This window comes from Pseudophryne corroboree, chromosome 6, assembly GCF_028390025.1.
Source record: "Pseudophryne corroboree isolate aPseCor3 chromosome 6, aPseCor3.hap2, whole genome shotgun sequence".
NCBI classification, from domain to species: Eukaryota; Metazoa; Chordata; class Amphibia; order Anura; family Myobatrachidae; genus Pseudophryne; species Pseudophryne corroboree.
This window is the reverse complement of record NC_086449.1, coordinates 276532361-276604449: the sequence shown is the minus strand read 5'-3', so window position 1 is coordinate 276604449 and position 72089 is coordinate 276532361.

Sequence of the window (72089 nt, the reverse complement as noted above, 5' to 3'; positions counted from 1 at the left end):
AGTAAGTTCAGAGCTACTCAGAAACTGCACAAAATGTTTTTGTACAGCTCCCCTGCACAAGCGTTCGCACACTTGCACAGCTAAAGTACACTACCTCATAGGCGGCGATTATCTGATCGCACGGGCTGCAAAAAGTTGCAGCGTGCGATCAACTCGGAATGACCCCCAAAGTATTTTGTGGACATTTTGCACCTCAGCAAAATGTCCTGTTACTTTAGTAAATAGTATAATCTCTTCTTAGTATTGTATTCTAAACTATTGAATGTGTGAGTTAGCATTACTGCTCAGGCAGGGTATTTAACTGAGATGCATAGAAGAGTCCATCTGTGGTCACAATTCACTTGCGTAGTGTTGGGTTTTCCTAAAAAGCAATTGAAGATACATTACTGCATCTCCATCATTATTAATTATTTCTTCAATGCTGCTACTTACAATTAAGCTCGTAAGACTCCTGTCAGCTTTAATATGTTCCCTAGTAACAATACTTTAATTTTTATCAGCTTGGCTTATCTGTAAAACTGCATAGTTTCATTATTATTTAAAAAGTGGTTTTGATTTTTCCATTTATCGGTAGACAAGTCCAAATTTCCAGGTTTAGTTACTAACATAAAATCCATATATATTTACTAGTTTCTACTTTGAAGTTAGTGGCCTAAATAGAGCCACATAATTGTATGATCCATAGTTTCTAACTGCCTTCAATAACATTTGCAGTTCCTGGCAGTGTTATCATGAGATATAACTTTGCTGGGCTGCAGCCTGGGAAGACTGATGGTTTGCCAATCTGAAAACTTTCCTTGGAAACAGAGCCACCATCCTGAATGCTTCTGTATCTCACAGTGATGCACAGACTTGAGGATTGAAGGGGCTCTGATGAGGGCCAGTTGTAGACCATATGGAGCTTAGGACGAAAGTTATCTTTGGTACTAGAATGATGACATGCGCAATGTCAGCTGGCTACTGGAGTCACAAAAACATCTTGGGCTTGCACAAATTTGTTCTCAGTATTTTAATATTAAACAAATGCACACTATTTTCATACGGTACTATATATATTGAAGATAAGCAATACTGTTGCAATATACAGGTTGAGTATCCCATATCCAAATATCCAAAATACGGAATATTCCGAAATACGGACTTTTTTGAGTGAGAGTGAGATGGTGAAACCTTTGTTTTCTGATGGCTCAGTGTACACAACCTTTGTTTAATACACAGTTATTAAAAAATATTGTATTAAATGACCTTCAGGTTGTGTGTATAAGGTGTATATGAAATAAAAATGAATTGTGTGAATGTAGACACACTTTGTTTAATGCACAAAGTTACAAAAGATATTGGCTAAAATTACCTTCAGGCTGTGTGTATAAGGTGTATATGAAACATAAGTGCATTCTGTGCTTAGACTTAGGTCCCATCGCCATCATATCTCATTATGGTATGCAATTATTCCAAAATACGGAAAAATCCGATATCCAAAATACCTCTGGTCCCAAGCATTTTGGATAAGGGATACTCAACCTGTATTGTGCAAATGAAAAAATATGATTTTAATTACCTACCAGTAAATCCTTTTCTCGTAGTCTGTAGGGGATACTGGGAATCCATTTAGTACCGTGGGGTATAGATGGGTCCACTTGGAGCCATGGGCACTATAGAAGTGCTGGCTCCTCCCTCTATGCCCCTCCTACCAGACTGTCTAGGAAACTGTGCACAAGGAGACGGACATACTTTGAGAGTAGAAAATAGATAAGGAAAGTGGTGAGATTTCGAATCAGCACAACCAGAACAAGAGGAAAGCCATGCTACCCAAACTTGAAAATAGGGACAGCAATAGCTGAACCAAACAACATTTAAACTAGTGATGTGCACCGGAAATTTTTCGGGTTTTATGTTTTGGTTTTGGATTCGGTTCCACGGCCGTGTTTTGGATTCGGACGCGTTTTGGCAAAACCGCCCTGAATTTTTTTTGTCGGATTCGGGTGTGTTTTGGATTCGGGTGTTTTTTTACAAAAAACCCTCAAAAACAGCTTATATCATAGAATTTGGGGGTCATTTTGATCCCATAGTATTATTAACCTCAATAACCATAATTTCCACTCATTTCCAGTCTATTCTGAACACCTCACACCTCACAATATTATTTTTAGTCCTAAAATTTGCACCGAGGTCGCTGGATGACTAAGCTAAGTGACCCAAGTGGCCGACACAAACACCTGGCCCATCTAGGAGTGGCACTGCAGTGTCAGACAGGATGGCAGATTTAAAAAATAGTCCCCAAACAGCACATGATGCAAAGAAAAAAAGAGGTGCACCAAGGTCGCTGGATGGCTAAGCTAAGCGACACAAGTGGCCGACACAAACACCTGGCCCATCTAGGAGTGGCACTGCAGTGTCAGACAGGATGGCAGATTTAGAAAATAGTCCCCAAACAGCACATGATGCTAAGAAAAAAAGAGGTGCACCAAGGTCACTGGATGGCTAAGCTAAGTGACACAAGTGGCCGACACAAACACCTGGCCCATCTAGGAGTGGCACTGCAGTGTCAGACAGGATGGCAGATTTTAAAAATAGTCCCCAAACAGCACATAATGCAAAGAAAAAAAGAGGTGCACCAAGGTCTCTGGATGGCTAAGCTAAGCGGCACAAGTGGCCAACACAAACACCTGGCCCATCTAGGAGTGGCACTGCAGTGTCAGACAGGATGGCAGATTTAAAAAATAGTCCCCAAACAGCACATGATGCAAAGAAAAAAATAGGTGCACCAAGGTCGCTGGATGGCTAAGCTAAGCGACACAAGTGGCCGACACAAACACCTGGCCTATCTAGGAGTGGCACTGCAGTGTCAGACAGGATGGCAGATTTAAAAAAATAGTCCCAAACAGCACATGATGCTAAGAAAAAAAGAGGTGCACCAAGGTCACTGGATGGCTAAGCTAAGTGACACAAGTGGCCGACACAAACACCTGGCCCATCTAGGAGTGGCACTGCAGTGTCAGACAGGATGGCAGATTTTAAAAATAGTCCCCAAACAGCACATAATGCAAAGAAAAAAAGAGGTGCACCAAGGTCTCTGGATGGCTAAGCTAAGCGGCACAAGTGGCCAACAAAAACACCTGGCCCATCTAGGAGTGGCACTGCAGTGTCAGACAGGATGGCAGATTTAAAAAATAGTCCCCAAACAGCACATGATGCAAAGAAAAAAATAGGTGCACCAAGGTCGCTGGATGGCTAAGCTAAGCGACACAAGTGGCCGACACAAACACCTGGCCCATCTAGGAGTGGCACTGCAGTGTCAGGCAGGATGGCACTTCAAAAAAATAGTCCCCAAACAGCACATGATGCAAAGAAAAATGAAAGAAAAAAGAGGTGCAAGATGGAATTGTCCTTGGGCCCTCCCACCCACCTTTATGTTGTATAAACAGGACATGCACACTTTAACGAACCCATCATTTCAGCGACAGGGTCTGCCACACAACTGTGACTGAAATGACTGAATGACTGTGACTGAAATGACTTTGGCTTGGGCCCCCACCAAAAAAGAAGCAATCAATCTCTCCTTGCACAAACTGGCTCTACAGAGGCAAGATGTCCACCTCCTCCTCATCGTCTGATTCCTCACCCCTTTCACTGTGTACATCCCCCTCCTCACAGATTATTAATTCGTCCCCACTGGAATCCACCATCTCAGGTCCCTGTGTACTTTCTGGAGGCAATTGCTGGTGAATGTCTCCACGGAGTAATTGATTATAATTAATTTTGATGAACATCATCTTCTCCACATTTTCTGGAAGTAACCTCGTACGCCGATTGCTGACAAGGTGAGCGGCTGCACTAAACACTCTTTCGGAGTACACACTGTAGGGGGGGGGCAACTTAGGTAAAATAAAGCCAGTTTCTGCAAGGGCCTCCAAATTTCCTCTTTTTCCTGCCAGTATACGTACGGACTGTCTGACGTGCCTACTTGGATGCGGTCACTCATATAATCCTCCACCATTCTTTCCATGGTGACAGAATCATATGCAGTGACAGTAGATGACATGTCAGTAATCGTTGGCAGGTCCTTCAGTCCGGACCAGATGTCAGAACTCGCTCCAGACTGCCCTGCATCACCACCAGCGGGTGGGCTTGGAATTCTTAGCCTTTTCCTCGCACCCCCAGTTGCGGGAGAATGTGAAGTAGCAGCTGTTGACGGGTCACGTTCCGCTTGACTTAACAATTTTCTCACCAGCAGGTCTTTGAACCTCTGCAGACTTGTGTCTGCCGGAAAGAGAGATACAACGTAGGTTTTAAATCTAGGATCGAGCACGGTGGCCAAAATGCAGTGCTCTGATTTCAACAGATTGACCACCCGTGAATCCTGGTTAAGCAAATTAAGGGCTCCATCCACAAGTCCCACATGCCTAACGGAATCGCTCTGTTTTAGCTCCTCCTTCAATGTTTCCAGCTTCTTCTGCAAAAGCCTGATGAGGGGAATGACCTGACTCAGGCTGGCAGTGTCTGAACTGACTTCACGTGTGGCAAGTTCAAAGGGTTGCAGAACCTTGCACAACGTTGAAATCATTCTCCACTGCGCTAGAGTCAGGTGCATTCCCCCTCCTTTGCCTATATATCGTAGGCAGATGTATAGGCTTGAATGGCCTTTTGCTGCTCCTCCATCCTCTGAAGCATATAGAGAGTTGAATTCCACCTCGTTACCACCTCTTGTTTCAGATGATGGCAGGGCATGTTCAGGACTGTTTGCTGGTGCTCCAGTCTTTGGCACGCGGTGGCTGAATGCCGAAAGTGGCCCGCAATTCTTCGGGCCACCACCAGCATCTCTTGCACACCCCTGTCGTTTTTTAAATAATTCTGCTCCACCAAATTCAATGTATGTGCAAAACATGGGACGTGCTGGAATTTGCCCAGATGTAATGCACGCACAATATTGGTGGCGTTGTCTGATGTCACAAATCCCCAGGAGAGTCCAATTGGGGTAAGCCATTCTGCGATGATGTTCCTCAGTTTCCGTAAGAGGTTGTCAGCTGTGTGCCTCTTCTGGAAAGCGGTGATACAAAGCGTAGCCTGCCTAGGAACGAGTTGGCGTTTGCGAAATGCTGCTACTGGTGCCGCCGCTGTTGTTCTTGCTGCGGGAGGCAATACATCTACCCAGTGGGCTGTCACAGTCATATAGTCCTGAGTCTGCCCTGCTCCACTTGTCCACATGTCCGTGGTTAAGTGGACATTGGGTACAACTGCATTTTTTAGGACACTGGTGACTCTTTTTCTGAGGTCTGTGTACATTTTCGGTATCGCCTGCCTAGAGAAATGGAACCTAGATGGTATTTGGTACCGGGGACACAGTACCTCAATCAAGTCTCTAGTTGCCTGTGAATTAACGGTGGATACTGGAAACACGTTTCTCACCACCCAGGCTGCCAAGGCCTGAGTTATCCGCTTTGCAGCAGGATGACTGCTGTGATATTTCATCTTCCTCGCAAAGGACTGTTGGACAGTCAATTGCTTACTGGAAGTAGTACAAGTGGTCTTCCGACTTCCCCTCTGGGACGACTATCGACTCCCAGCAGCAACAACAGCAGGGCCAGCAGCGGTAGGCATTACAATCAAGGATGCATCGGAGGAATCAAAGGCAGGAGAGGACTCGTCTGACTTGACAGTGACATGGCCTGCAGGACTATTGGCTTTCCTGTCTAAGGAGGAAATTGACACTGAGGGAGTTGGTGGTGTGGTTTGCAGGAGCTTGGTTACAAGAGGAAGGGATTTAGTTGTCAGTGGACTGCTTCCGCTGTCATCCAAAGTTTTTGAACTTGTCACTGACTTCTGATGAATGCGCTCCAGGTGACGTATAAGGAGGATGTTCCTAGGTGGTTAACGTTCTTACCCCTACTTATTACCGCTTGACAAAGGCAACACACGGCTTGACACCAGTTGTCCGCATTTCTGTTGAAATAATTCCACACCGAAGAGGTGATTTTTTTGTATTTTGACCACACATGTCAATGGCCATATTCGTCCCATGGACAACAGGTGTCTCCCCGGGTGCCTGACTTAAACAAACCACCTTACTATCAGAATCCTCCTTGTCAATTTCCTCCCCAGCGCCAGCAACACCCATATCCTCATCCTGGTGTACTTCAACAGTGACATCTTCAATTTGACTATCAGGAACTGGACTGCGGGTACTCCTTCCAGCACTTGCAGGGGGCGTGCAAATGGTGGAAGGCGCAACCTCTTCCCGTCCAGTGTTGGGAAGGTCAGGCATCGCAACCGACACAATTGGACTGTCATTGGGGATTTGTGATTTAGAAGAACGCACAGTTCTTTGCTGTGCTTTTGCCATCTTAACTGTTTTAAGTTTTCTAGCAGGAGGATGAGTGCTTCCATCCTCAGGTGAAGCTGAACCACTAGCCTTGAACATAGGCCAGGGCCTCAGCCGTTCCTTGCCACTCCGTGTCGTAAATGGCACATTGGCAAGTTTACTCTTCTCCTCAGACGATTTTGATTTAGATTTTTGGGTCATTTTACTGAGCTTTATTTTTTTGGATTTTACATGCTCTCTACTATGACATTGGGCTTCGGCCTTGGCAGACGACGTTGATGGCATTTCATCGTCTCGGCCATGACTAGTGGCAGCAGCTTCAGCACGAGGTGGAAGTGGATCTTGATCTTTCCCTATTTTACCCTCCACATTTTTGTTCTCCAATTTTTAATGTGTGGAATTATATGCCAGTAATATATCAATAGCAATGGCCTACTGCTATATATACTGCGCACAACTGAAATGCACCACAGGTATGGATGGATAGTATACTTGACGACACAGAGGTAGGTAGAGCAGTGGCCTACTGTACCGTACTGCTATATATTATATACTGGTGGTCAGCAAACTGTGCAAAACTGAAATGCACCACAGGTATGGATTGATAGTATACTTGACGACACAGAGGTAGGTAGGGCAGTGGACTACTGTACCGTACTGCTATATATATAGTTATACTGGTGGTCAGCAAAATTCTGCACTGTCCTCCTACTATATACTACAATGCAGCACAGATATGGAGCGTTTTTCAGGCAGAGAACGTATAATACTGGTGGTCACTGGTCAGCAAAACTCTGCACTGTCCTCCTACAATATAATACTGCTGGTCCCCAGTCCCCACAATAAAGCAATTAGCACACTGAGCACAGATATTTGCAGCACACTGAGCACAGATATGGAGCATTTTTCAGGCAGAGAACGTATAATACTGGTGTTCACTGGTCAGCAAAACTCTGCACTGTCCTCCTACTATATAATACTGCTGGTCCCCAGTCCCCACAATAAAGCAATTAGCACACTGAGCACAGATATTTGCAGCACACTGAGCACAGATATGGAGCGTTTTTCAGGCAGAGAACGTATATATTTGCACTTGCAGCACACTGAGCACAGATATTTGCAGCACACTGAGCACAGATATTTGCAGCACACTGAGCACAGATATTTGCAGCCCACTGAACATAGAAACTGAGAGGACGCCAGCCACGTCCTCTCACGATAATCTCCAATGCAGGAGTGAAAAACGTCGGCGACGCGCGGCTCCTTATATAGAATACGAATCTCGCGCGAATCCGACCGCGGGATGATGACGTTCGGGCACGCTCGGGTTAACCGAGCAAGGCGGGAGGATCCGAGTCTGCCTCGGACCCGTGTAAAATGGGTGAAGTTCGGGGGGGTTCGGATCCCGAGGATCCAAACCCGCTCATCACTAATTTAAACCAGCAGCCGTGCCGGAAGAACGAAGCACCGGGCGGTCGCCCAGTATCCCCTACAGACTATGAGAAAAGGATTTACAGGTAGGTAATTAAAATCCTATTTTCTCATACATCCTAGGGTATACTGGGAATCCATTTAGTACAATGGGGAAGTACCAAAGCTCCCAAACTGGGTGGGAAAGTGCTGAGGGTCCTGCATAACTGATTAACCAAATTGAAGGTCCTCAGAGGCCAAGATATCGAACTTGTAAAACTTGGCACACATGTTTTAACCAAACCAAGTAGCTGCTTGGCAGAGCTGTTATGTCGAGACCCCCCCGGGCAGCTGCCCAAGAGGAACCCACCAACCTAGTAGAGTGGGCCTGTACAGATTTTGGAATCGGTAAACCTGCCATGGAATAAGCATGCTGGATAGTGAGCCTGATCCAGTGTGCAATTGATTGCTTTGAAGCTGGACACCAAATCTTGTTGACATCATATAGAACGAACAGCGAGTCCGATTTCCTGTGACAAGCAGTTCGCTTTGCATATACCTTCAGAGCCCTTACAACGTCCAAGGACTTTGAAGTAGCAGAGGTGTCAGTAACAACCGGAGCCACAATTGGCTGGTTGATGTGAAACGCCCACACCACCTTAAGAAGGAATTGCTGATGAGTTCTGAGTTCAGCTCTGTCCTCATGGAAAATCAAGTAGGGGCTCTTGTGAGACAATGCCCCCAGCTCCGATACACGCCTTGCTGAAGCCAAGGCCAACAGCGTGACGGCCTTCCACGTATGATACTTTATGTCTACCTCCTGTAACAGTTCAAACCAGTCCAATTGGAGGAATTGTAGAAACAAATTGAGATCCCAAGGTGCTGTGGGAGGCACAAAGGTAGGCTGGATATGGAGAACACCCTTCAAGAACTTCTGGACCTCAGGGAGAGAAGCCAATTGTTTCTGAAAGAAAATAGACAAGGCCAAAATCTGAACTTTTATGGAGCCTAGCACAGGCCCCCATTAACTCCTGACTGCAGAAAATGCAGGAAACGTCCCAGATGAAATTCCACCATAGAATATTGTCTGTTCTCACACCAAGAGACATATTTCTTCCATATACGATGGTAATGTTTTGACGTTACCCCCTTCCTGGCTTGGATCATAGTCAGGATGACCTTGTCAGGAATCCCTCTCCTGGCAAGAATCAGCTGTTCAACTTCCATGCCGTTAAACGTAGCTGTAGTAAGTCTTGATAAACAAATAGGACCTGATGCAGAAGATCCTCTCGAAGAGGCAAAGGCCACTATTCATTGTTTAGCATCTCGAGAAGATCCGCATTCCAGGCCCTTCGCGGCCAGTCCGGAGCAATGAGGATTGCTTGAACCCTTTCCCTTTTTATTCTTTTGAGAATTCTTGGAATCAGAGGAATGGGAGGAAACAAGTACACCAGCTGGTAGACCCACGGAGTTGTCAGGGCATCGACCACTGCAGACTGTGGGTCCCTCGACCTGGAACAATAGCTTCTTGTTGAGTCGAGAGGCCATCATGTCGATTTGTGGATAACTCCACCGATGTGTCAGCCACTGGAACACCTCTGGGTGGAGGCCCCATCCCCCTGGGTGCAGGTTGTGTCTGCTGAGGAAATCTGCTTCCCAGTTGTCTACTCCTGGAATGAAGATCGGCGACAATGCCACAAAGTGTTTCTCCACCCAGAGGAGAATTCTTGACACCTCTGACCTTGCAGATCTGCTTTTCGTTCCGCCCTGTCGGTTTATGTACGTCACCGCCGTCACATTGTCCGACTGATTGAACTTGAATGGCCTGATTCTGAAGAAGAGAGGCGGCCTGCAGAAGGGCATTGTAGATAGCCCTGAGCTCCAGGATGTTTATTGGAAGAACGACTTCCTGACTTGACCACCTTCCTTGTAACTGCATCCTCTGGGTGACTGCACCCCAACCTCTGAGGCTTGCATCTGTGGTTAATAGAATCCAATTCTGAATCCCGAACTTTTCGACCCTTCACTAGGTGAGAAGTTTGTAGCCACCACAGGAGGAAGATCCTGGCTTTTGGTGACAGATGAATCCTCTGATGCATGTGAAGATCCGATCCGGACCAATTGCCCAACAGATCCAGCTGGAAGGGCCTCGCATAAAACCTTCCATATTGAATTGCCTCATAAGAAGCCATCATTTTCCCCAGATGCATAGATGTACTGAGATTCGGGTCGGCTTCAAGACAGCCCAAACCATTGACTGGATTACCTTTGCCTTTTCCAAGGGAAGGAACACTTTCTGAGACTCTATGTCCAGTATCTGTTAGGGTCTCCTGCCCTGTGCTGCCACGTCGTCATGGCAACCGGGAGACAAGTGCTAGTGGAGTAACCTGAGCGCAGCTGATACTCCGGTTCGGGTCTTTTGCTGTGCAGTGGTTACAGGTTCTGTGCACGGCAGGGGATCCGGTGCTGGTTTTTGTGCTCACAGTCTGTGAGGTCTGAGTGGGGCGTGGACAGCACCTGCTTTATAAGGCCTCTTCTCAGGTTAAGCAGATGCTGCTGAATCTTTGTTGGTTAGTCAGTTCCTGAAAGTTAGCCAGTACTGTGTAGCTTTGTATTTGTTGTTGCTTACTGCAAATAGGCCTGGGGATTTGGTACTACACTCTGCCAATCCAGACCTAGCAGTAAGACTGGAGTCAGTCGTTTAACTTGCTGGGGTTCTTTTACTACTCTGTGAACTTAGCAAGTTTGCGGCTGTATTCTAAGACTTGCCTGCCTAAATCCTGTCTCACTGTGCAAGGTGTCAGGTGTCAGTTTAGTGGCAGTAAGCTGAACCTGTGCACTGCAAGTGAGAATTAGGATTGTGGAGACTCTCCTTGTGTCTATCATTCAATCTCTGACCAAGGAGTTTACTGCCACACCCGTTGGTAACCCTTTAGGGTTTTGCTGTTGCCCTTAGCAACAGCATTTCGGGTTCTCTACGTATTAAAACACAACATCTTGCTTTTCCCATCTGAGCATTACTAATACTAGGGAGACACCCAGTTCCTTAGCCTCTGGGCTTCTCTGTTCACTTTGTGTGTATTTTGTTACCCTATCACCTTCTGTGTATGTAATGTCATATTCCCCAGTCTGTCTGTGAGTTCATTTGTTTTGCATACCTATCCGTTCAGACACCAGTACATTCCTGCAGGCACTGGTGTGCATAACAGTTCAAATACCAGTACATTCCTGCAGGCACTGAAGTGCATAACAGTTCTGACACCAGTACATTCCTGCAGGCACTGGTGTGCATAACATATTCAGCAGCCTAATACTCCTGTTGAAATTTTGTGGGAATATGGAGCATACCCCTCAAAATATGTTGCAACAGGTGGTCGATCAGGTGCAGGTCCTGACTCGACAATTTAATGATTTGTCCATTAAAATGCACACCTCCCAGGCCGCTGGCGGAGCTCCCGCAGCAGCGGCACCTTCAGGGGTTAAGGAGCCAAAAGTAAATCTCCCGGATCGTTTTTCTGGAGATAGCTCGCAGTTCTTTTGTTTCAAGGAGAGCTGCAAGCTATACTTCCGGCTTAGGCCTCAGTCTTCTGGGTCAGAGATTCAGCGGGTGGGCATAGTGATTTCCTTGCTACAAGGAGACCCACAGGTCTGGGCATATGGGTTGCAGCCTGACTGTCCGTCGCTTAAAAGTGTTGATGCATTTTTTACGGCACTGGGCATGTTGTATGATGACCCTGACAAGACGGCCTCAGCCGAGGCTCAGATTTCGATCCTTAAGCAAGGGCGAAGGCCAGTTGAGGTTTACTGTACGGAGTTTCGGAGGTTGGCCCATGATACCCAGTGGAATGACCCAGCCCTGAGACACCAGTACCGAAGAGGTCTTTCTAATAATTCCTTTTCTTTCTTCTGGTTCCTCTTTCTCAGGCTTGTCACTTTTTATCAGTTTCGGTATCCATTCTTAATTGTTTTTATGGTGGTTTTATTGTATCTATTATATACGTGTTGTTTTGGTAAATATGTATTTTCCTTTCTTTTTTATGGCTTCGTTATTAACGGGGTTTATTGGACTTTTTGGACCAATTGAACTGAATGTAAAAGGACTATACTATATAAACTTTGCCGAGTCCGGAAGCCCGTGGAACGCATAAGGATATCAAGTGGAACACGGCTGTGATGAAGATTGCCGCGTGGAACGCATGTGAACCGCAAAGGGAGTTTCCGTTTCCGGTCAGATGACCAAAACAGAAATGAAGATACTGGAAGTTGCCGGTTAGCGGTAATCGACTCCAGCTGTGTATAGGGTATAAGTATGGTCTTCTAACAAGCGAATGTATGCTCCTGATGAAGGACTGAATGTCCGATACGCGTTGAGCTTCGCTTGTTATTTCATTTCCGTGGACTTTTTCTCCATTCGCTCTGAAGGATCTTCCTGGTCTTGTGGTAGCTGAGGATCCGGAACCCGGCATTTTCACTCACCGTGTCCAGCTGGTGTTGCAGGAATTTCCCGAGGAGGAAAGATGCCATGTTGGTGATATGTCCATTGGAGTTGATTTTAAATGCTTCTTTTACATTATTGTTTTGTAAGTGCGGTCTGTGGAATAAATCTTTATTCATGTTTAAGGACTGCTACACTATGTCTCTCTCTTTCTAAAGCATTTTAGGATGTTCAGCAAGAAGTAAACAACATCCAAGTCCATTGTGGACTTTTTCTCTGGGGCTCTGGAGAATTTTTCCTTGTTTTGTGACTTAAAGAGAGAAGTGTGTGCTGCTGCTTATACAGATATAAGCAAAGGGAGGGCGAAGAATCCCTCCATTCCCTCAGGGTGAATCAATTCTATTATTTTTGTTTCACTTCTGTTGGGGGATTTCATACATGGTGGTTGGAGAGCGCTACTGTTAATGCACATTTTGTCTTTTTGTATATGCCTTCTGTGTGTTTGGTGGATTCACACACTTGTGTATTGTGTAGCTGCACCCCAGTCTAGTGCGCACGGAATTTGGAATTATTTTCTTCTGTTATGTCTCCAAGTGTCAGACTGACTGGGTTGCTCATCTGTCCATGGCGGAGTTTGCCTATAACAACGCGGCTCACTCTGCTACAGGGATCTCTCCCTTCCTTTGTGTGTATGGGCATCATCCTAAGGCCAATTCTTTTGACCCCCTGGACTCCACGCCTGGTGGTTCCTCTGTGGTTTCGGTCCTTAGAGGTATTTGGCGGAAAGTGAAGAAGGCCCTTGTGTCTGTGTCATTAGTGACCAAAAGGGTTTTTGATAAGCGGAAAAGACCCTGCAGCTTCAAATTAGGAGACTTCGTCTGGTTGTCTACCAAGAATTTGAAGTTGAGACAGCCATCTCATAAGTTAGGCCCCCGGTTCATCGGCCCTTATAAGATCACCAGGGTTATCAATCCGGTGGCATTTCAGTTAGATCTGCCCCGTTCTTTGGGTATCAATAAAACATTTCATTGTTCCCTTTTAAAACGGGCGATTAGTAATCCTTCTTCCAGTGGAAGACCTTCCCCTCTTCTGATACGTGGCCAGAGGGAGTTTGTTGTTGAAAGGATTCTTGACTCCTAGATGGTTCGGGGTCGGCTGTCATTTTTGGTGCACTGGAAGGGGTATGGCCCGGAGGAGCGGTCGTGGGTGCGCAGTTGTGATCTTCATGACCCAGACTGATACGCTCTTTCTTCTCGCAGTTCCCCGATAAACCCGGTGGTAGGGGTTCTTTGACTCCTCGTCAGAGGGGGGTTACTGTTAGGGTCTCCTGCCCTGTGCTGCCACGTCGTCATGGCAACCGGGAGACAAGTGCTAGCGGAGTAACCTGAGCGCAGCTGATACTCCGGTTCGGGTCTTTTGCTGTGCAGTGGTTACAGGTTCTGTGCACGGCAGGGGATCCGGTGCTGGTTTTTGTGCTCACAGTCTGTGAGGTCTGAGTGGGGCGTGGACAGCACCTGCTTTATAAGGCCTCTTCTCTGGTTAAGCAGATGCTGCTGAATCTTTGTTGGTTAGTCAGTTCCTGAAAGTTAGCCAGTACTGTGTAGCTTTGTATTTGTTGTTGCTTACTGCAAATAGGCCTGGGGCTTTGGTACTACACTCTGCCAATCCAGACCTAGCAGTAAGACTGGAGTCAGTCGTTTAACTTGCTGGGGTTCTTTTACTACTCTGTGAACTTAGCAAGTTTGCGGCTGTATTCTAAGACTTGCCTGCCTAAATCCTGTCTCACTGTGCAAGGTGTCAGGTGTCAGTTTAGTGGCAGTAAGCTGAACCTGTGCACTGCAAGTGAGAATTAGGATTGTGGAGACTCTCCTTGTGTCTATCATTCAATCTCTGACCAAGGAGTTTACTGCCACACCCGTTGGAAACCCTTTAGGGTTTTGCTGTTGCCCTTAGCAACAGCATTTCGGGTTCTCTGCGTATTAAAACACAACATCTTGCTTTTCCCATCTGAGCATTACTAATACTAGGGAGACACCCAGTTCCTTAGCCTCTGGGCTTCTCTGTTCACTTTGTGTGTATTTTGTTACCCTATCACCTTCTGTGTATGTAATGTCATATTCCCCAGTCTGTCTGTGAGTTCATTTGTTTTGCATACCTATCCGTTCAGACACCAGTACATTCCTGCAGGCACTGGTGTGCATAACAGTTCAAACACCAGTACATTCCTGCAGGCACTGGAGTGCATAACAGTTCTGACACCAGTACATTCCTGCAGGCACTGGTGTGCATAACATAATCATTCCCAGGAAATGAAGCTTCTGTATTGGTTCTAGGTGAGATTTTGGCAGCTTCAGAATACACCCATGATCCAGGAGTAATCTGGTTGTGAGATCAATTGTTCTCCAACAACCACTCCCTGGACGCATAAGATCATCCAGGTAAGGAATTACGTTCACTCCCTGTTTGCGGAGTAGCATCATCATCTTTGCCATTACTTTGGTGAACACCCTCGGTGCCGTAGAGAGACCAAATGGCAGGGCCTGAAACTGGTAGTGACAGTCCTGCAGTGCAAACCATAGATAAGCCCGATGAGGTGGCCAGATCGGAATGTGAAGGTACGCATCCTTGATATCCAGAGACACTAGGAATTCCCCCTCTTCCAGACCTGAGATCACCACTCTCAGAGACTCCATTTTGAACTTGAACACTAGTAAGTATGGGTTCAATGATTTGAGATTCAGAATTGGTCTTACCGAACCGTCCAGTTTCGGAACTACAAACAAGCTGGAATAGTATCCCTTTTTTTGTAGATGAGGTGGAAATGGGAGAATGACCTGGGTCTGTAAAAGTTTTTGAATGGCTTCCTGTAAGGTTACTCTTGCTCTTTTGAAACTGGTAAGCCTTATTTGAAGAATCTGTGAGGTGGGAGATCCTGGAACTCCAGCTTGTAGCCCTGGGATATAAGGTCTATGACCCAGGGATCCTGGCAAGATCTCATCCAGGTGTGACTGAAGAATTTTAGCCGGGCTCCCACATGCCTGTCTCCCAGGCATCGCTGCCCAAGATCACGCGGAAGGCTTTGAAGAGACAGAGCCAGTGCTCTGTTCCTGAGAACCAGCAGCTGCTGGTTTGCGTGGTTTACCTCAAGCACCTCTGGCGGTGGTAGAAGAACCTCTGGCCTTGCCCTGAAACTTTGCAGTCCGAAAGGACTGTAAATTGGGTCCTGAGTAGGCCTTCCTAGCTGGTGGAGTTGCAGTAGGTAACTAGGTGGATTTACCCGTAGTAGCTCGAGAAATCCACTTATCGAGCTCTTCGCCAAATAAGGCCTCACCTGTGAAAGGCAGGCCTTCCACGCCTTTTTTTGAGTCCGCATCGGCAGTCCACTGATATAACCATAATCCCCTGCGTGTCCATAAAGTTCGCAGAGTCTTGTATGTGTTGCAGGAGTAAAAGGTAAGGTGTCTAACCCTTCAATTAAATTACCAGACCATTTAGCAATGGCTCGCGTAATCCACCCACATGCTATAGCGGGTCCCTGGGCCACCCCTGCAGCTGTATACAAAGATTTGAGTGCAGTCTCAATCTTCCAATCAGCTTTATCCTTTAAGGAGGCTGCACCAAGAACAGGTAATACTATTTTAAGTGAGAGCCTGGAGACTGACGTATCGGTTGATTTTCCTATTTTTTACTATCCTCAGGAGGAAAAGGAAAAGGTGTTAATAACCGCCTAGGAATTTGAAATTTCTTATCTGGATTAACCCACGGTTCTTCAAACAGGGCATTTAGTTCGTTTGACACCGGAAAAGTGGTTGAGGATTTTTTCTTCACATTAAAATAAGATTCCTCACACACCTCTGTCACCTCATCAGGAATATTTGGGACTTCCCTGATAGAGTCTATGAGAGCCTCAACACCTTGCTACAGAGTACCTGTCACGATCCGGGTATCTGGACGCCATTTCTTACCCATCAGATGCCTCCTAAGGCTGGCTCAGCGCTCCAGGACCGGATCCCATCTGTTATCCTGATGTTTACATTCCTGTATCCTCTCCTGTCACTCTGAGACGCTGTCACAGTAAACGCCATATTACACCTGGCATGGCGTCTCCTTCGGCCTCCGCCGCCGTCCCTGAGCTTCTGCATGCAGAGTGTCTGAGTGGCGATTACGTCAGCCGCGGCCTCCGCTGTGTCCGCGTGGTTGGATGTGCACCTGTCAGCTTGGCGCCTCCTGTCTCCGGTGGCCGGCGCCGCCATTACTGTTTTCATTACCACATGGATTACAAACCAAACTTCCCTCCAAGTGTCTGCATGGGCGCAGCCATCTTGGATTCTGTCAGCTGATCATTTCCACCAATCTGTTCTCAGTATTGATAATCTGCATAATTGCCTAGCCTATCCCTTCCTTGCTGCAGGTATAAATACACTGTGCCTGAGCAAGGAAGGCGTCAGTGCTTTGGTTGTCAAACCTAGTTCCTGTTTGTCTCTCTCCTGTGATTGTCTTCCAGGTTCCAGCTCCTGTCTCAAGACTTCCACCATAAAGACCCACACCAGCATTCCACCTGCGGTGTAGCCTGACTCTCCGATCCATTTTGGATTCATCTGTTTCCAGCTACAACATTACCTGCTTCCAGCCCAGCTTCCAGCAGAGTACAGCTTCTCTTAAAGGGCCGGTGTCCTTTCTACAGTTTACCACTCTCCACCGGTATTATAATTTCACCGCTCTCAAACTCCTAACTTCAGCTCATATTTCATCACTCCCAAGTTCATTTATTATTTAACTGGTTCCAGCCAGTATCCACTCCGTGCCAACAACAGTCTGGTTCCAGCCAGTATCCACAGCAGCCGTTTTATCTACAGCAGCCCAGCTTTTCCTGGAACACCAGCTGGTACAATCCTGGGTTATCTCCATTGCTACAGTCGGGCCTGGTAAGGACTTTCCATCTAGAAGATTATAAGAACTATCTCACACTACCAGTGCCCTGTGGCTCCTGCCACCCTGTAGTTCCCAGGAACTGTATTTATTCTTTGCTGACTTTTATGTTTCTTTTACTGCTACTGTGATGCATGGAGTTTGTCATAAATAAACATCATTGACTTTTATTCAAGTTGTCGTGGTCACGCCTTCGGGTGGTTATTCTTCATGTTACTTACATGTCCAGGGGTCTGATACAACCTCCCAGGTTCCGGTACATCTCAGCCCCTACAACTGAGGCTGCCTCCCGTCAGCTCAGGCCCTCAGTTGTGACAGTAAGCACTGACCTAATGAATCCAGCCGGAGACCAGGATCAAGCGGCCAGGCCGATGCAAGAACTGGCAGCCCGACTAGAACATCAGGAGGCTGCACAGGGCCACATCATCCGCTGTCTCCAGGATCTCTTTACTCGGCTGGATGGGATTCAGACAACTCTCCGTGGATCAGGCGCGTCTGGTGCGTCAACCACAGTGACTCCAGCTATAACCCCACCCACCTTACCCATTTCTGCTCCACGTCTTCATCTTCCAACGCCAGCAAAATTTGACGGATCTCCAAGATTCTGCAGGGGATTTCTCAACCAGTGTGAGATTCAGTTTGAGCTACAACCTGGCAATTTTCCCAGTGACCGTACAAAAATTGCCTACATTATTTCTCTTCTCAGTGGCTCAGCCCTTGATTGGGCATCACCGTTATGGGAGAGGTCCGACACCCTGCTATCTTCTTACACTGCATTCGTCTCAACATTCAGGCGCATCTTCGACGAGCCAGGCCGGGTAACCTCAGCTTCATCCGAGATTCTCCGTTTACGCCCGGGGTCACGTACTGTAGGACAATATCTGATACAGTTCCAGATCCTGGCATCCGAACTGGCATGGAACGACGAGGCCCTGTATGCTGCATTCTGGCATGGCTTATCTGAGCGTATTAAAGATGAGTTAGCTACCAGAGACTTACCCTATAAGTTAGATGAGCTAATCTCACTCTGCACGAAAGTTGATTTACGTTTCAGAGAGAGAGCAACTGAGCGTGGAAGATCATCTGCTCCAAAATCTTCTGCTCCTCCTCCTCGCCAACTGTCACCAACTAAAGATGAGCCCATGCAAATTGGCCGTTCCCGTTTAACTCCTGCTGAGCACCGAAGACGTCTCTCCGAGTCTCTCTGTTTTTATTGTGCGGCTCCATCTCACACCATTAATGCCTGTCCCAAACGTCCGGGAAACTCCAAATCCTAGCTCGCCAAGGAGAGGGCCGGCTAGGAGTAATGATCTCCTCTCCATCTCCTCAAGATTGTAATCTCCCAGTGTCGCTCCAAATTGCTCAACGTTACCGGAACGTCATTGTCCTCCTTGATTCCGGAGCAGCTGGGAACTTTATTACCGAAGCCTATGTTAAACGGTGGTCCCTACCCACCGAGAGACTTCCTTCGTCCATTTCTTTAACTGCCGTGGATGGCAGCAAAATTTTTGATGCAGTTATTTCTTTAAGGACTCTACCAGTTCGTCTGAGAGTGGGAGTTCTTCATTCCGAACTTATTTCTTTTTTAGTGATTCCAAGAGTTACACATCCTGTGGTCCTGGGCCTTCCATGGCTCCGTCTTCACAATCCTACAATTGATTGGACGACTACGCAAATCCTGGCATGGGGTTCCTCCTGTGCTGAGACATGTTTGTTTAAAGTATTGCCTGTCTGTTCTTCCTCCCCCAGGTCGTCTGATGTTCCACCTCCTCCATATCAAGATTTCACGGATGTGTTCAGTAAAGCTTCTGCTGATATCCTTCCTCCTCATAGAGAATGGGACTGCCCGATTGATCTCGTTCCAGGGAAGGTTCCACCTCGAGGCCGAACTTATCCATTGTCTCTGCTTGAGACGCATTCTATGGAGGAATACATTAAAGAGAACCTAGCAAAGGGGTTCATTCGACCTTCTTCTTCTCCTGCCGGCGCAGGCTTCTTTTTTGTAAAGAAGAAAGATGGTGGTCTGCGGCCGTGCATCGACTACAGAGGTTTGAACGACATTACCATCAAGAACCGTTATCCTTTACCCCTGATTACTGAGCTCTTTGACAGAGTTAGTGGAGCTACCATCTTTACAAAGCTGGACTTGAGAGGTGCATACAATCTCATCCGGATCCGTGAGGGTGACGAGTGGAAGACCGCCTTTAACACCCGTGACGGACATTATGAGTACCTCGTCATGCCCTTCGGATTGAGCAATGCTCCAGCTGTCTTCCAGCATTTTGTCAATGAGATCTTCAGAGACATTCTATACCGTCATGTCGTGGTCTATCTAGACGATATCCTCATTTTTGCCAGCGATTTAGAGGAACATCGTTTTTGGGTTAAAGAGGTTCTGTCCCGTCTCCGTGTCAATCATCTCTATTGCAAATTAGAGAAATGCGTCTTTGAAGTCAAGTCCATTCCATTTCTAGGGTACATTGTGTCCGGTTCCGGACTAGAGATGGATCCTGAGAAACTACAAGCAATCCAAAATTGGCCGGTACCCTTAACCCTCAAAGGGGTCCAGAGGTTCTTAGGGTTCGCCAACTATTACCGAAAGTTTATACGAGACTTTTCCACCATTGTGGCGCCTATTACTGCTTTCACTAAGAAGGGTGCTAACCCGTCCAAGTGGTCTGAAGAAGCCATGCAAGCATTTCATCTGTTAAAACAAAGGTTCATCTCTGCGCCTGTTCTGAAACAGCCTGACATCGACTCTCCTTTCATCTTAGAGGTGGATGCCTCCTCCGTTGGAGTAGGAGCGGTGTTATCTCAGAGGGCTAAAGATGGCCATTTACACCCTTGCAGTTTCTTCTCCCGGAAGTTCTCCCCAGCTGAGCGCAACTATGCCATTGGCGACCAGGAGTTGCTAGCCATCAAGCTCGCTCTAGAAGAGTGGAGGTATCTGTTGGAGGGAGCTTCTCATTCAATCACCATACTTACAGACCACAAGAACCTTTTATATCTGAAAGGCGCACAATGTCTCAACCCTCGTCAGGCCAGATGGGCACTTTTCTTTTCCAGGTTCGACTTTAAACTCCAGTTCTGTCCGGGCTCTCAGAATCGCAAGGCCGATGCCCTTTCCCGCTCATGGGAGCAAGAAAATGAGTCAGAGTCTTCAGACAAGCATCCTATTATAAATCCGTTGGCATTCTCCACGGTAGGGATGGACTCTACGCCCCCATCAGGGAAAAGTTTTGTGAAACCGATGCTAAGGAAGAAGCTCATGCATTGGGCCCATGCTTCCCGTTTTGCCGGACATACAGGTATCCAAAAAACCCTGGAGTTTATCTCTAGGTCCTATTGGTGGCCAACTCTGGAAAAGGACGTCTTGGAGTTTATTGCATCTTGCCCAAAGTGTGCTCAACATAAGGTATCCCGCCAGTCGCCTGCGGGGCAACTGGTTCCACTATCTGTTCCCCGTCGACCTTGGACCCATTTGTTGATGGATTTTATTACAGATTTACCCATGTGCAACAAGTTCAATACCATCTGGGTGGTAGTTGACCGGTTCACCAAGATGGCACACTTCATTCCTCTCACCGGTCTTCCGTCAGCTTCCAAGTTGGCTCAAGTATTCATACAAGAGATCTTCCGACTCCACGGTCTTCCTGAAGAAATTATCTCAGATCGAGGAGTTCAATTCACAGCCAAATTCTGGCGAAGTTTATGTCAAGTCCTCCAAGTCAAGCTAAAGTTTTCCACGGCTTACCATCCTCAGACCAATGGTCAAACCGAGAGGGTGAATCAGGACTTGGAGGCCTTCCTCCGCATCTATGTGTCCTCCTCTCAAGATGACTGGGTTCAATTACTTCCCTGGGCCGAGTTCTGTCATAACAACCAGTATCATTCTTCATCTGCTTCAACACCATTCTTCACTAACTTTGGATTCCACCCTAAAGTCCCTGAGTTCCAACCGCTTCCAGCAACTTCTGTTCCCGCAGTGGATATCACCTTGCATCAGTTTGCCAATATCTGGAAGAGCGTACGATCAGCTCTTCTCAAGGCATCGTTCAGGTACAAGAAGTTTGCGGATAAGAAGCGTCGAGCAGTTCCTGCTCTCAAGGTGGGTGATCGGGTATGGTTATCCACGAAGAATTTGAGGTTAAGAGTTCCCAGTATGAAGTTTGCACCTCGCTATATCGGTCCTTTCAAGATTGAACAAGTCATCAATCCTGTTGCTTACAGACTCCAGTTGCCTCCCTTCTTAAAAATACCCAGGACATTCCATGTTTCCCTGTTGAAACCGCTGATCTTGAATCGGTTTCATTCCTCACTTCCTCCAACTCCGAAAGTCCAAACTCAACGAGGCGTTGAGTATGAAGTGGCCAAGATCCTGGACTCACGTCACCGTTACGGTCAACTACAATATCTTATTGACTGGAAGGGTTATGGTCCTGAGGAACGTTCATGGACCAATGCTTCTGATGTCCATGCTCCTGCCTTGGTCCGGAGATTCCATTCCAAGTTTCCTCAAAAGCCAAAGAAGTGTCCTGGGGCCACTCCTAAAGGGGGGGGTGCTGTCACGATCCGGGTATCTGGACGCCATTTCTTACCCATCAGATGCCTCCTAAGGCTGGCTCAGCGCTCCAGGACCGGATCCCATCTGTTATCCTGATGTTTACATTCCTGTATCCTCTCCTGTCACTCTGAGACGCTGTCACAGTAAACGCCATATTACACCTGGCATGGCGTCTCCCGCGGCCTCCGCCGCCGTCCCTGAGCTTCTGCATGCAGAGCGTCTGAGTGGCGATTACGTCAGCCGTGGCCTCCGCTGTGTCCGCGTGGTTGGATGTGCACCTGTCAGCTTGGCGCCTCCTGTCTCCGGTGGCCGGCGCCGCCATTACTGTTTTCATTACCACATGGATTACAAACCAAACTTCCCTCCAAGTGTCTGCATGGGCGCAGCCATCTTGGATTCTGTCAGCTGATCATTTCCACCAATCTGTTCTCAGTATTGATAATCTGCATAATTGCCTAGCCTATCCCTTCCTTGCTGCAGGTATAAATACACTGTGCCTGAGCAAGGAAGGCGTCAGTGCTTTGGTTGTCAAACCTAGTTCCTGTTTGTCTCTCTCCTGTGATTGTCTTCCAGGTTCCAGCTCCTGTCTCAAGACTTCCACCATAAAGACCCGCACCAGCATTCCACCTGCGGTGTAGCCTGACTCTCCGATCCATTTTGGATTCATCTGTTTCCAGCTACAACATTACCTGCTTCCAGCCCAGCTTCCAGCAGAGTACAGCTTCTCTTAAAGGGCCGGTGTCCTTTCTACAGTTTACCACTCTCCACCGGTATTATAATTTCACCGCTCTCAAACTCCTAACTTCAGCTCATATTTCATCGCTCCCAAGTTCATTTATTATTTAACTGGTTCCAGCCAGTATCCACTCCGTGCCAACAACAGTCTGGTTCCAGCCAGTATCCACAGCAGCCGTTTTATCTACAGCAGCCCAGCTTTTCCTGGAACACCAGCTGGTACAATCCTGGGTTATCTCCATTGCTACAGTCGGGCCTGGTAAGGACTTTCCATCTAGAAGATTATAAGAACTATCTCACACTACCAGTGCCCTGTGGCTCCTGCCACCCTGTAGTTCCCAGGAACTGTATTTATTCTTTGCTGACTTTTATGTTTCTTTTACTGCTACTGTGATGCATGGAGTTTGTCATAAATAAACATCATTGACTTTTATTCAAGTTGTCGTGGTCACGCCTTCGGGCGGTTATTCTTCATGTTACTTACATGTCCAGGGGTCTGATACAACCTCCCAGGTTCCGGTACATCTCAGCCCCTACAACTGAGGCTGCCTCCCGTCAGCTCAGGCCCTCAGTTGTGACAGTACCTTTCCCTACCTCTATGTCCACCTCACCTTCCTCCATTTCTGTCCCTTCATTATCAGAGTCAGAATGCAGGATATAGTGTAAGAAAAGTGGAGTAGACCGAGCGCTGTGACTGTGACAAAGTACGTTTTTGCGGACAAATGGTAGAGGAGTGAGAAGCTGGTCTGAGTACTGAGTCCTTTTGCATAAACGCAGACATAGACTTTCTTAAATATTACATCTCCTTCTCATTACAAGATAATTTAGTAGAGATGGTGGAAATCATCCCCCGAATGGAGTCCAGCAATGCTGTATACGTCCCACTAGCCCGAGAAGGGATACTACACTGAGTACACACTAGTGAACCCCCTGGAGAAGAGGAACACTGTGCCTTACATGATACACACTATTTGCCTGACATACTGCAGCAGTAACAGCACACACACAGGAAAAGTTTAAATGCACAATTAACACAAAAAGAGCCCTTCCCGAGAGACACAGAGTGAGTATAGAACCAGCACACGGCGCTCTTATCGCTAAAGCCAAGTTTAGCTGGGTCGCAGGCTAAGTACCTAGATTAGGGACTTAGGCCCTCATTCCGAGTTGATTGCTCGCTAGCTACTTTTAGCAGCCGTGCAAACGCATAGTCGCCGCCCACGGGGAAGTGTATTTTCGCTTTGCAGGAGTGTGAACACCTGTGCAGCAGAGCGGCTGCAAACACATTTTGTGAAAAACAAGACCAGCCCTCTAGTTACTTATTCAGGGGGTCATTCCGAGTTGTTCGCTTGTTATTTTTTTCTCGCAACGGAGCGATTAGTCGCTAATGCGCATGCGCAATGTCCGCACTGCGACTGCGCCAAGTAAATTTGCTATGCAGTTTGGAGTTTTACTCACGGCATTACGAGGTTTTTTCTTCGTTCTGGTGATCGGAGTGTGATTGACAGGAAGTGGGTGTTTCTCGGCGGAAACAGGCCGTTTTATGGGAGTGTGTGAAAAAACGCTACCATTTCTGGGAAAAACGCGGGAGTGGCTGGAGAAACGGAGGAGTGTCTGGGCGAACGCTGGGTGTGTTTGTGACGTCAAACCAGGAACGACAAGCACTGAACTGATCACAGATGCCGAGTAAGTCTGGAGCTACTCAGAAACTGCTAAGAAGTGTCTATTCGCAATTCTGCTAATCTTTCGTTCGCAATTTTGATATGCTAAGATTCACTCCCAGTAGGCGGCGGCTTAGCGTGTGCAAAGCTGCTAAAAGCAGCTTGCGAGCGAACAACTCGGAATGACCCCCTCTGTGCGATGATTGCTGCAACGAATGACACGGTAATGACGTAAGATGCCCGCCCAGAAAACGCCTGGTCACACCTGTGTTTTTCCAAACACTCCCAGAAAACGGTCAGTTGACACCCAGAAACTCCCACTTCTTGTCAATCTCCTTGCATCCGCCAGTGCGACTTAAAGCGTCTCTAGAACCTATGCAAAACCACGATGCTCTTTGTACCCGTATGCCACACATACGCATTGCGGTGCATACACATGCGTAGATTTGCCATTTTTATAAATGATCGCTATGCAGCGAACAACGGCAGCTAGCGATCAACTCGGAATGAGGGCCTTAGTACACATGTATACTATATACCTTCCCCCTGCTATGACCCACTGGTACTGCTGAGGTAAGCTGGAGGATCTCCGGAGGAGCAGTGCATTCCTGTGTTGTTGCAGTAAGGTAAAATGGCGCCTGTGAGCTGCTGAATCCGTTCATAGTGAAGCCTCGGCCCTGCAAGTGCGCGCGGTCTTCCTGCTCGTCTTTATACTGGCTTTATGTATCTAAGTGCGTAAAATGGAGTAAGCCTCCTTTTAAGCTGCAATGCCAGTCTGGGTACCCATGCTGTGTACTAAGTCTGGAGACTCAGTTCGCCCCGTTAGAAGCCGTGCATCTCCCTACAGTGGCGCATGCAGGGGGGGTTTCCGAGCACCCAGAAACCCCCCCTCCACCACTTGATGGCACTTGTAAGTGTTTAATAAAAGTTGACTTTATTTTAATTATAGTACATATATATCCATGTGCATACATATATACACATGTATATACATATATATAAACACACACACACACATATGATACATATACATGCGTATATATACGTGTACTGTATGTATATATATATATATATATATATGCTATGTGTATATGTATATGTGTATACGTATGTGTATATATATATATATATATATATGTGTATATAGTATATATATGTGTGTAGATATATATATATATATATATATACACAGACACACTAGTTTTACGGACCCAGCATATACTGGGTCACCTCAGTCCCTACCCCATGCTTGGCTCCACCCAGTTCTGGAAACCACCACATGCAAATCCTGCGTTTGCCACTGCCGTACCCTAATGCTGCCATAATGGCCGTCGACCCGATAGCCGGGATGCCGGCTTAGTACTCACCACTCTTTTATCTTCTGGCTCTGTTAGGGGTGGCGGCGTGCTGCGGGAATGTACGCTCTCCGTGGTGGGGCTTGCAAATAGTTCCCTCAGGAGCTAGCGTCCTGTCATCGGGGAATGGGAACCAATAACCCTTAGTGGGGTTGGGCCGTTCAATCCCCCTCCCACCCCAAGTCCCACGAAGCAGGCAGGCTGGTGCCATCCAGTCCTGCCTGAAAATAACAAACTTTAAAAATAGCTTCGAGAGATGTGACCAACTCCGTCGGGCACATTTTTTAAACTGAGTCTGGTAGGAGGGGCATAGAGGAAGGAGACAGCACACGCTATCAAACTTCTACAGTGCCCATGGCTCCAAGTGGACCCATCTATACCCTATGGTACTAAATGGATTCCCAGTATCCCCTAGGACAGTCAGAGCCGGCCCTAACCAATATTATGCCCTAGGCAAGATTTTGGCTGGTGCCCCCTAGCACCACCGCTAGTTCCGCCTCTGACCCTGCACCCCTTTCCCAGCACCATAGCCATAGCAGTCCTTTTTTTTTTTTTTCCTACCCCCTGTAATTTAAATAAGAACAGTGTGCACATTCGGTGCACAGACCAAAAAGGGGTGTGTTTTTGCTGGCAAGGGGCATGGCCACACAATAGTACCCCCAATTCAAATTATGCCTCACAGTAGTGCAACTTCATTCACAATTTATCATACAATAGTGTCCCTTATTCACATTACATCACACAGTAGTACCAATTTACCTTATATACGTTACTTCTCACAGTAGTGCCCCTCATTCACATATCATACTGAATTGCTCCTTATTCACATTACACCACACCATATTGCTCTCTATTCTCATTACACCACACCATATTGCTCCTTATTCACATTACACCACACCATATTGCTCTTTATTCACATTAGACCACACAGTAGTGCCCTTTGTATGTTATGCCACACAGTAGAGCACCTTATACACATAATGCCACACATTGGTAATGCATTTATACACATACCACACAGTAATGCCCCTTACACATATGACACACATTATTAATGTCCTTATAAACATAATGCACCTTACACATTATGCCAAACCTTATTAATGCCCTTATACACATAATTTCCCTTACACATATGCCACACATTGTTAATGCCCTTGGGGGTAATTCCAAGTTGATCGCTGCAGGAATTTTGTTAGCAGTTGGGCAAAACCATGTGCACTGCAGGGTGAGCAGATATAACATGTGCAGAGAGAGTTAGATTTGGGTGGAGTGTGTTCAATCTGCAATCTAATTTGCAGTGTAAAAATAAAGCAGCCAGTATTTACCCTGCACAGAAATAAAATAACCCACCCAAATCTAACTCTTTCTGCACATGTTATATCTGCCTCCCCTGCAGTGCACATGGTTTTGCCCAACTGCTAACAAAATTCCTGCTGCGATCAACTTGGAATTACCCCCCTTATACACATTACACACATAATGTCCCTTACACATATGCCACACATTATTAGTGCCCTTAAACACATAATGACATACATAGTGCCCCTTACACATATGCTACACATTATTAATGCCCTTATACAAATAATGACACATATAGTTCCTGGCATCAGTCAGCTGGCAGCTCGGCTAACATCGGGTGCCTATATTTTTATGAAAATGCATCTTATTTGCATTACTATGTGGCTAGGATGCACAAGCAGCTTCTGCTGATTAAATTAATATGCAGCATGCCTATCTTCTGTGTGCGACTGGCTGTATTTGCATACGAAATGCTACATACAGAATATAGGCATGTTGCATATCATTTTAATCAGCAGAAGCTGCTGGTGCCCCTAGGCATACCAGATGCACTAGGCAATTGCCTAGTTTGCCTATGCCTAAGGCCGGCTCTGAGGACAGTGGTTCTCAAACTCGGTCCTCAGGACCCCACATGTTTCACGTTTTCCAGGTCACCCAGCAGCTGCACTGTGTATGACCAACTGTCACATTTTAAAAATTTACAGGTGAACTGCAAAACATGAACTGTGTGGGGTCCTGAGGACCGAGTTTGAGAACCTGTGCCCTAGGACATAAGAGAAATTGCAGGCTCCAGGGTGATGACACTGCAATGCACACATAGGGGGTAATTCAGACCTGATCACTCACTAGCATTTTTTGCAGTGCTGCGATCAGGTCAGACCTGCGCATACATGTGCACTGCAATGCGCAGGTGCATCGCACAGGTACAAAGTGGATCACTGCTCAGCGATGGGTTGTGCAAAGAATCCGTTCGCATAGGCGATCGCAAGGAGATTGACAGGAAGAAGCCATTTGTGGGTGGTAACTGACAGTTTTCTGGGAGTTGTTGGAAAAACGCAGGTGTGTCCATGCGTTTGCAGGGAGGGTTCCTGACATCAATTCTGGGCCCCGGACAGGCTGAAGTGTTTGCAGCGGCTGAGTAAGTCCTGGGCTACTCAGAGACTGCACAAGATCTGTTTGTACATCTCTGCTACACATGAGTTCGCACACTTACAAAGTGAAAATACACTCCCCTATGGGCGGCAACTATCTGTTTGTAGCAGTGCAAAAAACCCCTAGCGAGTGATCAAGTCTGAATTAGTTCCATAGTCATGCACACATACACAATCATATACTCACCATTGCTCCAGGAGACCGGCTCTCGACGCTGGAGGCAGAAAACACTGCTTCCGAATGTGACTACAGTAATTACTGACTAATTAAGCTAATTGTGAACTTCCAATTGCTTAATTAGTCTGGGGGGGTGCCACCTGGGTTCCAGAGCAAGTTCCGGTGATTTTTCCAACTTGCTCTGGAAGTGCGTGAAAAAAGGTGCAGTGATTTCTATAGAATATATCACTGCGTCCCATTTTCGTTCCACTAATTAAATAGGAAAACTATACGGCTACAGGAAAAACTGTTGGGTTTATTTCATTTCACACCCTCAATTGAATTCCCCCCAAGAGTATATTTATAGTGTTGTGTTGGGTCACTGGGAAATCAGAGTGGTGCAAAATTGATTGGTGGAGAACACATTGCATTTGACCAAATTATGCAAATTGTAGAATGAGGAGATTATACAGTGTGTATGTATATACACAGTATACATATATCTGGAATCTGGGTCAACACCACTTAGGTCGACACCCATTGGTCGACAATGACTAGGTCATCATGACCATTAGATCGACATGAACAAGGTTGACATGCAAAGAGGTCGACATTAGTTTTTCACTTTTTTTTTTCTTTTTTTGAACTTTTTCATACTTTACGATCCATGTGGACTACAATTGGGAATGGTAACCTGTGCCGAGCGCAGCAGTAGCAGAGCAAGGCACCTTGCCCGAAGCATGGCGAGCAAAGCGAGCAAAATCTAACTCTCTCTGCACATGTTATATCTGCCACCCCTGCAGTGCACATGGTTTTGCCCAATTGCTAACAGAATTCCTGCTGCGATCAACTTGGAATTACCCCCATGGTTTTGCCCAACTGCTAAAAAAATTCCTGCTGCGATCAACTTGGAATTACCCCCCATGTGCACTGCAGGTGTGGCAGATATAACATGTGCAGAGAGAGTTAGATTTGGGTGGGGTGTGTTCAAACGGAAATCTAAATTGCAGTGTAAAAATAAAGCAGCCAGTATTTACCCTGCACAGAAACAAAATAACCCACCCAAATCTAACTCTCTCTGCAAATGTTATATCTGCCCCACCTACAGTGCACATGGTTTTGCCCAATTGCTAACAAACTTGCTGCTGCGATCAACTCAGAATTACCCCCATGGTGCACTAATTGGGGATCCCGGTCACTTTACGAAGAAAACGACACCAAAAAAACATGAACAACTCATGTCAACCTTTTTTCATGTCGACCTTGTTCATGTCGACCTAATGGCAGTGTCGACCTATTTCTAGTGTCGACCTAGCCACAGTCGACCAATTGGTGTCGACCTAGACACTGTCGACCCTGATTGTCATTTCACCCACATGATTGGATACATTACATTACGTGCATTATTTTCCAACGACTGCACACCTCAGGCCTGATCTACTTCCAACTGTCATTTGAAACTAGGGAAGCCAATCCTGGGCCATTTTTTCAATCCTGGGTATCGGGATTGAAAAATGGGCAATCCTGGGAATCCTGGGATTGGCTTTTAACTATGTGGCCACCCCCTCGCCCCACCCCGCCCGCCCCGTACACATTACTCACCATATACCGGGGGCGGGCGGGTGGGGAACATTTTCTGCTCTCTCCTGGCGGCTCCCAGCGGCGTGTGACGGTGCAGCGTGACGGTGCAGCGTGACCTCTCACGCCACGCTGGGGAGCCGGAAGAAGGAAGCCGGACAGCGTCTGAGCGTCCTGTGGACGCTCAACGCTGATCCCTCAATCCCTGGGGTTGAAGCTTCCAATCCCGGGATTGAATCCCGGACGTTTTTGGCCCTAAATCCCGGGATCCTACCAATCCCGATCCCGGGATTGGCCACCATATTTGAAACTTCATCACAAAGCCACAGCTGTATCATTCCACAAGTGTAAACAGTACCAGCTCTCACAGAGACACTGCTCATAGTGGAGAAGCACATCACTGCCTCAGTCTGACTGATATTTCTGACAAAATGGCAAATTTACCACATAAGTCAAATGATTTCACATCAGACTTCATCACACATGAATTGTACAATGCTGATCATCTATTCAAGCAGCCACTTCAGAACCAGCAAACATCTGTGTTAATCTAAATTATCTCCACATAGAACTATTTTGTCACAACATTTTAATACCACTTTTGGGTGTGCAGTGATATACATACGCCTTGGGTGGTTGAATGCACTTAGCTTTCGGCCTTGTGCGTCACAATGGACACCAAGGCGTGCCTATATCAGAGCGCAACCACACCCCCAAGAGTGGAATATCTATTACTTACAGTATACAGTGACATGGTATATTTATAGAAAACTGCCTTCCTATAATGATTGGACACATTAGATCACATGACCTGCCTTTATTTCCCAAAGAGCGCACGCCTGAACTACTTTCATCTGTAAACAAATCCAGCTGTAAACAAACAGCATCACTCACAGAGACACTACTGGCATTCCTGCCTCACAGCGCACCGCACCAGCAGCAGAACGGACACAGCCGGCTCAGAGTCACTGTCTTGCAGAATTTGCTATCTAGATGGAGGAGCTTAGCCATAGGAGGGGACTCCTTCACTCCACACTGCATTATGTGCAGGCCCCTAATGTGTGTGGGGCCAGGGACGACCACTTCTGTCTCCCCTCCCTTAATCTGGCTCTGGTCTCGTGGACAGACATACACATTGCTGCCTCATTGACAGACATACAGATTTCTAACTATTTTATTAACTTACACTATTATCCAGATCCATGTTAACGCATTAAAAATAATTTAAATTAAACAGCTTATTCTGGACGAGTACCACTCTTAGGTGTGTGGTCATTCTCCGATACATGCACACCTTGGTTGGTTGACCTTTATGCTTTAGCGATGCAAAAAATGCAACATTAAATTACATCACTTCCTTATATAATCTGTGTTATGCAATACTTAATATACATTGCTTGATAGGAAAGGAAAACAATGAACCACATAGAGAAGCATAGCACAATTAGAAATCAGGTGTTATTCCTGCATCCAGAATTATAACTAGATACTTATCAGGCTTTTGATTTTACCTATGCATGATAACCCAGGAGCTGCTCATTGGAAAAGGCACTGGCAGATAAATAATGGGTATAGACAAAAAAAGACAATTATTGAGCCTATATAACACACAGTGCGCTTTGGAGAATAAAATCAATACATCCCTTATTAGGAGAAATGTAGAGGGTTTTTCGTACTGTAGATCCTTCTTGTGACGTGGTGTATCTCGAACATATATCCAAATATGAAAGAAAAATAACAATAAACGGTGCAATGTGTAGTATATTCTGATACAACAATATTGAATAAGTATATATGTAGACTTCTAGTGATTCTTCACGGGCGTACCCCACTCACACAAAGGATAGGAGAGATAAACACATCAAGGTATCTTTAACTGGTGGTATTCTTAAACCCCTCCGAATTTTTAGCCAGTGTCTTTCACTCTCTGGGTGCACCCCACTCTGGTGATATTTCCACAGAATGAACCGCTTACAGTAATTAGAAGGGCGTACCAGAACACTCACAGCAAGAGAGGTGGGTGCAAGCGCATCAAGGTTTCTTTTTCACGAGGTGACGTTCTCAATTCTTCCCCTCAAGATATATATTCGGGACGTGTACCCAGTTTATAAAAAAAAAAGATCATAAACAGTGCAAAAGTGTAGTGAATCCTTAATAATCAGGAAACAGGTGCTAAAGTATTTTTAGAAAAGCTATATAGAGGCGTACCCCACTCACACAAAGGATAGGGGGAACTGTGTGCATCAAGGTATCTTTAAACCAAAAGGTGCCCTGCTTCCTCTAAAATCCAGTTATGTGTCTTTCGTTCTCTGGAGTGCAAACTGGTCTTGTGATTTTACCATTAAAAATATAGCTTACACAATCAGTAAAGCGTACCCAGCACTCACAGCAAGAGCAAGAGGAGAAAGCACATCAAGGTATCTTTAAAAGTGGGTGTTCTATCCAGTATATGGCGTACCCAAACTCACGGTTTGAAATATGTTGCTGCTCCCATAAAGGTATCTTTGTATGGCTTAAAGAAATCTCTTTTCAAAGGATAGCCAAGCACTCCAAAGCCGTGATAGCAATAAAAAAACAGATTTATTGGATTAAAAATCCATCAAAAAATGGATTCCATAAAGAATTATGGTATCAAGCATACATGAACAAAGTTAAAAAATTGGACCAGCATCTAATAAAAAATATTTAAAACATATGAAAAGATAAAAAAGAACATCAAATGGATATTATGAAGCTACTCACACTCCTGTGTCAAATAACCTTTATCAAGACATCCCTCCCCCAAACAATCTCTTTTTCAGATATATAATGGGTGCAGTGTGTGCAGGGGGGCCCACACCACACAGCCTGCACCCATTATTTTTAATACTTACCTTCTGGAGTACCGCAGTTTCCCAGCGATCTGCGCATGCCCTGTAGACTCTGGGACAGCGCTAGGGTCCCCTAGGGACCTTAGTGCCCAGAAATACAGCGCTGACGGCTAGAGAGGAGGGGACCTAGATGGAGCCTGCACACGGGCCTCCTCCTCTCTAGAAACACCCAGGGAAAAGAGTTAACCGCGTTACCTGTTTACAGCATAGGAAGAGTTGGTGCTAGGAGATGAGAACTTCTCCATGCACCAGCACTGGTCATGTGTGGGGTGACATTACGGGTCCAGCCACCACTCTCAAAGGGGTCTTAGCCGGGTCGCACCCAGGGTTGGACGCGTAAACAAAATACTGGGTGCGATACGGTATTTCAGTATAAAAGTAGAGATGTGCAGGTTCGGTTCTCAGAGAACCGAACCCCCCCGAACTTCACCAGCCGAGCCCGGATCCGAGTCAGGCTCGGGTTTTCCCGCCTGACTCGGAAATCAGAATGAGGCAAAACGTCATCATTCTGCTGTCGGATTCTCGCGGGGTTTGGATTCCTGTCGCCGCCATTTTCACTCTGGCTTTGGAGAGTATAGAGAGAGGACGTGTCTCCGTCCTCAGTATCCTGCATCAGTTCAGTGTTAGTGTCTTGTGCTGCATCAGTCCAGTCACAGTGGTTGTGTCCTCTGCTGCCATATGTCCAGTGCTGCTGTATAAATCCAGTCCAGTGGTGCTGTGTTGTGCTGCATCAGTCCAGTGGTGGTGTCTTGTGCTGCATCAGGTAGTCACAGTGGTGGTGTCCTCTGCTGCCATATGTCCAGTGCTGCTGTATAAATCCAGTCCATTGCAGTGGTGCTGTGTTGTCCTGCATCTGTCCAGTGGTGGTGTCCCTGGGATGCTGTATATGTCCAGTGGTACTGGCATATATGTCCAGTGATACTGCCGGATATGTCCATTGATACTGCGATATATGTCCAGCGGTACTGCCATATAAATCCAGTCATCCTGCCGTATAATTCCAGTAATCCTGCTGTATAATTCCAGTGGTACTGGCGTATAAATCCAGTCCAGTGGTACTGGCGTATATGTCCAGAGGTACTGCCATATAAGTCCAGTGATACTGCCGTATAATTCCAGTGGTACTGGCGTATAAATCCAGTGATCCTGCTGTATAATTCCAGTGATCCTGCCGTATAATTCCAGTGGTACTGGCATAAAAATGCAGTGATACTGCAGTATAATTCCAGTGATCCTGCCATATAATTGCAGTGGTACTGGCTAGAGATGTGCAGCTGGCATTTTTCATGTTTTGTGTTTTGGTTTTGGATTTGGGTCCGCGGTCGTGTTTTGGATTCGGACACGTTTTGGCAAAACCTCCCTGAATTTTTTTTGTCAGTTTCCACCCTTTCGGGTTTTGGATTCGGATGTGTTTTGGATTCAGGTGATTTTTTAAAAAAACTCAAAAACAGCTAAAATCATAGAATTTGGGGTAATTTTGATCCTATAGTATCATTAAGCTCAATAACCATAATTTACACTCATTTCCAGTCTATTCAGAACACCTCACAATATTATTTTTAATATTAAAACTAACGGTGGATACCGGACGCACGTCTAACACCAACATAGTTGTCAAGGCCTCAGTTATCCGCTTTGCAACAGGATGACTGCTGTGATATTTCATCTTCCTCGCAAAGGACTGTTGGACAGTCAATTGCTTAATGGAAGTAGTACAAGTGGTCTTCCGACTTCCCCTCTGGGATGACGATTGACTCCCAGCAGCAACAACAGCAGTGCCAGCAGCAACAGCAGCAGTAGGCGTTCCACTCAAGGATCCATCGGAGGAATCCCAGTTAGGAGAGGACTCGTCAGTCTTGCCAGTGACATGGTCTGCAGGACTATTGGCGTTCCTGTCTAAGGAGGAAATTCAGATTGAGGGAGTTGGTGGTGTGGTTTGCAGGAGCTTGGGTACAAGAGGAAGAAGGGATTTAGTTGTCAGTGGACTGCTTCCGCTGTCACCCAAAGTTTTTGAACTTGTCAATGACTTCTGATGAATGCGCTCCAGGTAACGTATAAGGGAGGATGTTCCTAGGTGGTTAGCGTCCTAACTCCTACTTATTACGGCTTGACAAAGGCAACACACGGCTTGACACCTGTTGTCTGCATTTCTGTTTAAATGATTCCACACCGAAGAGGTGATTTTTTGGGTATTTTGACCAGGCATGTCAATGGCCTTATTCATCCCATGGACAACAACTGTCTCCCCGGGTGCCTGACTTAAACAAATGACATCACCATCAGAATCCTCATCGTCAACTTCCTCCTCAGCGCCAGCAACACCCATATCCTAATTCTGGTGTACTTCAACAGTGACATCTTCAATTTGAATATCAGGAACTGGACTGTGGGTGCTCCTTCCAGCACTTGCAGGGGGCGTGCAATGGTGGAAGGAGCCACCTCTTCCCATCCAGTGTTGGGAAGGTCAGGCATCGCACACGCCGACACATTTGGACTCTTCTTGGGGATTTGTGATTTAGAACGCACAATTATTTGCTGTGCTTTTGCCAGCTTAACTCCTTTAATTTTTCTAGCGGGAGGATGAGTGCGTCCATCGTCATGTGAAGCTGAACCACTAGTCATGAGGAACATAGGAGAGGGCCTTAGCCGTTCCTTGCCACTTCGTGTCATAAATGGCATATTGGCAAGTTTACGCTTCTCCTCAGACGATTTTAATTCAGATTTTTGGGTCATTTTACTGAACTAAATGGCATATTGGCAAGTTTACGCTTCTCCTCAGACGATTTTAATTTAGATTTTTTGGTCATTTTACTGAACTTTTGCTTTTTGGATTTTACATGCTCTCTACTATGACATTGGGCATCGGCATTGGCAGACGACGTTGATGGCATTTAATCATCTCTGCCATAACTAGTGGCAGCAGCTTCAGCACTAGGTGGAAGTGGATCTTGATCTTTTCCTATTTCACCCTCCAAATTTTTGTTCTCCATTTTTTAATGTGTGGAATTATATGCCAGTAATATATCTGGAATTAGACGGCAGTAATATCTGGAAATAGATACCACTGGATAAATACCAGATACCACTGTGACTGGAATGATGATGACCTATGCACAATGACAGGACACTACCACAGCACCCTACAGCAGCAAGATGCAGCACAAGACACTGAGCACTGACCAGTGATACTGAGCACTGATGATACTACTGAGAACTGACACTGAGCAGCACAATGCAGCACAAGACACTGTCTAGTATTAGTAATGTAGTATTACTGAGCACCATAATGCAGCACAAGACAATGAGCAGTGATACTGAGCACTGATGATACTACTGAGAACTAACATTGAGCAGTACAAGACACTGTACTAGTATTAGTAATGTAGTATTACTGAGCACCACGATGCAGCACAAGACAATGAGCAGTGATACTGAGCACTGATGATACTACTGAGAACTGACACTGAGCAGCACGATGCAGCACAAGACACTGTACTAGTATTGGTAATGTAGTATTACTGAGCACCACAATGCAGCACAAGACAATGAGTGGTGATACTGAGCACTGATGATACTACTGAGAACTGACACTGAGCAGCACGATGCAGCACAAGACAGTGTACTAATATTAGTAATGTAGTATTACTGAGTACCACTATGCAGCACAAGACAATGAGCAGTGATACTGAACACTGACGATACTACTGAGAACTGACACTGAGCAGCACGATGCAGCACAAGACACTGTACTAGTATTAGTAATGTAGTATTACTGAGCACCACGATGCAGCACAAGACAATGAGCAGTGATACTGAGCACTGATGATACTACTGAGAACTGACACTGAGCAGCAAGATGCAGCAGAAGACACTGTATTAGTATTAATAATGTAGTATTGCTGAGCACCACGATGCAGCACAAGACAATGAGCAGTGATACTGAGCACTGATGATACTACTGAGAACTGACACTGAGCACCACGATGCAGCACAAGACACTGTACTAGTATTAGTAATGTAGTATTACTGAGCACCATGATGCAGCACAAGACAATGAGCAGTGATACTGAGCACTGATGATACTACTGAGAACTGACACTGAGCAGCACGATGCAGCACAAGACACTGTACTAGTATTACTGAGCAGCACGATGCAGCACAAGACAATGAGCAATGATACTGAGCACTGATGATACTACTGAGAACTGACACTGAGCATCACGATGCAGCACAAGACACTGTACTAGTATTAGTGAGCAGCACAAAAGCACTCTGGAATTGTCACCCCCCAGATACCACTGTGATTGGAATGATGATGACTGATGCACAGTCACAGGACACTACTACCACAGCACCCTACAGCAGCAAGATGCAGCACAAGAGAGACACTGTACTAGTATTACTGAGCAGCAATAAGCACTGATACTGAGCACTGATACTGAGAACTGACACTGAGAGAACGTAGCCACGTCCTCTCTGTACTCTCTACAATGCCCGAGTGAAAATGGCAGCGACGCGCGGCTCTTTATATGGAAAATGAATCTCGCGAGAATCCAACAGCGGGATGATGACGTTTTGCCTCGTTCGGGTTTTCCGAGTCAGGCGGGAATAACCGAGCCAGGCTCGGAACCGTGTTTGACACATGGAGTTCGGGGGGGGTTCGGTTCTCGGCGAACCGAACCCGCTCATCTCTAGTACTGGCATATAAGTCCAGTCCAGTGATACTGCTGTATATGTCCAGTGGTACTGCCGTATAAATCCAGTGGTAATGCCGTATAATTCCAGTGATCCTGCCGTATAATTCCAGTGGTATTGGCGTATAAATCCAGTGATCCTTCTGTATAATTCCAGTGATCCTGCCGTATAATTCCAGTGATCCTGCTGTGTAAGTCCAGTGGTACTGCCATATAATTCCAGTGATCATGCCGTATAATTCCAGTGATACTGCCGTATAATTCCATCATATAAATTTAGTCCAGTGATACTGCCGTATATGTCCAGTGGTACTGCCGTATAAGTTCAGTGGTACTGCTGTATAATTCCAGTGATTCTGCCGTATAATTTCAGTGGTAATGGCGTATAATTACAGTCCAGTGATACTGCCGTATATGTCCAGTGGTACTCAGTGGTGCAAGTGTGTGGGTACGCTCGGGTACAGAGTACCCTTAAGAATTTGGCAGCGGGTGCGCAGTACCACCTGCCACACACTTTGCACACTTGACCGCCATTACCACAATTATAATGCACCACAAAGCAACCTGGAGGCGTTGTTATATATTGTCATCAAATTGGGGTCATTACTATATGTATTTATTATACTGGAGGCATTACTATATATTTCTATCCTTGCCACCAGAATCCAAAGAAAAGGGTCTGTGTTGTCCGCTAGTGTCATGTAGCCACTCCCACTAGTGACATGTGGCCATGCACCCTCACAACACATGACTACGCCCATTGTTCGGCACTCAGTACCACTAAGAAAATATTTCTACTTGCACCACTGGTGGTACTGGGGTATAATCCAGTGATCCTACCATTTAATTCCAGTGATCCTGCCGTATAATTCCAGTGATCCTGCAGTATAATTCCAGTGATCCCGCCGTATAATTCCAGTGATCCCGCCATATAATTCCAGTGATCCTACCGTATAATTTCAGTGATCCTGCCGTATAATTCCAGAGGTACTGATGTATAAGTCCAGTGATCCTACCATATTATTCCAGTGATCCTGCCGTATAATTCCAATGGTACTGGCAAATAAATCCAGTCATCCTGCCGTATAATTCCAGTGATCTTGGCGTATAATTCCCGTGATCCTGCCATATAATTCCAGTGATACTGCTGTATATATCCAGTGGTACTGCCATATAATTCCAGTGATACTGCCGTATATATATATATATATATATATACAGTGGGGATTGAAAGTTTGGGCACCCCAGGCAAAAGTTAATTTTAATGTGCAAAAAGAAGCCAAGGAAAGATGGAAAAATCTCCAAAAGGCATCAAATTACAGATTAGCCATTCAAAAGTTTGGGCACCCTGCAGAGTTAATACCTTGTACTGCCCCCTTTGGACAGCTGAGACCTGGCAGTGTCATGGATTGTTCTCAATCATCGTCTGGAAAGACCAGGTGATGTCAATATCAAAGGTTTTAAAAGCCCAGACTCATCTGACCTTGCTCCAACAATCAGCACCATGGGTTCCTCTAAGCAGTTGTGTAGAACACTGAAACTGAGAATAGTTGACGCTCACAAAGCAGGAGAAGGCTATAAGAAGATAGCAAAGTGATATCAGATGCCCATATCCTCTGTTCAGAATGTAATTAAGAAATGGCAGTCATCAGGAACAGTGGAAGTTAAAGCAAGATCTGGAAGACCAAGAAAAATATCAGACAGAACAGCTCGCAGGATTGTGAGAAAAGCAAGTCAAAATCCACGTTTGACTGCACGATCCCTCCAGGAAGATCTGGCAGACACTGGAGTTGTGGTATACTATTCCACTATAAAGAGATACTTGTACAAATATGGTCTTCATGGAAGAGTCATCAGAAGAAAACCTCTTCTACGTCCTCACCACAAAAATCAGCATTTGAAGTTTGCAAATGAACATATAGACAAGCCTGATGCATTTTGGAATAAAGTTCTGTGCACCGATGAGGTTAAAATCGAACTTATTTTCCGGAATGAGCAAAGGTACGTTTGGAGAAGGAAGAGCACAGAATTTAATGAAAAGAACCTCTGTCCAACTGTTAAGCATGGGGGTGGATCAATCATGCTTTGGGGTTGTATTGCAGCCAGTGGCACAGGGAACATTTCACGAGTAGAAGGAAAAATGGATTCAATAAGATTCCAGCAAATTTTGGACGCTAACTTGATGCCATCTGTGAAAAAGCTGAAGTTAAAGAGAGGCTGGCTTCTACAAATGGATAATGATCCTAAACACACCTCAAAATCCACGGTGGATTACATCAAGAGGCGTAAACTGAAGGTTTTGCCATGGCCTTCACAATCTCCTGACCTCAACATATTTGAAAAACTATGGATAGACCTTAAAAGAGCAGTGCGTCACAGACAGCCCAGGAATCTCAAAGAACTGGAAGACTTTTGTAAGGAAGAATACCTCAAACAAGAATTGAAAGACTCTTGGCTGGCTACAAAAAGCATTTACAAGCTGTGATACTTGCCAAAGGGGGCAGTACAAGATATTAACTCTGCAGGGTGCCCAAACTTTTGAAGACGCCATTTTTTGTTTTCTGTTCTTATCAAACTTTTTTTGACATGTTATAAGAATGTCTAATCTGTAATTTGATGCCTTTTGGAGATTTTTCCATCTTTCCTTGGCTTCTTTTTTCACATTAAAATGAATTTTTGCCTGGGGTGCCCAAACTTTCAATCCCCACTGTATATATATATATATATATATATATATATATATATACACATACATACCCTGTTGCAAAGTGGATTACTGAGGCTATAACAACTATGCTGGTGTTAGACGTGCATCCGGTATCTGCCATTAGTGCAGTGGGGCTGCAGTGCCAACCCTAGATGGGTCAGGTGTTTGTGCCGCACACTTGTGTCGCTTAGCTTAGTCATACAGCTACCTCATTGCCCTCTTTTACTTCTTGGCATGATGTGCTGTTTGGGTACTATTTTTTTTTAAGTGCCCTCCTGTCTGACACTTCAATGCCACTCCTAGATGGGCCAATTGTTTGTGTCGCTTACCTTAGTCATACAGCTACCTCATTACACCTCTTTTACATCTTTGCATGATGTGCTGTTTGGGGCCTTTTTTATATCTGCCCTCCTGTCTGACACTGCAGTGCCACTCCTAGATGGGCCAGGTGTTTGTGCCGCACACTTGTGTCGCTTGGCTGTCTGCCACTGCATTGCCACTCAGTGACGTGCGGTGGGGTGAGGCAGGTGAGGCAGAGCCTTTCCTGTCATACTTACATTTAAACCAGAGTTTTGACTGAATAAAATATATGAAAAATACTGATAATTTGTTATTCTAATAATTTTGCCTCCTAAGACATTTAGCTCACCGCACGTCCCTGGTGCTACTCCTAGATGGGCCAGGTGTTTGTGCCGCACACTTGTGTCGCTTAGCTTGGTCATACAGCCACCTCAGAGCAACTTTTAGGCCTAAAAACAATATTGCGAGGTGTGAGGTGTTCAGAATAGACTGGAAATGAGTGGAAATGAATGTTATTGAAGTTAATAATACAGTAGGAGCAAAATTACCCCCAAATTTTGTGATTTTAGCTGTTTTTGTGTTTTTTTCAAAAATCCAAAACCAAAACCAAAACATGAAATGGTGGTTTTGGCAAAACCAAGCCAAAATCAAAACATGAAAGTGGAATCAGAACCAAAACCAAAACACAAAACACGAAAAGTTCCAGCCGCACATCTCTAATAAATATGGAAATAAAGTCTTCAAAAGAAATAATCACGCAATGTAATTTCTTCTAGTCTGGTCCTCTTCCAACTAATATGGATTTTTTTTCACACAAGACTCAGTATTTTTAACATCAGTTTATCTATTGGCTTGCATCCTAAGATTTATAAACAATTTGAGCTATACAGATGTGTCTCTGGTTATTAAAACATTTATTATGCAAATGTGCAATATTCTTGGCATCTAATAAAAAAACAGACTCATTTCTCATACTTTTCTATTAATACAAAGAAACATTGCAATGTATTTAAATGTGGCAAATAATAAACTACAAAATTGTATTGAAAAATATATATATTTTTCTCTTATTAACCCTAAGTACCCAACATCTCTCTTCATAGCACATTTCTACGATTACATACTTACATTATTTCTCTATATATTTGTTTCTGCATATTGTGCGTTTTCTGAGTGGTCAGTTGTATAGATATTATCCTGGATATATTGGGATTGGTGTCTGCTTGTTATTTTCTGTATACAGCAGCAATAGAGCTCTTTGACCTTTACTGTACAAAATGATAAACTGCTCTCCATTGGCGGGGGAATAGCAGATTATCCACTCCTCCACAAACATTATTTCATTTCTTCATTATCTCTGACTTTGAAATACAGACTTTTGTATTCAAACACGAAGTTTCTAAAAGGGTATGTATGTATACACAGCATACTTGCCTACCTGACCCTCTCCATGAGGGAGAAAATGCTCTGTTCCTGGACTTTCCTGGTAATGTATGACTGCCATCACAAGTTCGTCACAGTTGCCCGGAGGCAAGATAAATATTGGTGCCCCCCGATTTCCTATATTAAGATAAATATGTTTGTATGCGTGTGTGTGTATATATATATATATATATATATATATATATATATAGAGGTGTGTGTGTATGGAATGTTCTGGAAAAAAAAATATACTGTATTTATACAATTAATTGTCTTTGATTTTAAATCACACATTTCTTAGCAGACATACCCAGGATTAGAACCCATGACCTGTTACACTAACAGCAGACACTTTACTGATGGAGTTATTTGCTCCTGTAGAGGTAGCATGAGAATTCTAACTATATGAAGTTACGTGTAATTGTCAGAAAAGTAACTTCATATAGTTAAAATTCTCATATTTCCTATACAGGAGAAAACAGTGCTTACATTGTAATAGGTTGTGGTTTCTAATCCTGGGTGTGATACTTGTAAAATGTGTATATTCAGTATAATAAAAAGGGTGTGATTTGTAAGGTGCAGGGACCAGTGAGGAAGTTGGCCACTGAAGAGATAGTGACAGCTATCAATTAACTTAATTCAATGGTGTCACAGAATGAGAGGAGAGGTGCCCCCCTTCAGAGCAGGAGCCCGGTGGCAGATGACTCCGTTGCCTCCCAGAGTTCTGCCTCTGGCCATCACCTGTGGTGAGCTAGTTAATTGATAAGAAAGTTGTTTCACCACAGGTGATGGCAATCGTACATTATTACCAGGAAAGTCCAGGAACAGAGCATTTTCTCCCTCATGGAGAGCGTCAGGTAGGCAAGTATGATACAAAGGCACTGTGTGAGAACATGCATCAGGGATATTGTTTATCACAGAGGTTCTCAAACTCAGTCCTCAGGACCCCACACAGTGCATGTTTTGTAGGTCTCCTCACAGAATCACAAGTGGAATAATTAGCTGCACCTGTGGACCTTTTAAAATGTGTCAGTGAGTATTTAATACACCTGTGCACCTGCTGGGTTACCTGCAAAATATGCACTGTGTGGGGCCCTGAGGACCGAGTTTGAAAACCTGTGGTTTATCATAAGCGAGGATTAAGTTGATGTGAATATTTATTTATATTTACAGTACATACTTGTTTTGAGTATAAAGGACTTGCTGATACAAAATACTATAGGGATCAATCAGCCACGGTATTCCGCCCCAAGTCATTTGTACGTTCTAATGTCATACAGCATACTTTCCCAATCTCAGTTTTCAAGGCACTCTAATGGGCCTTACACATTTAAAGTTCCGCCGCCGAGCTGCCCGACGGTGGATACGGACGACGGGCGACCCGGCGGCGGAGGGGGGGGGCAGTGACGGGGGGAGTGAAGTTTCTTCACTCCCCCGTCACCCGGCTCCATTGAAGTGCAGGCAAATATGGACGAGATCGTCCATATTGGCCTGCATGCACAGCCGACGGGGAACCAGTGATGAACGAGTGCGGGGCCGCGCATCGTTCATCGCTGGTGACTCCACACTCAAAGATATGAACGTTATCTCATTCATTAATGAACGAGATTGTTCATATCTTTGAGGATTATCGGCCAGTGTGTAGGGCTTATATCAGTCTAGGTTTTAGTGATATCCATGCTCCAGCACAGGTGACTTAATTAGTATCGCAATTATTTTGATTTAACCATGTGTGCTGAAGCCTGGATATCACTAAAACCTGGACTGTTCATGGGCCTTGAAGACAGTGGTTGGGAATGCTTCTCATATAAAGTGGCCTTGTGTTGCAGTGCAGGTCACATGTGTAAATCTTTTAGTAACTTTAATATTCAGACCAATCCTACATTGATTTAACCAATATTTGATAATAATGCTACAAACCATTTATACACATTTAAACTAGAGATGAGTGGGTTCGGTTCGCAAGATATGAACCCCCACAAACTTCACCTATTTTACATGGTTCCGAGGCAGCCTCAGATCTTCCCGCCTTGCTTGGTTAACCCGAGCGCGCCCGAACGTCATCATCCCGCTGTCGTATTCTCGCGAGATTCGTATTCTATATAAGGAGCCGCGCGTCGCCGCCATTTTCACTCTTGCATTGGAGATGATAGCGAGAGGACGTGGCTGCGTTCTCTCAGTTTCTGTGTTCACTGTTCAGTGTGCTGCAAATATCTGTGCTCAGTGTGCTGCAAATATCTGTGCTCAGTGTGCTGCAAATATCTACGTTCTCTGCCTGAAAACGCTCCATATCTGTGCTGCATTGTAGGAGGACAGTGCAGAATTTTGCTGACCAACAGAATATATATATAGCAGTACGGTACAGTGGGCCATTGCTCTACCTCTGTGTCATCAAGTATACTATCCATATCTGTGCTGCATTGTAGTTGTGCACAGTATATAGTAGGAGGACAGTGCAGAATTTTGCTGACCACCAGTATATATATATATATATATATATATATATAGCAGTACGGTACAGTAGTCCATTGCTCTACCTCTGTGTCGTCAAGTATACTATCCATATCTGTGCTGCATTGTAGTTGTGCACAGTATATAGTAGGAGGACAGTGCAGAATTTTGCTGACCACCAGTGTATATATATATATATATAGCAGTACGGTACGGTAGTCCATTGCTCTACCTCTGTGTCGTCAAATATATTATCCATATCTGTGCTGCATTGTAGTTGTGTGCAGCATATAGTAGGAGGACAGTGCAGAATTTTGCTGACCACCAGTATATATATATAGCAGTATGGTACAGTAGTCCATTGCTCTACCTCTGTGTCATCAAGTATACTATCCATATCTGTGCTGCACTGTAGTTGTGCGCAGTATATAGTAGGAGGACAGTGCAGAATTTGCTGACCACCAGTATATATATATATATATATATAGCAGTACGGTACAGTAGGCCATTGCTCTACCTCTGTGTCGTCAAGTATACTATCCATACCTGTGCTGCATTGTAGTTGTGCGCAGTATATAGTAGGAGGACAGTGCAGAATTTTGCTGACCACCAGTATATATATAGCAGTACAGTACAGTAGTCCATTGCTCTACCTCTGTGTCGTCAAGTATACAATCCATACCTGTGCTACATTGTAGTAGTGTGCAGTATATAGTAGGAGGACATCGCAGAAATTTGCTGACCACCAGTATATATATAGCAGTACGGTACAGTAGTCCATTGCTCTACCTCTGTGTTGTCAAGTATACAATCCATACCTGTGCTGCATTTTAGTTGTGCGCAGTATATAGTAGGAGGACAGTGCAGAATTTTGCTGACCACCAGTATATATATAGCAGTACGGTATAGTAGTCCATTGCTGTACCTCTGTGTCGTCAAGTAATTCAATCCATACCTGTGCTGCATTGTAGTTGTGTGCAGTATATAGTAGGAGGACAGTGATGAATTTTGCTGACCACCAGTATATATATAGCAGTACGGTACAGTAGTCCATTGCTCTACCTCTGTGTCGTCAAGAAATACAATCCATACCTGTGCTGCACTGTAGTTGTGCACAGTATATAGTAGGAGGACAGTGCAGAATTTTGCTCACCACCAGTATATATATAGCAGTACGGTACAGTAGTCCATTGCTCTACCTCTGTGTCATCAAGTAATACAATCCATACCTGTGCTGCACTGTAGTTGTGCGCAGTATATAGTAGGAGGACAGTGCAGATTTTTGCTGACCACCAATATATATATAGCAGTATGGTACAGTAGTCCATTGCTCTGCCTCTGTGTCGTCAAGTATCCAATCCATACCTGTGCTGCATTGTAGTTGTGCGCAGTATATAGTAGGAGGACAGTGCCGAATTTTGCTGACCACCAGTATATATATATATATATATACAGCAGTATGGTATAGTAGGCCATTGCTATTGATATTTACTGGCATATAATTCTACACATTAAAAAATGGAGAACAAAAATGTGGAGGGTAAAATAGGGAAAGATCAAGATCCACTTCCACCTCGTGCTGAAGCTGCTGCCACTAGTCATGGCCGAGACGATGAAATGCCATCAATGTCGTCTGCCAAGGCCGATGCCCAGTGTCATAGTAGAGAGCATGTAAAATCCAAAAAACAAAAGTTCAGTAAGATGACCCAAAAATCAAAATTAAAAGCGTCTGATGAGAAGCGTAAACTTGCCAATATGCCATTTACGACACGGAGTGGCAAGGAACGGCTGAGGCCCTGCCCTATGTTCATGGCTAGTGGTTCAGATTCACATAAGGATGGAAGCACTCATCCTCTCGCTAGAAAAATGAAAAGACTTAAGCTGGCAAAAGCACAGCAAAGAACTGTGCGTTCTTCTAAATCACAAATCCCCAAGGAGAGTCCAATTGTGTCGGTTGCAATGCCTGACCTTCCCAACACTGGATGGGAAGAGGTGGCGCCTTCCACCATTTGCACGCCCCCTGCAAGTGCTGGAAGGAGCACCCTCAGTCCAGTACCTGATAGTCAAATTGAAGATGTCACTGTTGAAGTACACCAGGATGAGGATATGGGTGTTGCTGGTGCTGAGGAGGAAATTGACAAGGAGGATTCTGATTGTGAGGTGGTTTGTTTAAGTCAGGCACCCAGGGAGACACCTGTTGTCCATGGGAAGAATATGGCCATTGCCATGCCTTGTCAAATTACAAAAAAAAAATCACCTCTTCAGTGTGGAATTATTTTAACAGAAATGCGGCCACAGGTGTCAAGCTGTGTGTTGCCTTTGTCAAGCTGTAATAAGTAGGGGTAAGGACGTTAACCACCTAGGAACATCCTCCCTTATACGTCACCTGGAGCGCATTCTTCAGAAGTCATTGACAAGTTCAAAAACTTTGGGTGACAGCGGAAGCAGTCCACTGACAACTAAATCCCTTCCTCTTGTAACCAAGCTCCTGCAAACCACACCACCAACTCCCTCAGTGTCAATTTCCTCCTTACACAGGAAAGCCAATAGTCCTGCAGGCCATGTCACTGGCAAGTCTGACGAGTCCTCTCCTGCCTGGGATTCCTCCGATGCATCCTTGAGTGTAACGCCTACTGCTGCTGGCGCTGCTGTTGTTGCTGCTGGGAGTCGATCGTCATCCCAGAGGGGAAGTTGGAAAACCACTTGTTCTACTTCCAGTAAGCAATTGACTGTCCAACAGTCCTTTGCGAGGAAGATGAAATATCACAGCAGTCATCCTGCTGCAAAGTAGATAACTCAGGCCTTTGCAGCTGTGGTGGTGCAAAACGTGTGTCCGGCATCCACCGTTAATTCACAGGGAATTAGAAAATTTATTGAGTTAGTGTGTCCTCGGTACCAAATACCATCTAGGTTCCACTTCTCTAGGCAGGCGATACCGAGAATGTACACAGACGTCAGAAAAAGACTCACCAGTGTCCTAAAAAATGCAGTTGTACTTAATGTCCACTTAACCACGGACATTAACCACGGACATGTGGACAAGTGGAGCAGGGCAGACTCAGGACTATATGACTGTGACAGCCCACTGGGTAGATGTATTGCCTCCCACAGCAAGAACAGCAGCGGCAGCACCAGTAGCAGCATCTCGCAAATGCCAACTAATTCCTAGGCAGGCTACGCTTTGTATAACTGCTTTCCATAAGAGGCACACAGCTGACAACCTCTTACGGAAACTGTGGAACATCATCGCAGAATGGCTTACACCAATTGGACTCTCCTGGGGATTTGTGACATCGGACAATGCCACCAATATTGTGCGTGCATTACATGTGGGCAAATTCCTGCACGTCCCATGTTTTGCACATACATTGAATTTGGTGGTGCAGAATTTTTTATTAAACGACAGGGGAGTGCAAGAGATGCTGTCGGTGGCCCGAAGAATTGCGGGCCACTTTCGGCATTCAGCCACCGCGTGCCGAAGACTGGAGCACCAGCAAACACTCCTGAACCTGCCCCACCATCATCTGAAGCAAGAGGTGGTAACGAGGTGGAATTCAACCCTCTATATGCTTCAGAGGATGGAGGAGCAGCAAAAGGCAATTCAAGCCTGTACAGCTACCTACGATATAGGCAAAGGAGGGGGAATGCACCTGACTCAAGCGCAGTGGAGAATGATTTCAACGTTGTGCAAGGTTCTGCAACCCTTTGAACTTGCCACACGTGAAGTCAGTTCAGCCTGAGTTCAGCCTGAGTCAGGTCATTCCCCTCATCAGTCTTTTGCAGAAGAAGCTGGAGAGATTGAAGGAGGAGCTAAAACGGAGCGATTCCGCTTTGTGATGAGCTTGTTCGGTTCCTCAGAATCCGGAACCCCCTGAACTTCACCCATTTTACACGGGTCCGAGGCAGACTCGGATTCTCCCGTATGGCTCGGTTAACCCAAGTGCGCCCGAACGTCATCATCCCGCTGTCGGATTCTCGCGAGATTCGGATTCTATATAAGGAGCCACGCGTCGCCGCCATTTTTCACTCGTGCATTGGAGATGATAGTGAGAGGACGTGGCTGGCATCCTCTCACTTTGTTTCAGGGGGCTGCAAATATCTTTATTCTGGGGACCAGCAGTATTATAGGAGGAGTACAGTGCAGAGTTTTGCTGACCAGTGACCACCAGTATTATACGTTCTCTGCCTGAAAAACGCTCCATATCTGTGCTCAGTGTGCTGCATATATCTGTGCTCACACTGCTTTATTGTGGGGACTGGGGACCAGCAGTATTATATAGGAGGAGTACAGTGCAGAGTTTTGCTGACCAGTGACCACCAGTATTATACGTTCTCTGCCTGAAAAATGCTCCATATCTGTGCTCAGTGTTCTGCATATATCTGTGCTCACACTGCTTTATTGTGGGGACTGGGGACCAGCAGTATTATATAGGAGGAGTACAGTGCAGAGTTTTGCTGACCAGTAACCACCAGTATTATACGTTCTCTGCCTGAAAAACGCTCCATATCTGTGCTCAGTGTGCTGCATATATTTGTGCTCACACTGCTTTATTGTGGGGACTGGGGACCAGCAGTATTATATAGGAGGAGTACAGTGCAGAGATTTGCTGACCAGTGACCACCAGTATTATATGTTCTCTGCCTGAAAAAACGCTCCATATCTGTGCTGCATTGTAGTATATAGTAGGAGTACAGTGCATAATTTTGCTGACCACCAGTATATAATATATAGGAGCACGGTACAGAAGGCCACTGCTCTACCTACCTCTGTGTCGACAAGTATACTATCCATCCATACCTGTGGTGCATTTCAGTTTTGCACAGTTTGCTGACCACCAGTATATAATATATAGCAGTACGGTATAGTAGGCCACTGCTCTACCTACCTCTGTGTCGTCAAGTATGCTATCCATCCATACCTGTGGTGCATTTCAGTTTTGCACAGTTTGCTGACCACCAGTATATAATATATAGCAGTACGGTACAGTAGGCCACTGCTCTACCTACCTCTGTGTCGTCAAGTATACTATCCATCCATACCTGTGGTGCATTTCAGTTTTGCACAGATTGCTGACCACCAGTATATAATATATAGCAGTACGGTACAGTAGGCAACTGCTCTACCTACCTCTGTGTCGTTAAGTATACTTTCCATCCATACCTGTGGTGCATTTCAGTTTTGCACAGTTTGCTGACCACCAGTATATAATATATAGCAGTACGGTACAGTAGGCCACTGCTCTACCTACCTCTGTGTCGTCAAGTATACTATCCATCCATACCTGTGGTGCATTTCAGTTTTGCACAGTTTACTGACCACCAGTATATAATACATAGCAGTACAGTACAGTAGGCAACTGCTCTACCTACCTCTGTGTCGTTAAGTATACTTTCCATCCATACCTGTGGTGCATTTCAGTTTTGCACAGTTTGCTGACCACCAGTATATAATATATAGCAGTACGGTACAGTAGGCCACTGCTCTACCTTCCTCTGTGTCATCAAGTATACTATCCATCCATACCTGTGGTGCATTTCAGTTTTGCACAGTTTGCTGACCACCAGTATATAATATATAGCAGTACGGTACAGTAGGCCACAGCTCTACCTACCTCTGTGTCGTCAAGTATACTATCCATCCATACCTGTGGTGCATTTCAGTTTTGCACAGTTTGCTGACCACCAGTATATAATATATAGCAGTATGGTACAATAGGCCACTGCTCTACCTACCTCTGTGTCGTCAAGTATACTATCCATCCATACCTGTGGTGCATTTCAGTTTTGCACAGTTTGCTGACCACCAGTATATAATATATAGCAGTAGGGTACAGTAGGCCACTGCTCTACCTACCTCTGTGTCGTCAAGTATACTATCCATCCATACCTGTGGTGCATTTCAGTTTTGCACAGTTTGCTGACCACCAGTATATAATATATAGCAGTATGGTACAGTAGGCCACTGCTCTACCTACCTCTGTGTCGTCAAGTATACTATCCATCCATACCTGTGGTGCATTTCAGTTGTGCGCAGTATATATAGTAGTAGGCCATTGCTATTGATACTAGAGTTTTGTGTTTTGGTTTTGGGTTCGGTTCCATGGCCGTGTTTTGGGTTCGAACGCGTTTTGGCAAAACCTCACCGAATTTTTTTTGTCGGATTCGGGTGTGTTTTGGATTCGGGTGTTTTTTTTCAAAAAACCCTAAAAAAACAGCTTAAATCATAGAATTTGGGGGTCATTTTGATCCCAAAGTATTATTAACCTCAATAACCATAATTTCCACTCATTTTCAGTCTATTCTGAACACCTCACACCTCACAATATTATTTTTAGTCCTAAAATTTGCACCGAGGTTGCTGGATGACTAAGCTCAACGACCCTAGTGGCCGACACAAACACCTGGCCCATCTAGGAGTGGCACTGCAGTGTCACGCAGGATGGCCCTTCCAAAAAACACTCCCCAAACAGCACATGACGCAAAGAAAAAAAGAGGCGCAATGAGGTAGCTGTGTGAGTAAGCTAAGCGACCCTAGTGGCCGACACAAACACCTGGCCCATCTAGGAGTGGCACTGCAGTGTCACGCAGGATGGCCCTTCCAAAAAACACTCCCCAAACAGCACATGACGCAAAGAAAAAAAGAGGCACAATGAGGTAGCTGTGTGACTAAGCTCAGCGACCCAAGTGGCCGACACAAACACCTGGCCCATCTAGGAGTGGCACTGCAGTGTCACGCAGGATGGCCCTTCCAAAAAACACTCCCCAAACAGCACATGACGCAAAGAAAAATGAAAGAAAAAAGAGGTGCAAGATGGAATTGTCCTTGGGCCCTCCCACCCACCCTTATGTTGTATAAACAGGACATGCACACTTTAACCAACCCATCATTTCAGTGACAGGGTCTGCCACACGACTGTGACTGCTGCTGGTGAATGTCTCCATGGAGGAATTGATTATAATTCATTTTAATGAACATCATCTTCTCCACATTTTCTGGAAGTAACCTCGTACGCCGATTGCTGACAAGGTGAGCGGCGGCACTAAACACTCTTTCAGAGTACACACTTGTGGGAGGGCAACTTAGGTAGAATAAAGCCAGTTTGTGCAAGGGCCTCCAAATTGCCTCTTTTTCCTGCCAGTATACGTACGGACTGTCTGACGTGCCTACTTGGATGCGGTCACTCATATAATCCTCCACCATTCTTTCAATGGGGAGAGAATCATATGCAGTGACAGTAGACGACATGTCCGTAATCGTTGGCAGGTCCTTCAGTCCGGACCAGATGTCAGCATCAGCAGTCGCTCCAGACTGCCCTGCATCACCGCCAGCGGGTGGGCTCGGAATTCTGATCCTTTTCCTCGCACCCCCAGTTGCGGGAGAATGTGAAGGAGGAGATGTTGACAGGTTGCGTTCCGCTTGACTTGACAATTTTCTCACCAGCAGTTCTTTGTACCCCTTCAGACTTGTGTCTGCCGGAAAGAGAGATCCAAGGTAGGTTTTAAATCTAGGATCGAGCACGGTGGCCAAAATGTAGTGCTCTGATTTCAACAGATTGACCACCCGTGAATCCTTGTTAAGCGAATTAAGGGCTCCATCCACAAGTCCCACATGCCTAGCGGAATCGCTCTGTGTTAGCTCCTCCTTCAATGTCTCCAGCTTCTTCTGCAAAAGCCTGATGAGGGGAATGACCTGACTCAGGCTGGCAGTGTCTGAACTGACTTCACGTGTGGCAAGTTCAAAAGGTTGCAGAACCTTGCACAACGTTGAAATCATTCTCCACTGCGCTTGAGACAGGTGCATTCCACCTCCTATATCATGCTCAGTTGTATAGGCTTGAATGGCCTTTTGCTGCTCCTCCAACCTCTGAAGCATATAGAGGGTTGAATTCCACCTCGTTACCACTTCTTGCTTCAGATGATGGCAGGGCAGGTTCAGGCGTTTTTAGTGTTGCTCCAGTCTTCTGTACGTGGTGCCTGTACGCCGAAAGTGTCCCGCAATTCTTCTGGCCACCGACAGCATCTCTTGCACGCCCCTCTCGTTTTTTAAATAATTCTGCACCACCAAATTCAAGGTATGTGCAAAACATGGGACGTGCTGGAATTTGCCCATATTTAATGCACACACAATATTGCTGGCGTTGTCCGATGCCACAAATCCACAGGAGAGTCCAATTGGGGTAAGCCATTCTTTGATGATCTTCCTCAGTTGCCGTAAGAGGTTTTTAGCTGTGTGCGTATTCTGGAAAGCGGTGATACAAAGCGTAGCCTGCCTAGGAAAGAGTTGGCGTTTGCGAGATGCTGCTACTGGTGCTGCCGCTGCTGTTCTTGCGGCGGGAGTCAATACATCTACCCAGTGGGCTGTCACAGTCATATAGTCCTGAGTCTGCCCTGCTCCACTTGTCCACATGTCCGTGGTTAAGTGGACATTGGGTACAACTGCATTTTTTAGGACACTGGTGAGTCTTTTTCTGAGGTCTGTGTACATTTTCGGTATCGCCTGCCTAGAGAAATGGAACCTAGATGGTATTTGGTACCGGGGACACAGTACCTCAATCAAGTCTATAGTTGGCTCTGCAGTAATGATGGATACCGGAACCACGTTTCTCACCGCCCAGGATGCCAAGGCCTCAGTTATCCACTTTGCAGCAGGATGACTGCTGTGATATTTCATCTTCCTCGCAAAGGAATGTTGGACAGTCAATTGCTTGGTGGAAGTAGTAAAAGTCGTCTTACGACTTCCCCTCTGGGATGACCATCGACTCCCAGCAGCAACAACAGCAGCGCCAGCAGCAGTAGGCGTTACACGCAAGGATGCATCGGAGGAATCCCAGGCAGGAGAGGACTCGTCAGAATTGCCAGTGACATGGCCTGCAGGACTATTGGCATTCCTGGGGAAGGAGGAAATTGACACTGAGGGAGTTGGTGGGGTGGTTTGCGTGAGCTTGGTTACAAGAGGAAGGGATTTACTGGTCAGTGGACTGCTTCCGCTGTCGCCCAAAGTTTTTGAACTTGTCACTGACTTATGACGAATGCGCTGCAGGTGACGTATAAGGGAGGATGTTCCGAGGTGGTTAACGTCCTTACCCCTACTTATTACAGCTTGACAAAGGCAACACACGGCTTGACAAATGTTGTCCGCATTTCTGTTGAAATACTTCCACACCGAAGAGCTGATTTTTTTGGTATTTTCACCAGGCATGTCAATGGCCATATTCCTCCCACGGACAACAGGTGTCTCCCCGGGTGCCTGACTTAAACAAACCACCTCACCATCAGAATCCTCCTTGTCATTTTCCTCCCCAGCGCCAGCAACACCCATATCCTCCTTATCCTGTTGTACTTCAACACTGACATCTTCAATCTGACTATCAGGAACTGGACTGCGGGTGCTCCTTCCAGCACTTGCAGGGGGCGTGCAAATGGTGGAAGGCGCATGCTCTTCACGTCCAGTGTTGGGAAGGTCAGGCATCGCAACCGACACAATTGGACTCTCCTTGTGGATTTGTGATTTCGAAGAACGCACAGTTCTTTGCTGTGCTTTTGCCAGCTTAAGTCTTTTCATTTTTCTAGCGAGAGGCTGAGTGCTTCCATCCTCATGTGAAGCTGAACCACTAGCCATGAACATAGGCCAGGGCCTCAGCCGTTCCTTGCCACTCCGTGTGGTAAATGGCATATTGGCAAGTTTACGCTTCTCCTCCAACGATTTTATTTTAGATTTTGGAGTCCTTTTTTTACTGATATTTTGTGTTTTGGATTTTACATGCTCTTTACTATGACATTGGGCATCGGCCTTGGCAGACGACGTTGATGGAATTTCATCGTCTCGGCCATGACTAGTGGCAGCAGCTTCAGCACGAGGTGGAAGTGGATCTTGATCTTTCCCTATTTTTGGAACCTCAACATTTTTGTTCTCCATATTTTAATAGGCACAACTAAAAGGCACCTCAGGTAAACAATGGAGATGGATGGATACTAGTATACTTATGGATGACGAGTGACTGACGACACAGAGGTAGCTACAGCCGTGGACTACCGTACTGCGTCTGCTAGTATAGAGATGATAATGATATAAAAAATATATATATATCACTACTGCAGGTATATATAATATAATGACGGACCTGCTGGACACTGTCAGCAGACTCCTAAACTACTAGTATGAAGAAGATAGAAAAAAAAACCCCACCACAGGTAGGTATACAATTATGGACGAGCACTGACGACACAGAGGTAGCTACAGCCGTGAACTACCGTACTGCGTCTGCTAGTATAGAGATGATAATGATATAAAAAATATATATATATCACTACTGCAGGTATATATAATATAATGACGGACCTGCTGGACACTGTCAGCAGACTCCTAAACTACTAGTATGAAGAAGATAGAAAAAAAAACCCCACCACAGGTAGGTATACAATTATGGACGAGCACTGACGACACAGAGGTAGCTACAGCCGTGGACTACCGTACTGCGTCTGCTAGTATAGAGATGATAATGATATAAAAAATATATATATATCACTACTGCAGGTATATATATAATATAATGACGGACCTGCTGGACACTGTCAGCAGACTCCTAAACTACTAGTATGAAGAAGATAGAAAAAAAAACCCCACCACAGGTAGGTATACAATTATGGACGAGCACTGACGACACAGAGGTAGCCACAGCCGTGGACTACCGTACTGCGTCTGCTAATATAGAGATGATAAAGATGATAGAGATGAACAAAAAAAATATAACACTACTGCAGGTAAATATTTATTTAATATAATGAATGACGGACCTGCTGGACACTGTCAGCAGAATGCGTTTATAGAATAAAAAAAAAAACACCACAGGAGTGTTTAACTTTTTCAGGCAGACAATATACTGGTGGTCACTGGTCAGTCACACTGGCAGCAAAAGTGTGCACTGTACTCCTGCTATAACTGCACCCCAGTCTCCCCCACAATTCAGCTGTGTGAGCAGTGAGCACTCAGCACAGTCAGATATACATAGATATATCATGCAGCACACTGAGGCTGAGCACAGATATGGTATGGAGCGTTTTTTTCAGGCAGAGAACGGATTAAAAAAAACTAGCAAAACTCTGCACTGACTGTACTCCTCCTAACAGCTCTCCCCAATCCTCCCCACAATAAGCTAAGCAGCAATCAGATCAACTAACTACTAACAGTAACTATAAACGGAGAGGACGCCAGCCACATCCTCTCCCTATCAATCTCAATGCACGTGTGAAAATGGCGGCGACGCGCGGCTCCTTATATAGAATCCGAGTCTCGCGATAGAATACGAGCCTCGCGAGAATCCGACAGCGGGATGATGACGTTCGGGCGCGCTCGGGTTAGCCGAGCAAGGCGAGAAGATCCGAGTCTGCCTCGGACCCGTGTAAAAAGGCTGAAGTTCGGGGGGGTTCGGATTCCGAGGAACCGAACCCGCTCATCTCTAATTGATACTGGCATATAATTCCACACATTAAAAAATGGAGAACAAAAATGTGGAGGGTAAAATAGGGAAAGATCAAGATCCACTTCCACCTCGTGCTGAAGCTGCTGCCACTAGTCATGGCCGAGACGATGAAATGCCATCAACGTCGTCTGCCAAGGCCGATGCCCAATGTCCAATGTCATAGTAGAGAGCATGTAAAATCCAAAAAACAAAAGTTCAGTAAAATGACCCAAATATCAAAATTAAAAGCGTCTGAGGAGAAGCGTAAACTTGCCAATATGCCATTTACGACACGGAGTGGCAAGGAACGGCTGAGGCCCTTGCCTATGTTCATGGCTAGTGGTTCAGCTTCACATGAGGATGGAAGCACTCATCCTCTCGCTAGAAAAATGAAAAGACTTAAGCTGGCAAAAGCACAGCAAAGAACTGTGCGTTCTTCTAAATCACAAATCCCCAAGGAGAGTCCAATTGTATCGACTGCGATGCCTGACCTTCCCAACACTGGACGGGAAGAGGTGGCGCCTTCCACCATTTGCACGCCCCCTGCAAGTGCTGGAAGGAGCACCCGCAGTCCAGTTCCTGATAGTCAAATTGAAGATGTCACTGTTGAAGTACACCAGGATGAGGATATGGGTGTTGCTGGCGCTGAGGAGGAAATTGACAAGGAGGATTCTGATGGTGAGGTGGTTTGTTTAAGTCAGGCACCTGGGGAGACACCTGTTGTCCGTGGGACGAATATGGCCATTGACATGCCTGGTCAAATTACCAAAAAAATCACCTCTTCGGTGTGGAATTATTTTAACACAATTGCGGACAACAGGTGTCAAGCCATGTGTTGCCTTTGTCAAGCTGTAATAAGTAGGGGTAAGGACGTTAACCACCTCGGAACAACCTCCCTTATACGTCACTTGCAACGCATTCATCATAAGTCAGTGACAAGTTCAAAAACTTTGGATGAAAGCGGAAGCAGTCCACTGACCACTAAATCCCTTCCTCTTGTAACCAAGGTCCTGCAAACCACACCATAACTCCCTCAGTGTCAATTTCCTCCTTACACAGGAAAGCCAATAGTCCTGCAGGCCACGTCACTGGCAAGTCTGACGAGTCCTCTCCTGCCTGGGATTCCTCCGATGCATCCTTGAGTGTAACGCCTACTGCTGCTGGCGCTGCTGTTGTTTCTGCTGGGAGTCGATCGTCATCCCAGAGGGGAAGTCGGAAAACCACTTGTACTACTTCCAGTAAGCAATTGACTGTCCAACAGTCCTTTGCGAGGAAGATGAAATATCACAGCAGTCACCCTGCTGCAAAGCGGATAACTCGGGCCTTGGCAGCCTGGGCGGTGAGAAACGTGTTTCCGTTATCCACCTTTAATTCACAGGCAACTACAGACTTGATAGAGGTACTGTGTCCCGGTACCAAATACCATCTAGGTTCCATTACTCTAGGCAGGCGATACCGAAAATGTACACAGACCTCAGAAAAAGAGTCACCAGTGTCCTAAAAAATGCAGTTGTACCCAATGTCCACTTAACCACGGACATGTGGACAAGTGGAGCAGGGCAGACTCAGGACTATATGACTGTGACAGCCCACTGGGTTGATGTATTGCCTCCCGCAGCAAGAACTGCAGCGGCGGCACCAGTAGCAGCATCTCGCAAACGCCAACTCGTTCCTAGGCAGGCTACGCTTTGTATCACCGCTTTCCAGAAGAGGCACGCAGCTGACAACCTCTTACGGAAACTGTGGAACATCATCGCAGAATGGCTTACCCCAAATGGAGTCTCCTGGGGATTTGTGACATCGGACAACGCCAGCAATATTGTGCGTGCATTATATCTGGCAAATTCCAGCACGTCCCATGTTTTGCACATACATTGAATTTGGTGGTGCAGAATTATTTAAAAAACGACAGGGGCGTGCAAGAGATGCTGTCGGTGGCCCGAAGAATTGCTGGCCACTTTCGGCATTCAGCCACCGCGTGCCGAAGACTGGAGCACCAGCAAACAGTCCTGAACCTGCCCTGTCATCATCTGAAGCAAGAGGTGGTAACGAGGTGGAATTCAACCCTCTATATGCGTCAGAGGATGGAGGAGCAGCAAAAGGCCATTCAAGCCTATACATCTGCCTACGATATATGCAAAGGAGGGGGAATGCACCTGACTCAAGCGCAGTGGAGAATGATTTCAACGTTGTGCAAGGTTCTGCAACCCTTTGAAATTGCCACACGTGAAGTCAGTTCAGACACTGCCAGCCTGAGTCAGGTCATTCCCCTCATCAAGCTTTTGCAGAAGAAGCTGGAGACATTGAAGTAGGAGCTAAAACAGAGTGATTCCGCTAGGCATGTGGACTTGTGGATGGAGCCCTTAATTCGCTTAACCAGGATTCACGGGTGGTCAATCTGTTGAAATCAGAGCACTACATTTTGGCCACCGTGCTCGATCCTAGATTTAAAACCTACGTTGGATCTTTCTTTCCGGCAGACACAAGTCTGCTGAGTTTCAAAGACCTGCTGGTGAGAAAATTGTCAAGTCAAGCGGAACGTGACCAGTCAACAGCTGCTCCTTCACATTCTCCCGCAACTGGGGGTGCGAGGAAAGGCTAAGAATTCCGAGCCCACCCGCTGGCGGTGATGCAGGGCAGTCTGGAGCGAGTGCTGACATCTGGTCCGGACTGAAGGACCTGCCAACGATTACTGACATGTCGTCTACTGTCACTGCATATGATTCTCTCACCATTGAAAGAATGGTGGAGGATTATATGAGTGACCACATCCAAGTAGGCACGTCAGACAGTCCGTACGTATACTGGCAGGAAAAAGAGGCAATTTGGAGGCCCTTGCAGAAACTAGCTTTATTTTACCTAAGTTGCCCCCCCTCCAGTGTGTACTCCGAAAGAGTGTTTAGTGCAGCCGCTCACCTTGTCAGCAATCGGCGTACGAGGTTACTTCCAGAAAATGTGGAGAAGATGATGTTCATCAAAATGAATTATAATCAATTCCTCCGTGGAGACATTTACCAGCAATTGCCTCCAGAAAGTACACAGGGACCTGAGATGGTGGATTCCAGTGGGGACGAATTAATAATCTGTGAGGAGGGGGATGTACACAGTGAAAGGGGTGAGGAATCGGACGATGAGGAGGAGGTGGACATCTTGCCTCTGCTGAGCCAGTTTGTGCAAGGAGAGATTGATTGCTTCTTTTTTGGTGGGGGCCCAAACCAACCAATAATTTCAGTCACAGTTGTGTGGCAGACCCTGTCACTGAAATGATGGGTTTGTTAAAGTGTGCATGTCCTGTTTATACAACATAAGGGTGGGTGGGAGGGCCCAAGGACAATTCCATCTTGCACCTCTTTTTTCTTTCATTTTTCTTTGCATCATGTGCTGTTTGGGGACTATTTTTTTGAAGTGCCATCCTGCCTGACACTGCAGTGCCACTCCTAGATGGGCCAGGTGTTTGTGTCGGCCACTTGGGTCGCTTAGTTTAGTCATCCAACGACTTTGGTGCAAATTTTAGGACTAAAAATAATATTGTGAGGTGTGAGGTGTTCAGAATAGACTGGAAATGAGTGGAAATTATGGTTATTGAGGTTAATAATACTATGGGATCAAAATGACCCCCAAATTCTATGATTTAAGCTGTTTTTGAGGGTTTATTGTAAAAAACACCCGAATCCAAAACACACCCGAATTCGACAAAAAAATTTCCGGGAGGCTTTGCCAAAACGCGTCCGAATCCAAAACACGGCCGCGGAACCGAATCCAAAACCAAAACACAAAACCCGAAAAATGTCCGGTGCACATCACTAATTCCGCTAGGCATGTGGGACTTGTGGATGGAGCCCTTAATTCGCTTAACCAGGATTCACGGGTGGTCAATTTGTTGAAATCAGAGCACTACATTTTGGCCACCGTGCTCGATCCTAGATTTAAAACCTACGTTGTATCTCTCTTTCCGGCAGACACAAGTCTGCAGAGGTTCAAAGACCTGCTGGTGAGACACTTGTCAACTCAAGCGGAACGTGACCCGTCAACAGCTCCTCCTTCACATTCTCCAGCAACTGGGGCTGCGAGGAAAAGGCTAAGAATTCCAAGCCCCCCCACTGGCGGAGATGCAGGGCAGTCTGGAACGAGTGCTGACATCTGGTCCGAACTGAAGGACCTGCCAACGATTACTGACATGTCGTCTACTGTCACTGCATATGATTCTCTCACCATTGAAAGAATGGTGGAGGATTATATGAGTGACCGCATCCAAGTAGGCACGTCAGACAGTCCGTACGTATACTGGCAGGAAAAAGAGGCAATTTGGAGGCCCTTGCACAAATTGGCTTTATTTTACCTAAGTTGCCCCCCCTCCAGTGTGTACTCCGAAAGAGTGTTTAGTGCAGCCGCTCACCTTGTCAGCAATCGGCGTACGAGGTTACTTCCAGAAAATGTGGAGAAGATGATGTTCATCAAAATGAATTATAATAATCAATTTCTCTGTGGAGACATTCACCAGCAATTGCCTCCAGAAAGTACACAGGGACCTGAGATGGTGGATTCCAGTGGGGACGAATTAATAATCTGTGAGGAGGGGGATGTACACAGTGAAAGGGGTGAGGAATCGGACGATGAGGAGGAGGTGGACATCTTGCCTCTGTAGAGCCAGTTTGTGCAAGGAGAGATTGATTGCTTCTTTTTTGGTGGGGGCCCAAACCAACCAGTCATTTCAGCCACAGTCGTGTGGCAGACCCTGTCGCTGAAATGATGGATTTGTTAAAGTGTGCATGTTCTGTTTATACAACATAAGGGTGGGTGGGAGGGCCCAAGGACAATTCCATCTTGCACCTATTTTTTCTTTAATTTATCTTTGCATCATGTGATATTTGGGGCCAATTTTTTTAAGTGCCATCCTGTCTGACACTGCAATGCCACTCCTAGATGGGCCAGGTGTTTGTCCCGCCCACTTGGGTCGCTTAGCTTAGTCATCCAGCGACCTCGGTGCAAATTTTAGGACTAAAAATAATATTGTGAGGTGACCAGAATAGACTGGAAATGATTGGAAATTATGGTTATTGAGGTTAATAATACTATGGGATCAAAATGACCCCCAAATTCTATGATTTAAGCTGTTTTTGAGGGGGTTTTTAAAAAAAAACACCCGAGTCCAAAACACCCCCGAATCCGACAAAAATTTTTCAGTGAGGTTTTACCAAAACGCGTCCGAATCCAAAACACAGCCGCAGAACCGAATCCAAAACCAAAACACAAAACCCGAAAAATTTCCGGTGCACATCTCTAATTTAAAGTAAACAGGGCAATAAGGAGATGTTTTGAATCTACTACATCCGGGCCTGAATTAGGTAACAGGTAACTGCATACAGATTCTGTCCTAGTCAGAACTAAACCTAGGGCAGCATTGATGATTACTGTGACCTCTCCTGCATTTAACTGTCCCACTGTTGTACTGAAGGGTTCAGCACTATGTTGAAGGATTCAGTGGATTCTCAGAGTACTGTACCATACCTCCCAACATGACCTTCTTCAGGAGCAGAGGCGTATCTAGCAGTGACGTGCGGTGAGGTCAGTGGCTGGGGAGGCACTGCAGCTAAAAACCCCCCTTCCCTAAAAAAAAAATGCAGTCCCCCCACACCGCTAAAACCAGCACCAGGCAGAGCCAGCTAGGGGGGGTAATGCCATAGCAGGGGAGACACTCAGTGTGGGGTCCCCCTGCCATGCCATTAAACACCCCCCAAACCAGTCAGCCCAGGGCTGGGATTCCTCGGAAAGTGGGGACCCAAAAAAATAAAAATGGGGTCCCCCCTTCCGAGCAACAACCAGCACTGGGCTGATAGCCCAGTGCTATGCCCCGCACCCCTGGTGGCGGTGGGTGCGGGGTTCATTGTATGCTAATACTGTTCTTTACAGGTGGCCTACAGGTCCCATTTGCTGTGCTTTTGCCAGCTTAAGTCTTTTCATTTTTCTAGCGAGAGGATGAGTGCTTCCATCCTCATGTGAAGCTGAACCACTAGCCATTAACGTAGGCCAGGGCCTCAGCCGTTCCTTGCCACTCCGTGTCGTAAATGGCATATTGGCAAGTTTACGCTCCTCCTCAGACGCTTTTAATTTTGATTTTTGAGTAATTTTACTGAACTTTTGTTTTTTGGATTTTACATGCTCTTTACTATGACATTGGGCATCGGCCTTGGCAGACGACGTTGATGGCATTTCATCGTCTCGGCCATGACTAGTGGCAGCAGCTTCAGCACGAGGTGGAAGTGGATCTTGATCTTTCCCTATTTTAACCTCCACATTTTTGTTCTCCATTTTTTAATGTGTGGAATTATATGCCAGTATCAATAGCAATGGCCTACTACTATATATACTGCGCACAACTGAAATGCACCACAGGTATGGATCGATAGTATACTTGACGACACAGAGGTAGGTAGAGCAGTGGCCTTCCGTACCGTACTGCTATATATACTGGTGGTCACTGTCAGCAATCTGCAAAACTAAAATGCACCACAGGTATAGAATGTAGATGGATAGTATACTTAATGACGACACAGAGGTAGGTACAGCAGTGGCCTTCCGTACCGTACTGCTATATATAGTATACTGGTGGTCACTGTGTCAGCAAACTGCAAAACTAAAATGCACCACAGGTATAGAATGTAGATGGATAGTATACTTAATGACGACACAGAGGTAGGTACAGCAGTGGCCTTCCGTACCGTACTGCTATATATAGTATACTGGTGGTCACTGTGTCAGCAAACTGCAAAACTAAAATGCACCACAGGTATAGAATGTAGATGGATAGTATACTTAATGACGACACAGAGGTAGGTACAGCAGTGGCCTTCCGTACTGTACTGCTATATATAGTATACTGGTGGTCACTGTGTCAGCAAACTGCAAAACTAAAATGCACCACAGGTATAGAATGTAGATGGATAGTATACTTAATGACGACACAGAGGTAGGTACAGCAGTGGCCTTCCGTACCGTACTGCTATATATAGTATACTGGTGGTCACTGTGTCAGCAAACTGCAAAACTAAAATGCACCACAGGTATAGAATGTAGATGGATAGTATACTTAATGACGACACAGAGGTAGGTACAGCAGTGGCCTTCCGTACCGTACTGCTATATATAGTATACTGGTGGTCACTGTGTCAGCAAACTGCAAAACTAAAATGCACCACAGGTATAGAATGTAGATGGATAGTATACTTAATGACGACACAGAGGTAGGTACAGCAGTGGCCTTCCGTACCGTACTGCTATATATAGTATACTGGTGGTCACTGTGTCAGCAAACTGCAAAACTAAAATGCACCACAGGTATAGAATGTAGATGGATAGTATACTTAATGACGACACAGAGGTAGGTACAGCAGTGGCCTTCCGTACCGTACTGCTATATATAGTATACTGGTGGTCACTGTGTCAGCAAACTGCAAAACTAAAATGCACCACAGGTATAGAATGTAGATGGATAGTATACTTAATGACGACACAGAGGTAGGTACAGCAGTGGCCTTCCGTACCGTACTGCTATATATACTGGTGGTCACTGTGTCAGCAAACTGCACAACTGAAATGCACCACAGGTATAGAATCTAGATGGATAGTATACTTAATGACGACACAGAGGTAGGTACAGCAGTGGTCACTGTACCGTAATGCTATAAATTATATACTGGTGGTCACTGGTCAGCAAAACTCTGCACTGTACTCCTCCTATATAATATTATACTGGTGGTCCCCAGTCCCCACAATAAAGCAGCACACTGAGCACAGATATGGAGTGTTTTTCAGGCAGACAACGTATACTGGTGGTCACTATCAGCAAAACTCTGCACTGTACTCCTGCTCTATAATACAGCTGCTCCCCAGTCCCCACAATTAAGCGGTGTGAGCACAGATATATGCAGCACACTGAGCACAGATATGGAGCGTTTTTTTCAGGCAGAGAACGGATAACTGGTGGTCACTGATCAGCAAAACTCTGCACTGTACTCCTCCTATATAATACTGCTGGTCCCCAGTCCCCACAATTAAGCACTGTGAGCACAGATATATGCAGCACACTGAGCACAGATATGGAGAGTTTTTTTCAGGCAGAGAACGGATAACTGGTGGTCACTGATCAGCAAAACTCTGCACTGTACTCCTCCTATATAATACTGCTGGTCCCCAGTCCCCACAATTAAGCACTGTGAGCACAGATATATGCAGCACACTGAGCACAGATATGGAGCGTTTTTTTCAGGCAGAGAACGGATAACTGGTGGTCACTGATCAGCAAAACTCTGCACTGTACTCCTCCTATATAATACTGCTGGTCCCCAGTCCCCACAATTAAGCACTGTGAGCACAGATATATGCAGCACACTGAGCACAGATATGGAGCGTTTTTTTCAGGCAGAGAACGGATAAAACTGGTGGTCACTGATCAGCAAAACTCTGCACTGTACTCCTCCTATATTATACAGCTGCTCCCCAGCCCTCCCCACAATTAAGCTATAGTGCAAAATCAAGTTTAACAATAACGGAGAGGACGCCAGCCACGTCCTCTCCCTAACATTTCCAATGCACGAGTGAAAATGGCGGCGACGCGCGGCTGCTTATATAGAATCCGAATCTCGCGAGAATCCGACAGCGGGATGATGACGTTCGGGCGCGCTCGGGTTAACCGAGCCATACGGGAGAATCCGAGTATGGCTCGGACCCGTGTAAAAAGGGTGAAGTCCGGGGGGTTCGGTTTCCGAGAAACCGAACCCGCTCATCACTAGTTTGGGACAGTGTGAGTGTGTGTAAATTTTTGCAGTCCAGTGTGTGTGGAGGAGGGGATAGTATGAGAATGTGTGTGTAGTCTGAGTGGGTGTGTGTGGGGTTTGGGGGTGGCCAGTCTGTGTGTGTGTGTGTGTGTGTGTGTGTGTGTGTGTATGTGTAAAACCTACAGTGTGTGTGTGTGTGTGTGCGCGTGTAAGTAAGGGGGTGGGGCAGTCTGTGTGTGTGGGCGGGATGTACTAATGGCCATTTACCTAAGAGGGATCACGGGCACTGAGATGCCCTTCTCATTCACCATCCAGCTGGGTGGCCGAGTCAGGCGGGTGGAAAGCCAGCAGCAGGGCAGCATGCCGGATATCAGCAGCCCAGGGTGCGGGCTGTAAGGCACGTGCGGAGCGGTGCGGAGCCCAAAGCCGGAGATTGGCAACATGTTGACCGGCAACAAGCGGCTTCTGCTTCCGCGTTCAACATGCTGCTGATCCCTGGCTTTGGGCTACGCAGGGTTCGGGGGATGGGTGTCCTCTGCCGGTGTACTGCAGCTCCGGGGGTGCGGGCTCCGGAGGCTCTCAGCACTGTTGAATATCCAGCTGCCTCAAGTATGTACAGCCCGCACCCTCGGCTGGTGATATCCGGCATGCTGCTGCTGCTGCTGGCTGTCCCCCCGCCCGGCTCGGCCACACAGCTGTACTGTGATAAGGGCATCTCTGTTCCCGAGGTTTAATATATATGCCTCAGCAAATGGCCTCTGCGGTAAACGATACTAATGCTTACCATAGCAGTAACAGCGGGGATCCTGCAGCTGGAGAGAAGAACCCCTTCGGAGCGCAGCAGACCACACTGAAAAGGGTGCATCTCGGTGCGGTGCTCTGCATCCCGGGTGGCGCCGAAGACGTGGAGTGTCGGAGGTGGCAGAAGCGTCGCAGCTTGGGGTGAGAAACCGCTGCAACCCTTCCGCTGCTAAACTCTGCAATTAGTCAATTAAGGGTGTAAGTTCCCCTCACCACAGTGCCCCGCAGGATTAGTTAATTAAGGGGGGAGGCTCCCCTCACCACAGTGCCCCACAGGCCTTGTTAATTAAGGGGGTAGGATCCCCTCACTCTGTAATGTGAATTTTGGCTCATACCGTGTGCTGTAACTTGAATTTTGGCTCATACCGTGTGCTATTATGTGAATTTCGGCTCATACTGCTTGCTATAATGTGAATTTCGGCTCATACCTTGTGCTATAATGTGAATTTTGACTCATACCGTGTGGGGTAATGTGAATTTCGGCTCATACCGTGTGCTGTAATGTGAATTTCGGCTCATACCATGTGGGGTAATGTAAATTTCGGCTCATACCGTGTGCTGTAATGTGAATTTCGGCTCATACCATGTGGGGTAATGTGAATTATGGCTCATACCATGTGGGGTAATGTGAATTTCGGCTCATACCATGTGGGGTAATGTGAATTTCGACTCATACCATGTGGGGTAATGTGAATTTCGACTCATACCGTGTGGGGTAATGTGAATTTCGACTCATACCATGTGCTATAATGTGAAACGGGCACCAGTACTAGATAGTATAAGGGGTCCTACTACACTGAAGGACACGTCCCTTTTGAGTGACCACGCCCCATTCTCCGCACGCTTTTCATTGCCCCTTCAAAAATTCAACTTCGACCACTGCACCTACATCTATACATACACACCCTGACATCTTTATATACAGTGACACCGGTGGCGTGTGCTCATACTTTCCTTTTATTTATTTATTATTATTTCTCTGACGTCCTAAGTGGATGCTGGGACTCCGTAAGGACCATGGGGAATAGCGGCTCCGCAGGATACAGGGCACAAAAGTAAAGCTTTAGGATCAGGTGGTGTGCACTGGCTCCTCCCCCTATGACCCTCCTCCAAGCCTCAGTTAGATTTTTGTGCCCGAACGAGAAGGGTGCAGGCTAGGTGGCTCTCCTGAGCTGCTTAGAAGTAAAAGTTTAAATAGGTTTTTTATTTTCAGTGAGACCTGCTGGCAACAGGCTCACTGCATCGAGGGACTAAGGGGAGAAGAAGCGAACTCACCTGCGTGCAGAGTGGATTGGGCTTCTTGGCTACTGGACATTAGCTCCAGAGGGACGATCACAGGTACAGCCTGGATGGGTCCCGGAGCCGCGCCGCCGGCCCCCTTACAGATGCTGAAGAGTGAAGAGGTCCAGAAATCGGCGGCAGAAGACGTTCCTGTCTTCATTAAGGTAGCGCACAGCACTGCAGCTGTGCGCCATTGCTCCCAGCACACTTCACACTGCGGTCACTGAGGGTGCAGGGCGCTGGGGGGGGGCGCCCTGGGCAGCAATGTAAATGCCTCCTATGGCAAAAAATACATCACATATAGCCCCTGGGCTATATGGATGTATTTAACCCCTGCCAGTTTTCCAGATAAAAGCGGGAGAAGAGCCCGCCGAGAAGGAGGCGGGGCCTATCTCCTCAGCACACGGCGCCATTTTCCCACACAGCTCCGCTGGTAGGAAGGCTCCCAGACTCTCCCCTGCACTGCACTACAGAAACAGGGTACAACAGAGAGGGGGGGCATTTATTTGGCTAAAAATATATATAAGCAGCTATAAGGGATAGACACTTATTATAAGGTTGTCCCTATACAGTTTATAGCGCTTTGGTGTGTGCTGGCAAACTCTCCCTCTGTCTCCCCAATGGGCTAGTGGGGTCCTGTCCTCTATCAGAGCATTCCCTGTGTGTGTGCTGTGTGTCGGTACGTTTGTGTCGACATGTATGAGGAGAAAAATGATGTGGAGACGGAGCAGATTGTCTGTAATAGTGATGTCACCCCCTAGGGGGTCGACACCTGAGTGGATGTACTGTTGAAAATTACGTGACAGTGTCAGCTCTGTATAAAAGACAGTGGTTGACATGAGACAGCCGGCTACTCAGCTTGTGCCTGTCCAAACGTCTCATAGGCCGTCAGGGGCTCTAAAGCGCCCGTTACCTCAGATGGCAGATACAGACGCCGACACGGATACTGACTCCTGTGTCGACGGTGAAGAGACAACCGTGATTTCCAATAGGGCCACACGTTACATGATTGAGGCAAGGGAAAATGTTTACACATTTCTGATAATATGAGTACCACCAAAAAGGGGTATTATGTTTGGTGAGGAAAAACTACCTGTAGTTTTCCTGAATCTGAGAAATAAAATGAGATGTGTGATGATGCGTGGGTTTCCCCCCGATAACAATTGATAATTTCTAAAAAGTTATTGGCAGTATACCTTTTCCCGCCAGAGGTTAGGGTGCGTTGGGAAACACCCCCTAGGGGGGATAAGGCGCTCACACGCTTGTAAGAACAAGGGCTCTACCCTCTCCTGAGATGGCCGCCCTTAAGGATCCTGCTGATAGAAAGCAGGAGGGTATCCTAAAATGTATTTACACACATACTGGTGTTATACTGCGACCAGCAATCGCCTCAGCCTGGATGTGCAGTGCTGGGTTGGCGTGGTCGGATTCCCTGACTGGAAATATTGATATCCTAGATAAGGACAGTATATTATTGCCTATAGAGCATTTAAAATATATGCGAGATGCACAGCGGAATATTGCCGACTGGCATCAAGTATAAGTGCGTTGTCCAATTCTACCAGTAAAGTGGTCAGGTGAGGCGGATTCCAAACGGCATTTGGAAGTATTGCCTTAAAAAAGGGGACATTTGGGGTCGGTCTTTCAGACCTGGTGGCCACGGCAACAGCTGGGATATCCACGTTTGTACCCCAGGTCGCCTCTCAAAATAAGACGCAGTATTATCAGGAGTCCTTTGTTGGCAAGCGGACAAAAAGTTCCTCTTTTCTGCTCGTGACAGAGGGAGAGGAAAAAGGCTACAGAGATGAGCCAGTTCCCAGGAACAGAAACCCTTTCCCGCCTCTGCCAAGCCCTCAGTATGATGCTAGGGCTTTACAAGCTCAGGCACGGTGGGGGCCCGTTCTCAATGAATTTCAGTGCGCAGTGGGCTCACTCGCAAGTAGACCCCTGGATCCTTCAGGTAATATTTCAGGGGTACAAATTGGAATTCGAGACGTCTCCCCCTCGCCGTTTCCAAAAGTCGGTTTTACCGACGTCTCCCTCTGACAGGGAGGCAATTTTGGAAGCCATTCACAAGCTGTATTCCCAGCAGGTGATAATCAAGGTACCCCTCCTGCAAAAGGGAACGGGGTATTATTCCACACTATTGTGGTACCGAAGCCAGACGGCTCGGTGAGACCGATTCTAAATCTAAAATCTTTGAATACAGAGGTTCAAATTCAAGATTGAGTCACTCAGAGCAGTGATTGCGAACCTGGAAGAAGGGGACTACATGATGTCTCGGGACATCAAGGATGCTTACCTTCATGTCAAAAAATGTACCCTTCTCACCAAGGGTACCTCAGGTTATGGTACAGAACTGTCACTATCAGTTCAGACGCTGCCGTAGGGATGGTCCACGGCACCCCGGGTCTTTACTAAAATAAGGACCGAAATGATGATATTCCTTCGAAGGAAGGGAATTTTAGTTATTCTTTACTTGGACGATTCCCTGATAAGGGTAAGATCCAGGGAACAGTTGGAGGTCAGTGTAGCACTATCTCAGGTAGTGTTGCGGCAGCACGATTGGATTCTCAATATTCCAAAATCGCAGCTGGTTCCGACGACTTGTCTTCTGTTCCTAGGGATGATCCTGGACACAGTCCAGAAAGAAGGTGTTTCTCCCGGAGGAGAAAGCCAGGGAGTTATCCGAGCTAGTCAGGAATCTCCTAAAACCGAGCCAAGTCTCAGTGCATCAATGCACAAGGGTTCTGTGTAAAAATGGTGACTTCCTACGAAGCAATCCCATTTGGCAGATTCCACGCAAGAACTTTCCAGTGGGACCTACTGGAAAAATGGTCCGGGTCGCATCTTCAGATGCATCAGCGGATAACCCTGTCACCAAGGACAGGGGTATCCCTCCTGTGGTGGTTGCAGAGTGCTCATCTTCTAGAGGGCCGCAGATTCGGCATTCAGGACTGGGTCCTGGTGACCACGGATGCCAGCCTGCGAGGCTGGGGAGCAGTCACACAGGGAAGGAATATCCAGGGCTTATGGTCAAGCCTGGAGACATCACTTCACATAAATATCTGAAGCTAAGGGCCATTTACAATGCTCTAAGCTTAGCAAGACCTCTGCTTCAAGGTCAGCCGGTGTTGATCCAGTCGGACAACATTACGGCAGTCACCCACGTAAACAGACAGGGTGCCACAAGAAGCAGGAGGGCAATGGCAGAAGCTGCAAGGATTCTTCGCTGGGCGGAAAACCATGTGATAGCACTGTCAGCAGTATTCATTCCGGGAGTGGACAACTGGGAAGCAGATTTCCTCAGCACGACCTCCACCCGGGAGAGTGGGAACTTCACCCAGAAGTCCTCCACATGATTATAAACCGTTGGGAAAAACTCGACAGGTATTGCGCCAGGTCAAGGGACCCTCAGTCAAAAGCTGTAAAGGCTCTGGTAACACCGTGGGTGTACCAATCAGTGTATGGGTTCCCTCCTCTGCCTCTCATACCCAAGGTACTGAGATTGATAAGATGGAGAGGAGTAAGCACTATATTCGTGGCTCCGGATTGGCCAATAAGGACTTGGTAACCGGAACTTCAAGAGATGCTCACGGAGGATCCGTAGCCTCTACCTCTAAGAAGGGACCTGCTCCAGCAAGGACCCTGTCTGTTCCAAGACTTACCGCGGCTGCGTTTGACGGCATGGCGGTTGAACGCCGGATCCTGAAGGAAAAAGGCATTCCGGATGAAGTCATCCCTATCCTGATCAAAGCCAGGAAGGATGTAACCACAAAACATTATCACCGCATTTGGCGAAAATATGTTGCGTGGTGCGAGGCCAGTAAGGCCCGACGAAGGAAATTCGACGATTCCTACATTTCCTGCAAACAGGAGTGTCTATGGGCCTGAAATTGGGGTCCACTAAGGTTCAAATTTCGGCTCTGTCAATTTTCTTCCAAAAAGAACTAGCTTCAGTCCCTGAAGTTCAGACGTTTGTAAAAGGGGTACTGCATATACAGTCTCCTTTGGTGCCTTCAGTGGCACCTTGGGATCTCAATGTAGTTTTTGGGTCCCAAAAGTCACATTGGTTTGACCCACTTAAATATATGGAGTTAAAATATCTCACAGGAAAAGTGGTCATGCTGTTGGCTCTGGCCTGGGCCAGGCGCGTGTCAGAATTGGCGGCTTTATCCTGTAAAAGCCCTTATCTGATTTTCCATTCGGACAGGGCGGAATTGAGGACTCGTCCTCAGTTTCTCCCTAAGGTGGTTTCAGCGTCCACCTGAACCAACCTATTGTGGTGCCTGCGGCTACTAGGGACTTGGAGGACTCCAAGTTGCTAGACGTTGTCAAGGCCGGAAAATATATGTTTCCAGGACGGCTGGAGTCAGAAAATCTGACTCGCTGTTTATCCTGTATGCACCCAACAAGCTGGGTGCTCCTGCTTCTAAGCAGACGATTGCTCGTTGGATTTGTAGTACAATTCAGCTTGCACACTCTGTGGCAGGCCTGCCAGAGCCAAAATCTGTTAAAGCCCATTCCACAAGGAAAGTGGGCTCATCTTGGGCGGCTGCCCGAGGGGTCTCGGCTTTACAACTTTGCCGAGCAGCTACTTGGTCAGGGGCAAACACGTTTGCTAAATTCTACAAATTTGATACCCTGGCTGAGGAGGACCTGGAGTTCTCTCATTCGGTGCTGCAGAGTCATCCGCACTCTCCCGCCCGTTTGGGAGCTTTGGTATAATCCCCATGGTCCTTACGGAGTCCCAGCATCCACTTAGGACGTCAGAGAAAATAAGAATTTACTTACCGATAATTCTATTTCTCGTAGTCCGTAGTGGATGCTGGGCGCCCATCCCAAGTGCGGATTGTCTGCAATACTTGTATATAGTTATTGTTACAATAACATCGGGTTGTTTATTGTTGTGAGCCATCTTTCAGAGGCTCCTACGTTTTATCATACTGTTAACTGGGTTCAGATCACAAGTTGTATGGTGTGATTGGTGTGGCTGGTATGAGTCTTACCCGGGATTCAAAATCCTTCCTTATTATGTACGCTCGTCCGGGCACAGTATCCTAACTGAGGCTTGGAGGAGGGTCATAGGGGGAGGAGCCAGTGCACACCACCTGATCCTAAAGCTTTACTTTTGTGCCCTGTCTCCTGCGGAGCCGCTATTCCCCATGGTCCTTACGGAGTCCCAGCATCCACTACGGACTACGAGAAATAGAATTATCGGTAAGTAAATTCTTATTTTTTTTTTTTTGGGGGGGCGCCATTATTGATCTTGCCCTGGGCTCCAAAAACCCTAGCTACGCCTCTGTTCAGGAGGGATTGAATGTTCTGCTCCTGGACTTCCATCTTACTGTATGATTGCCAGCACCTGTGCTGAAACACCTTTCTTATCCATTAACCTCTTCAAATCAGGTGCCGGCAATCATACATTAAGAGAAAAGTCCAGAAGTAGAGCATTTTGTCCCTCCTGGAGAGAGTCATGTTGGGAGGTATGCTGTACTAAGAGGAAACATGTACCAGACCTTGGGACCAAACCACACTCTCTTTTTTTTCTGTGGACAGTAACCACAATTTTCAAACACTATAGTCAAGAGTATATTATTATTATTATTATTATTACCAGTTACTTATATAGCACACACATATTCTGCAGCACTTTTCAGAGAATATTTGCCCATTCACATCAGTCCCTGCCCCAGTGGAGCTTACAGTGTATATTCCCTATCACATGTAC